Source organism: Oncorhynchus nerka, linkage group LG11, assembly GCF_034236695.1.
Source record: "Oncorhynchus nerka isolate Pitt River linkage group LG11, Oner_Uvic_2.0, whole genome shotgun sequence".
Taxonomy (NCBI): domain Eukaryota; kingdom Metazoa; phylum Chordata; class Actinopteri; order Salmoniformes; family Salmonidae; genus Oncorhynchus; species Oncorhynchus nerka.
Window position 1 is genome coordinate 67,992,548 of NC_088406.1, and position 72,089 is coordinate 68,064,636.

The window sequence follows — 72,089 nt, forward strand, 5'->3', positions numbered from 1 at the left end:
ATGGCTGACCTAAGATCACCAGGCGCAATGCCAAGCGTCGGCTGGAGTGGTGTAAAGCTTGCCACCATTGGATTATGCATAGTGCAACGTTTGGTGGAGGAGTAATAATGGTCTGGGGGTGTTTTTCATGGTTCGGGCTAGGCCTATTAGTTCCAGAGAAGGGAAATCGTAACGCTACAGCATACAATGACATTCTAAACGCTTCTGAGCTTCCAACATTGTGGCAACAGTTTGGGGAAGGTCATTTCCTGTTTCAGCATGACAATGCCCAGTGCACAAAGCGAGGTTCATACAGAAATGGTTCCTCGATCGTGTGGAAGAACTTGACTGGCCTGCACATTCAGTTGAAGTCGGAAGTTTACATAGGTTGGAGTCAAACTTGTTTTTCAACCATTCCACAAATTTCTTGGTAACAAACTATAGTTTTGGCAAGTCGGTTAGCACATCAACTTTGTTTATGACAAGTAATTTTTCCAACAATTGTTGACAAATTATTTCACTTATAATTCACTGTATCACAATTCCAGTGGGTCAGAAGTTTACAAACATTAAGTTGACTGTGCCTTTAAACACCTTGGAAAAGTCCAGAAAATCATGTCATGGCTTTAGAAGCTTCGGATTTTGAGTCAATTGGAGGTGTACCTGTGGATGTATTTCAAGGCCTACCTTCAAAGGCAGTGCCTCTTTGCTTGACATCATGGGAACATCAAAAGAAATCAGCAAAGACCTCAGAAAAAAATTTGTAGACCTCTACAAGTCTGGTTTATCCTTGGGAGCAATGAAGGTACCTTGGAAGCAAAGCCTGAAGGTACCACGTTCATCTGTACAAACAATAGTACGCAAGTGTAAACACCATGAGACCACGCAGCTGTCATACAGCTCAAGAAGGAGACGCGTTCTGTCTCCTAGAGAGGAATGTACTTTGGTGCGAAGTGTAAATCACTCCCAGAACAACAGCAAAGGACCTTGTGAAGATGCTGGAGGAAACAGGTACAAAAGTATCTATATCCCACAGTAAAAGGAGTCCTATAACCTGAAAGGCTGCTCAGCAAGGAAGAAGCCACTGCTCCAAAACCGCCATAAAAAAGCCAGACTACGGTTTGCAACTGCACATGCGGACAAAGATTGTACTTTTTGGAGAAGTCTCCTCTGATCTGATGAAACAAAAATAGAACTGTTCGGCCATAATGACCATCGTTATGTTTGGATGAAATAGGGGGATGCTTGCAAGCCGAAGAACACCATCCCAACCGTGAAGCACGGGGGTGGCAGCATCATGTTGTGAGGGTGCTTTGCTGCAGGAGGGACTGGTGCACTTCACAAAATAGATGGCATTATGAGGTAGGAAAATTATGTGGATATATTGAAGCAACATCTCAAGAAATCAGCCTGGAAGTTAAAGCTTGGTCGCAAATGGGTCTTCCAAATGGACAATGACCCCAAGCATACTTCCAAAGTTGTGTCAAAATGGCTTAAGGACAACAAAGTCAAGGTATTGGAGTGGCCATCACAAAGCCCTGACCTCAAACCTATAGAAAATTTGTGGGCAGAACTGAGAAAGTGTGTGTGAGCAAGGAGGCCTACAAACCTGAGTCAGTTACACCAGCTCTGTCAGGAGGAATGGGCCAAAATTCACCAACTTATTGTGGGAAGCTTGTGGAAGGCTACCTGAAACGTTTGACCCAAGTTTAAATTGTTTTAGGCAATGCTTCCAAATACTAATTGGGTGGATGTAAACTTCTGACGCACTGGGAATGTGATGAAAGGAATACAAGCTGAAATAAATCTCTACTATTATTCTGACATTTCACATTCTTAAAATAAAGTGGTGATCCTAACTGACCATAGACAGGGAATTTTTACTAGAATTAAATGTTAGGAGTTGTGAACAACTGGGTTTAATTGTATTTGGCTAAGGTGTATGTAAACTTCCGACTTCAACTGTACAGTGTAGCCCTGACCTCAACCCCATCGAACACCTTTGGGATGAATTGGAACGCCGACTGCAAACCAGGCCTAATCGCCCAACATTGGCCGATTTTAAAAATAAATAAAAAATATTTAAAAATCCCCTAGAGGAAAGCCTTCCCAGAGAGTGGAGGGGGAGGGGGGCCAGCTCCATTTTAATTGCCCATGATTTTGGAATGAGATGTTTATGAGCAGGTGTCCACATACTTTGTCATGTAGTGTACATAATAAAAGGGAAAGTTCATACTTTTATAAAGTGTGTTTTATGTAAACATAAGTTGTATTGATTTAATTAATTTTATGAATGAAGAATAAATAATAGCATCCACGTCTTCGATTAAGGCCGCATCTCTCTGATTCAGAGGGGTTGGGTTAAATGGCATTCAACTGACTGAATCAGCGAGGTGTAGGGGCTGCCTTAAATCGACATCCACGTCTTCGGCGCCCGGGGAAAAGTGGGTCAACTGCCTTGCTCAGGGGCAGAACGACAGATTTTTACCTCGTCACCTTTTGGTTACTGGCCCAACGCTCAACCACTAGGCTACCTGCATAGATGTACTTCAATGGGAATAGTGATGCACCTTGCTTCCTTCTTAAAATTAAATTAATACTGTAAACTTAAGTTTACATTTTTTTTAAACACAATGTATGAACTTGACCAGGTAATTGACAAAAAAAACTAAATATATAGCATTTTCTCTGCCATGGTTGTAAAGTCTATTTTCTAACCTTTTCATGTAGGTGGTTGGCTGGAGGCTAACAGAGGAGACTGGGCGAACAGCTTGGATTCCCAGACCCAGATGGGTGCAGCCAAGGGCCCAGGGGACGACATCAATGAGCAGGCCAGGACCAGAAGCGACATAGTGGAGGTCAGTGGCTGGGACAGCGTCCTCAACTCTGGGCTGTGGAACAACACTGTTAACCTCAACCAGAAACCGACAGTGGAACACAAAACAACATCCAAACGTAGTCTCCATGACAACAGACTGGCTGAGGCTAGTGTAAGGCGTAGATTTGGTCCGCGGGGGCGAGGTGATGTAAGTATGCAGCGAGAGCGAACAGATACAGACTTCGCTAGCAATGCTCCGTCCTGCTCCTATAGTTGTGATTCAGAAAGACTGATGGCAACTCAGGTTAACCCCCCAACAGGTGCTGCCTTCAGCCTGCCTTCTATAGGATCTATCAACTGGAACATGGACCCTGTGACAACACAGACACTCCCTGGCCTTTGTCCTCCTCAAACTCTCCTAATGTTAAACCAGAACTCAGACAATGCCAGTGCCTCAACACTAAATGGCTATACAAGCTCATTGACAAATGAAAATAGTAGAGATGGAATCAGTAAAGGTGATATCGCCATAGAGAAGCGCTTCCCGTGTTCGTTCTGTGGGAAAGTCTTCAGTTTCTCCAAACAGGTAGAGATCCACCAGAGGGTGCACACGGGGGAGAAACAATTTGGCTGCCACCTGTGCCGAGCCAGTTTCTCTCACTCGTTCAGCCTGAAGAGACACCAGAGAGTCCACACAGGGGAGAAACCGTTTAGCTGTACCCAGTGTCACATGCGCTTCGCCCAGGCTGGTGACCTGAAGAGGCACCAGAGGGTCCACACAGGAGAGAAACCCTACAGCTGCCTCCAGTGTGAGAAGAGGTTCACCCGCCAGGACCAGCTGAAGATGCACCTGAAGGTCCACATGGGAGAAAGGCCGTTCGCCTGTACACAATGCGGGAAGAGGTTCTCAGAGAGGAGCTACCTCAGGATACACCAGCAGAAAAACCATCCCACTCTATAACATGGAAAGTAACCATTCCTCTTGATAGCTTCTGATGTTTAGATCAAATCATGCATTAAAGACAGATTCATTTTCATTGTTGTCAGCAGAAAAGAGCCACCGATGCATTTGGAATAACAATAGTAGCATATTTCAGTGTTGAAAATTCCTGGGTAAAATATTGCATTCAGACATTGTATAAGCCTAAAAAGTATGTTACATGGTGTTTGTACTGTGTAGGCTATATGATGTTCACATTCATTTTATTATTTACCCTCAAAAACTTTGAATGAATGCAGTTCATCAAGTTCATGCTGATTTCTTTTTTTATTAATATTTTTTTGTGTGGTTTTCATGTGGTGTATTTAAATCTGTTTAATAAACACAATGGGACTTTTCATTAAGACTTTATATGAGACTCCCTTTAATATGCGTCCCATCTGATCTCACCTTATTCTGCATACACATCAGCGCTTTACCATACTTACTGAAATATCTACACACACATCAAAATAGTTCAGTCGTGTTTGTCTGAGGAATTTTCACTTATCATAGCTGACTCATATTTACCCACATCATATGTATGTCCACCATAATGTCATTCTGTAACTACAGTATAGGACTAGATAGATAGGACTAACATAGTGGGGGTGGGTAAACACGCCATGTTGAAAGTGTGTTTATCTGAGTGAGTGTATGTCTGTGTAATCTGTATCACCGCTCTCTTCCAGGAGGAGGGTCCAGAGGTGCTGCTGGGGGAGGAGGAGGGGTGTGTGGAGGGTCAGGGGAACCCTGAGGGGACCATGGTCATGGGGGACAACCAGACTACACCTCTTCCTGAACCCACAGAGAAACCAGCTGAGCAGGAGCTACCTCAGGATATACCAGCAGAAAATGCACACAGCCCATTGATATTTCATATAGCACTTCTCATACAGAACCTACCACTTTTAAAAAACAAACTAATTCAGGGAGCTGGCAGTTCATGGAAGAGGGTCACAGCTAGATGACAATGCAGTTCAGTAAAGGAGTAGCTTGACTGGAATCGGCGTTGATGGTACAGGGAGACATCAGTCAGACAGGCCCGGAGCTTTATCAGGCACATCTGTCTCTGCAGTACACACCACCTCCTCCTCTGTAGGTAGGCTGGAACATCCACCACCTGGGTGATGCATCGGCAGCAATAAGTGCCTGAGAGACCACCACACCTGGGCAGTAATCGGCAACAGTCTCCTATGAGGCGAGCCTCTGTCATCCCCTCACACTACAGTCCACATCCTTCCATGTAGTGCTAGTTTGTAGTTAATTCTGTTAGTTTTGGATGTAGTAGGGAACTGCATGATGAGGTGAACTGAGGAAATAATTAGTATACTGATGGTTGGTGGGATGGTGTCTGACAACCCCTTCCTGGTTGATTTGATTAGGATCCCCATTAGCCGATGCCATTGGCGACAGTTAGCATTACTGGGGTCTGACACAATGAAAAATACATTACAGACAAATGTAGTGTGCATAATTGTTTGCATTATCAGTTGTACATACAGTACCAGGAGTGGCTTCCATCTGGCCACTAACAAAGGCCTGATTGGTGGATGTCAGTTCATATAGTGCCTTCGGAAAGCATTCAGACCCCTTGACCTTTTCCACATTTTGTTACGTTACAACCTTATTCTAAAATGGATTCAATAAACACTTTCCCAGCTAAATACTTTTAAAATTTTTGCACATTTATTAAAAAGAAAAAACATACCTTATGTAAATAAGTATTTAGACCCTTTGTTTTGACATTTGAGCTCAGGTGCATCCTGTTTCCATTGGTACAACTTGATTGGAGTTCACCTGTGGTAAATTCAATTGATTGGACATGATTTGGAAAGGCACACACCTGTCTATATAAAAGGTCCCACAGTTGACAGTGCATGTCAGATCAAAAACCAAGCCATGAGGTCGAAGGAATTGTCCGTAGAGCGCCGAGACAGGATTGTGTCAAGGCACAGATCTGGGGAATGGTACCAAAGAAATTCTGCAATATTGAAGGTCCCCAAGAACACAGTGGCCTCCATCCTCCATCATGGAAAAAGTTAACGGGTCTGAATACTTTCTGAATGCACTGTACACACAAAAAGTAGGTCACATGGGGGAGAGGTGTTGCTTTATTTTTTTTAAACCAGGTTTGTTGTTCACTGGCACTATATGAGATGGTGCTCTGTACAATACTGTACGTTTCCTTGAATATGTTCTGAACCTGGGGACTGTGAAAAGACCCCTGGTGGCATTTGTGTAAGTTGACTATGCAAGCAATTAGGAATTTCCAACACATTCATGTTTTTTATAAAAACAAGAAGCGATGCAGTCAGTCTTTCCTCAACTCTTAAGACCAGAGAGACTGGCTTATTGATATTAGCCTCTGATTACAAAGAGCAAAACATGCCGCTCTGTTCTGGGCCAGCTGCAGCTTAACTAGGTCCTTCTTTGCAGCACTTGACCATATGATTGGACAATAATCAAGATAAGAGATAATAGTCTAGACCCTGCATGACTTGCTTTGTGGTGTGCGGTGTCAAAAAAAGCTAAGCATCTCTTTATCATGGGCAGACCTCTCCCCATCTTTACAACCATGATGCTGGTGTTTTATAAATGATAGTGCCTCAATTCAAGTAGTGCAGCAGTGCGTAATCTAATGTTGAACCTTTTCAAAAGTATTCTATCAAAGTGAGGGTACCAGATTCACAGAAAAGGTCAAGTGTTACCACAGTAAGAAAAGTTATTCTAATTGTCACATGCATCTGTGGTGCAATCAAAGTACTGTACTTCAACGTATTTGTGTGTATGACCTTTTTGTTGAGGTTAAATACCAAATTGACTGTGCTGAATGTCATGGTTATTTTTATCATTGGAGGGACTGATTTAGGGATGGGCACTGTTATTCAAATATCCATGGACATTAGTATTGAATTACTTGGGAGAGTATTCATTTGAGAGAAACATATAGGCCTATTTTAACAACTAAGGCTTATGTCTCAAATTAAATACAATTATCTGTGTGACATTTCTACATAACCTACAAGCATAGACCATTACAGTTTTTATTGAGTGCACCTCAAAGAGGCACAGGTAAAGCTTTTTCTTATTGTCGTCAATCAAAGTGGTGCTACATTCAGAGGCTCCATGCGTAGCAAGTGAAATGGGAGATTTCTAATCGTTGCAAAATGCAATTGCGGAATTTAATTGTCTAAATGAGAAGGAGTAGTCTACAACGATCAACCATCAGGTAGGCTGTTTCATATTAATGGCCTTTCTACTTTTGCTAGCTAGCTAGCTGGCTACTGTAGCTAACTAGCTTCTTTAATGCAATTAAGACAGGCACTACCAGATGGTATGATAGATATGTAAGGCAGCAGCAAGTTTGTCTAACTAGCGCAAGTCGGTTTGGCTACTTTCTCGCACTCCCTCTGTGCCACATATTTACTGTCACACACACCGGCCCCTGCTCCTCTCTCGCCCCTCTACACCCTTCTAACGAAACAAGCAGAGCACAGCGCACACGTGAGCATGTCTCCATTGAAGTTTTAAAACACATGTAGTTCGACTGTCCGGATATCATTCGAATAGTTAAATCATTACAAGTGCTCAGCATACGTGGGAACTCCTTCAAGACTGTTGGAAAAGCATTCCAGGTGAAGCTGGTTGAGAGAATGCCAAGCGTGTGCAAAGCTGTCAAGGCAAAGGGTGGCTATTTTGATTTGTTTCACACTTTTTGGTCACTACATGATTCCATATGTGTTATTTCATAGTTGATGTCTTCACTATTATTCTACAATGTAGAACATTTTTACAATAAATTAAGAAAAACCCTGGAATGAGTAGGTAAGCTTTTTACTGGTACTGTACTTGTGTAAATACCTGTTTAGAGAGACAGTAAATCTATGCTAGAATAAGGACAGTTTAATATTTATCTTACAGGCTCTAGTTTAGTCACACCTGGACTACTGTTCAGTCGTGTGGTCAGGTGCCACAAAGAGAGACTTGGGAAAATTGCAATTGGCTCAGAACAGAGCAGCACGGATGGCCATTGGATGTACACAGAGAGCAAACATTAATACTATGCATGTCAATCTATCCTGGCTCAAAGTGGAGGACATATTGACTTCATCCCTACCTGTATTTGTGAGAGGTATTGATTGACATGTGGAAAGTACCAAGCTCTCTGTTAAACAACAAGCACACAGCTCAGACACCCATGCATACCCCACAAGACATGCCAGAGGTCTCTTCACAGTCCAGAACAGACTATGGGAGGCGCACAGTACTACACAGAGGCATGACTACATGGAACTCTATTCCACATCAGGTAACTGATACAAGCAGTAGAAACAGATAATAAAATAAATCCACCTTATGGAACAATGGGGACTGTGAACCAACACAAATATAGGCACAAACATATGCATACACACACATGATAACATATGCACTGCACTGTACACGTGGATTTCGTGTTGTAGATATGTAGTAGTGGAGTAGGGGCCTGAGGGCACACACTTAGTGTGTTGTGAAATCTGTTATGAATGTATTGTAATGTTTTTAAAATTGTATAACTGCCTTAATTTTGCCAGGCCCCAGGAAGAGTGGCTGCTGCCAATGGGGATTCATAATAAATCAAATACTGAGGTGATGTAAATGGAATTAAATCATTATTTTCTACTCTTATTTCTGAAGAAGTCTACTCTCAGCGTGAAAGATACAGATCATAGATTTGATGTGATAAGCAGTACCGTATTTAAAAGAATAGAGCGCATTCTTTTTAATTGAACCACACCCTTTGGACTATGACGCCAACCAATAAGATCATTTCTCTTCAGTGTAAACGGAAGTGAACAGTGACTAAGAACAGTTTCTACGTTAGCGTTTTTATTGTTGTTATGTAGACAATTATTATTATCCTGGAACTCAAAATATGACTAATTTACCTGCACAGCATCACATACTTACCTTAGGTAGTGTTTAATTCGCGTTGGAGACAGAACTTGGTTGATAGATGTTAACATTAGCTAACAATGGCTAACTGCAACGTTATGGTTTTTCACACTCAAATAGCCTCCGTCATGGAGGTGTTAGCGAATGCAGCCGTTGCAGAAATCTGTAAACTCGTAGACGACGACTATGCAGTGTTTCGTTTGGAAATAACTCAAAGCCAGAAAGAAACCAGGACATTGCGGAGGAAACTACAGCAACTAGAACTGAAGGTGGCACGGGAGCGCGCAGAGAGGACAACGCGAGAGAGCGCCCCCGCCAGTCCGAATAGTGTCAAGTTCCTCGACCGATACAGAGGAATGGCAAGAGGTACATTTAGCAAATGGCCAAGGCTGCGGAGCCTGTCGCCCCGTTCTCATGTGCGCATGTGTTGAGATGTGTTACCCAGAATTGGGTCTTGGTCAGTTTTTGAATAGTAGCATTCAATACTTCCCCTGAATAATTAAGTACGTAGCTAGCTATCGTGCAGTTTTGGATTTTATCAGGAAGGTCAAGTAAGAGAAAATTATTTTAGCAACTTCTAACCAGATTCTTGATTTACTGAATTTCCTATCGTCATACTCAATCAAATAATGTGATGCATGGAACATAATCAATAAATAGTATATCAAGAAGTAATGAGTAGTATTACCTTACATCCAAGGCCAGATTACCGAACTATCACCCCTGCGCCACAAAGGCATTCAATTCGTTGTCAGTGTCCATTGCTATATCAATGGTGTGATGAGCTAATGCCTCCAATTTTGGACGTCATTACAGCCAAAACTGTTCTTTTCATCCCCGGTATGTAAACAAAGCTGATTTCCGTGACAGTTACGCTGCTAAAACGAGTTTCTACGATTCAAAATAGCAACAACATAAACACGTGGAAACTCCACATTAACGTAGCTTTCAGAATTCACAACATAACATACATAGGCATTAAAGGTAGAAGTGTCATGCTTTAGGTCACTACCTTTAGATTTTGCGGCATAGAGAAAGTTAAGATATCAGACAGGGGAGGATATATTAATAATACTCTTGAGTAAAAGAGAATGTTTTTAGATTTTCACCCTCCAGACATTATTTCCTAAAGGACTTAATGATGAAATGCCTATGTATGTTATGTTGTGAATTTGAACATGAATTATGTGCCTATTTAAGATTACTCTGTTTTTTTGTACAATGTACCCAATGACTAATGAATACTTGCTATGTCTTCATTGTGGTTTTACAGACGTGTTTCATACGTGTTATTTATACACTTATGTAATATTTATGAAATACATCTTTGATGTTATGGGGCTGTTTTGCTTCCACTGGTGCTGGGGCCCTTGTTAATATCAACGGCATCATGACCCAGTACCAGGATTTCAGCCAAAAACCCTGTTACCTCTGCCAGGAGGCTGAAATTTGGCGGCAAGTGGATCATCCAGCACACATCAAAATCCACAAATAAATGTTTAATTGGTCACAAAATCTAAATGTTGCAATGGCCATCTCAAGTCTCTGGATTTGAAACCCATTGAAAACCTGTGGTTTGAATTGAAGAGGGCAGTCCATAAGCGCAAATGAAGGATATCAAGGAGCTGGAAGGATTCTGTATGTAGGAATGGTGTAAGATTCCTCCCAATGTGTTCTCCAACTCATAAAACATTTTTGAAAAAGTGTCTGTGCCATTGTCCTCGCAAGGTAAAGAATTGAAAGGCATTGAAAACAGGGATGTTAAACAAAATATCGTTCTCTGAGCAATTGTATTAGTATAAAATATAAATTCCTTTTTTTTGTTGCATACAATGTAGCTCAGTATTTGAATTATTTATTTTATACAGTCATTTTTGCTCATCTTTATCAAGGGTGCCAGTCATTTCAGAGCCCACTGTAGGTGCCCCAGGTCCCCCGGATGTGGTAGTCCAGCCCTGCTTACATCCTTACCAATTGTAGACGGTGTCAATAGTGTACAATATAGAGTTGAACATTGACAGTAGTACTTACCTTAACCACCCTCTTTCCCCCAATCACTCTCTTAGGTGAAGGACATCTCACTGGAGGCCACAGGAGCTTTGTGAAGCCAGCGGAAGACAATGCGTGGAGAGATGACCAACCCATAACTATAGATGAGGGGACTGGAACCTCAACCCAGCATGTTATCGTGATAGAGGTTAGTGTGATAGTGTAACATAGAAACAATTACAGGTCATTAAATGTGGCCCATTTATTTCAGAAAGGCTCCCCTCAGCTATTCACTTGCTTACATGTACATTCTTATTTATCTTCCATAGGGGAGCTTGTGAGACTTTGTTATCCAATTCAACTCATATACCGATAATAACCTTGTCTCTTCTTGTGTCAGTCAGCAGATGCAGAGGCTGCAGGTCCTGGGGTCAAGCAGAAGGGGTCTGAAAGAGAGGAGGACCTACGACACAGCAGAGATATCGAGACTGGAGCAGCGGCGGGAGTGACGCCCCCTGTAGCCACGGAGGACCTCGCCACCGCCACAGTGCCCCAGGCCAGGACCCGACGCAGCATCACGGAGGTCAGTGGAACGCCGAACGCCGTCCTCAAAGCAGAGACTTTAACTGTAACACTCGGGCTCTTACACACAGGATCTGACCACAGATCAGACCCAGAGAGACTGGGGCTGGAGCGAGTGCGCTGTCCTCCTGCTCCCAGCTCAGAGTATTTACTTTACGGTAACCCTAGCCCTAGGATGGTTCATTCCCATCGAGACTCAGGTGACGCGTTAGAGACTGGCAATGATCCGTTTTGTTCTTACTCTACAGAGATGGACCCTGGCAACATGCCCTTGGGTTTAGAGACGCAGACTGATCTGTCTAGAGGGGACCGGAACCGGTACAGTAGTCGTGTGTACTCTGAAGGGTGCCTAGATAAGAAAGTGGATGGTCTTATCGTAAATGAGGTGACTGTGAAAGTGGAGGGCAAAGCTCCTCTGACATGGAATATAGACGAGACTCACTTAGGAGAAGGACACTCACAGGGCAGAGATTTCTTAGATTACAGGGACAGCTTAGAGAAAAATCCAAATGTCGCCACTCACTCCCCTTTACACACGCTCAAGGATCGGGGCCCATTGTCCACATCGATTGGGCCTTCCAATTCACACAGCTGTGTCCCTTTCAATCAGTTATTGAACTCAAAGGACCAAAGGGCCAACGCTCAAGGAGGGGGAGCAACATCAGGTGACAGTAAAGAAAAATGGTTCCCCTGCATGTTCTGTAACAAAGGCTTCAGCTGCCCCCAGAAGGTGGACATCCACCAGAGGGTCCACACAGGTGTGAAACCCTTCAGTTGTACCCAGTGTCACATGCACTTCGCCCAGGCTAGCAGCCTGAAGAGGCACCAAAGGGTACATACAGGGGTGAAACCATTCAGCTGTACCCAGTGTCACATGCGCTTCGCTCAGACTGGTGACCTGAAGCGGCACCAGAGGGTCCACACAGGAGAGAAACCCTACAGCTGTCCCCAGTGTGAGAAGAGATTCTCCCACCAGCACCATCTGAAGATTCACCTGAAGGTCCACACGGGAGAGAGGCCATTCAGAGAATAACTAAGGATACTCCAGCAGAAAAAACATTCCACTATATCATAGAAACTAACCATTCCACTCAATAGCTTCTGACTTTTACGTCAAACCCTGCATTAAAGACAAAGATACATTTTCAATGTTGTCAGCAGAAAAGATCCACAGATGCATTTCAAATAACAAGAGTAACAGATTTCAATGTAGAATATTCCTGGGTAAAATATTGCATCCAGACATTTTGTGAGATAAAAGGCATATATAAGCCTAAAAAGTCAGTTATATATTGTGTTTGTACTGTATAGGCCAGGGATTCTCAACTGGGGGGGTCGGTAGGATTTTAAGGGGTTGTGGGAACATTGCAAGAATATAAAACTTGTAATAAAAAAATATTTTGAAAGGTAACCGCCACACTGAAACTTTTATTTTGAAAGGATATGGCCTCACCGCTTATTGTGTGTGTCCGCAGTGTTGAAATGGCTTGTTACGTTTGGACTTGGAGTGTTTTCGCACTGCACACACTCACTGACCCCACCCCGCACACACACAGATCCAATGAAATGACAGATTTCTCGACACATAAACACACTGATCCAATAAAAATGTCACTGCAATATTGTTTTGTTTTAAATGTGACATGTCCAATCAGGTAATACAGATCTTCTTCTAACAGCTATCTCGATTGATAGCTAACTATTCAGATGTGTTCTGCAGGCATTGCACATGTGGATTGTTAGCTGTCATTTAACTCATGTAGTTTAGCTGTCAGAGTAAAATCATGGACAAGTTTTTAATACGTGCAGTTCCCTCTTCATCTACTGCTGCTTCCAATGTCAACAACAAGGCAGACAACCCAGGCCCTGTCAAGAAGAGAAAACACAACCCAGACATCATTCGATATGGTTTTACATACACTACCGTTCACATTTTTTGTCCATTAAAATAACATCAGATTGATCAGAAATACAGTATAGACATTGTTAATGTTGTAAATGACTATTGTAGCTGGAAACGGCAGATTTTTTAAATGGAATATCTACATAGGTGTACAGAGGTCCATTATCAGCAACCATCACTCCTGTGTTCCAATGGCACGCTGTATTAGCTTATCCAAGTTTATCATTTTAAAAGGCTAATTGATCATTATAAAACCCTTTTGCAATTATGTTAGCACAGCTGAAAACGTTTGTGCTGATTAAAGAAGCAATAAAACTGGCCTTCTTTAGACTAGTTGAGTATCTGGAGCATCAGCATTTGTGGGTTCGATTACAGGCTCAAAATGGCTAGAAACAAATAAATTTCTTCTGAAATTCGTCAATCTATTCTTGTTCTGAGAAATGAAGTCTATTCCATGCGAGAAATTGCCAAGAAACTGAAGATCTCGTGCAACCCCCTTCACAGAACAGCGCAAACTGGCCCTAACCAGAATAGAAAGAGGATGCCCCGCTGCACAACTGAACAAGCGGACAAGTAGTTTGAGAAACAGACGCCTCACAAGTCCTCAACTGGCAGCTTCATTAAATAGTACCTGCAAAACACCAGTCTCAACGTCAACAGTGAAGAGGGATGTTGGCCTTCTAGGCAGAGTTGCAAAGAAAAATCCAAATCTCAGACTGGCCAATAAAAAGAAAAGATGGGCAAAAGAACAAAGACACTGGACAGAGGACCTCTGCCTAGAAGGCCAGCATCCCGGAGTCCCTCTTCACTGTTGACGTTGAGACTGATGTTTTGCAGGTACTATTTCATTTAAAAAAACGTTAAACAGCATCTTGTCAAGCTGCAGGTAAAGTTTTGCGACTACTTCCCGGAGGAGAACAGGAGACAAGACGACTGACTCCCCTTTCACGGGAAGCGTCACGTTGCCAAGCAACGAAGAGGCTCAGCTGGTGGAGCTGTCATTTGATCACGGACTGAGCATGCGCATCCTGGAAATGACACTGCCACAGTTCTGGTGCAACTTAGTGGGAGAGTATCCTGCTCTCGCTTGTCATGCAATCAGAATCATGCTACCTTTCAGCAGTACCTATCTGTGTGAAAGTGGCTTCTCTGCTATGGCCGTGCTGAAAACTAAAAGCAGAAACAAACTGGTATTTTTTGTACATTTTTAAAAAATGTTACATTTAACATTTATTTAACTAGACAAGTCAGTTAAGAACAAATTCTTATTTACAATGACGGCCTACCTCGGCCAAACCAGGACGCCGCTGGGCCAATTGTGCACCGCCCTATGGGACTCTCAATCACGTCCGGGTGTGATACAGCCTGGACAGCCAGCATGACCTCCGAGTTGCCGTGTCAACCATCACCCCAGACTTCAATAAACTTATCAAACTGAAGGAACACCCCCAGCTTTCCCACTGATAGGCCACACACAAACACGCGCGCACACACACACACACACGCAATAAATAAACAGGTTAAAGAGTTATTGTTCAATAGGTTAATTTTATTGTTAATTAATTCTGACATTCATATTACATGTTATTGAACTGGTTAAAAACTTATACCTTTAAAAAAAAAAACTATTCACATGGTAATTGATGATTATTAACTCCTAGTGATTGTTGTTTTTTCTATTTTAAAAACTGGTATGTGTCACTGTTCATTAACATTATTGGACTGGTTTTAATGTCATGTTCTGAGTCTGATAATGTATTACACCCCACTCCTGAACTGATCTCCTAATTAAAATGGCTTATTCACTTAAATTTATAATAAACGTTTTCTCAGTTAATATGGGTGTGTAATGTTTTTCTTTAATACCATAATAGTAGCCCATTGAGACAGACTCTATTTTGCAAGTGAAGCCTGCCCAAGAAGGCTGCTGCAATACAACATTACAAAATGTAATCATCAACAGTCCATAATATTGGGTCACGACTCAATTGTCACTGTCAAATTTGGGTCCCCAGGCAATACCAGTTGAGAACCACTGGTGTAGGCTCTATGATGTTCACAAATGCCTATATCATTATTTTCATTCCACTACTGAATTTTTTTCCCAAGACACTTTTAATGAGAAAATGTATGCAGTTTATCAAGTTTATGCAGAGTTTTAGTATGGTTTTTCATATGGTTTATTTAAAACTTGTTCATGTTTAATAAACACAAAATTTGACTTTTCATTTTAAGACCTTCATTGTGACTCTCTTTAATATACCTCACATCTGATATCACCCTATTCTGCATACACCCAGCAGCACTTTATAACCAATATACACTTAAATATAAATAGATATACCTTTACATACCCCTCACACTAACAAACGACTAGTGTACACAAAATATTTGTTCACAAAAGTAGTGCACTGGGCCTTTAATAGTCCTGTAATAGTGGAATGATATATCAGTCTACAGCGCCAGTGCTGGAAAAAATACGTGATATTTGTCCAGCACCCCACCCTACCGGCGAAAACAATTGCAGCATCCTCCCCCTCCCCCAGGTTTGTCTGACGATGACTTTGTACTTATTTTTACCCACAACATCATATTTATGTCCACCATAATGTGTTTAACAACAATGAAGTAATCCTGTAACTACAGTGTAGGACTCAGTAATCTGTATCACCTGTCTCTTCCAGGAGGAGGCGGCTCCAGATGTGCTGCTGGTGAAGGAGGAGGGGTGTGAGGAGGGTCTGAGGAACCCTGTGGGGACCATGGTCATGGAGGACAACCAGAGTACACCTCCTCCTGAACCCACAGAGGAACCAACTGAGCAGAAAAGGACCACACACAGTCTCCCTGAGGTGAGCCCACTGAACTACTGTCTGAATGGTATTAGGTCAGGTCCGTATCACAAAGCCTCAGAGTTGGAGTGCTGATCTAGGATCAGTTTAGCCTTTTAGATCATAATTAATAAGATTATATACTACTCAGTACTCCTATTCTGAGATTCTTTGTGGATCTGGTCCCAGGTCTTGATTAATTTAGTCTTAAAGGGCGACTGCACTTCCTGATTTGGACTTGTTTTTCATCAATGCACATTAAGAAATGCTGGCGGCCATGACTGAAGGCAACGAGAGTTGTCTTGGCGGTGTGTTTTGATCAGTGGAGACTCCTCAGAGGGGGAAGGGGAGGACATTCCTCAGTGAATATCATAAAAATACACATAGTGAAACAATAAAAAGTTCTACTTTTTAGATAACTATGCTAAATATATTCACATATCACCAAATAATTGTTTAAGTCACACTGTTTTGCAATGAAGGTCTGCAGTAGCCTCAACAGCACTCTCTTGGGTAGCACCGACGGTGTAGCCGGAGGACAGCTAGTTTCCATCCTCCTCTGAATAGGTTATTATTTATTTTTTTACCCCTTTTTCTCCCCAATTCATGGTATCCAATTGGTAGTTACAGTCTTGTTTCATCGCTGCAATTTCCGTACGCACTCTGGAGAGGCGAAGGTTGAGAGCCATGCGTCCTCTGAAACACGACCCAACCAAGCCGCACTGCTTCTTGATACAAGGCCCGCTTAACCCGGAAGCCACACCAATGTGGCGGGGGAAACACCATACACCTGACGACCGTGTCAGCGTGCATGTGTCCACCCCGCCACAGGAGTCGCTAGAGCATGATGGGACAAGGACATCCCTGCCGGCCAAACCCTCCCCTAACCCGGACGACGCTGGGCCAATTGTGCGCCGCCGCCCCATGGATCTCCCTGTCGCGGCCGGCTGCGACAGAGCCTGGACTCGAACCAGGATCTCTAGAAGCACAGTTACCACTGGGCTACTCGGGAGGCCCCTCTGAACAGTTTTGAACAAATTAATTTATTCAAAAATGAGAGAGAAGTAAGAGCGAGAGACCTAGTTATATTTTGTTGTATTTTTTTTCACTTATCTAACTAGCGAATGCAGCTAGCTAGCTAGTTTAGCCTACTCAAACACCCGGCTCAAACAGCGAGGGATGCTAGCTAGCTAGCTAGCTATGTTACATTTACATTACATTTAAGTCATTTAGCAGACGCTCTTATCCAGAGCGACTTACAAATTGGTCATTCACCTTATGACATCCAGTGGAACAGTAGTGCATCTAAATATTTTAAGGGGGGGGGGGGGGGGGTGAGAGGGATTACTTTATGCTATCCTAGGTATTCCTTAAAGAGGTGGGGTTTCAGGTGTCTCCGGAAGATGGTGATTGACTCCGCTGTCCTGGCGTCGTGAGGGAGTTTGTTCCACCATTGGGGGGCCAGAGCAGCGAACAGTTTTGACTGGGCTGAGCGGGAACTGTACTTCCTCAGTGGTAGGGAGGCGAGCAGGCCAGAGGTGGATGAACGCAGTGCCCTTGTTTGGGTGTAGGGCCTGATCAGAGCCTGGAGGTACTGAGGTGCCGTTCCCCTCACAGCTCCGTAGGCAAGCACCATGGTCTTGTAGCGGATGCGAGCTTCAACTGGAAGCCAGTGGAGAGAGCGGAGGAGCGGGGTGACGTGAGAGAACTTGGGAAGGTTGAACACCAGACGGGCTGCGGCGTTCTGGATGAGTTGTAGGGGTTTAATGGCACAGGCAGGGAGCCCAGCCAACAGCGAGTTGCAGTAATCCAGACGGGAGATGACAAGTGCCTGGATTAGGACCTGCGCCGCTTCCTGTGTGAGGCAGGGTCGTACTCTGCGGATGTTGTAGAGCATGAACCTACAGGAACGGGCCACCGCCTTGATGTTAGTTGAGAACGACAGGGTGTTGTCCAGGATCACGCCAAGGTTCTTAGTGCTCTGGGAGGAGGACACAATGGAGTTGTCAACCGTGATGGCGAGATCATGGAACGGGCAGTCCTTCCCCGGGAGGAAGAGCAGCTCCGTCTTGCCGAGGTTCAGCTTGAGGTGGTGATCCGTCATCCACACTGATATGTCTGCCAGACATGCAGAGATGCGATTCGCCACCTGGTCATCAGAAGGGGGAAAGGAGAAGATTAATTGTGTGTCGTCTGCATAGCAATGATAGGAGAGACCATGTGAGGTTATGACAGAGCCAAGTGACTTGGTGTATAGCGAGAATAGGAGAGGGCCTAGAACAGAGCCCTGGGGGACGCCATGTTGACTATGACGTTAGGTGACAACTATGTAGGCTGTGTGTAGCGTTTAGCAGTTATGGAATGAAGGTTTGATTTGGAAAGTTTTTTTTCGCTTTGTCACATACAGCTGTTATGTTGTGCACTGAAGTCCACATGCAAAGGGAAAAGGTGATAGGACGAGAGCTCATAGATGCGAGTAGGAATTATACAACAAGCAAATTATCATGCTTTTTGTATGTAGCTGCTATGAAAGGGAACTGTGTTTGTTGTGATCAGGGGTGTATTCATTCTGCCGATTGTGTTGAAAAACGTTTCTTAAACGGAAGCAAACAGAACGAAATGGGGAGAACCATACCTACATTTGTCCAAAATAAACTCTCATTTGCAACTGTAGGACTAATGACTACACCCTAGATCAGCTAGATGCAGGCAAGAGTGTGCAAGGCGGTATTGAATGTGTCAACTGTCTGAATTACTCTCATTTTTCTCTTGACCTTTTGTAGCAACCTCATGATGGGTATAGGGGAAATTTTAGTATCATGTAGTATCCTAAACCTGTCAATGTTTTATTGAGCTGGATTAATAAAATAGTGACAGTCATCCAATATGCTGTAAGAGAAATAAGTCCATGATCATAAAAAACAATGATCCTCTATCATCTTAAATGGCACCGACCGTCACTTGATTTGATGTGGGTGTTTCTTTGCCATTAAATCACAACAAACAAGGGCAGTAGTGAGTACAGCGAGGTAAGCTTAGCTAGTTTTGCTATGAATAGAACTAAGTTTTGAAGTTGAGGCCTTTCTCCCCGGACTGACCATCTCAAGATGGTCAGGTAATTGACCCTTCGCTTAGCCCCGCCCCAGAATTTTGGGTAACCAATCGCAGTGCTCCAATGAATTTCAACTGTTTTCAATAATGTTTCAACTCAAACTGGCTAGTTTTCTAACTTTTGCAAGCCAGTTTGAGTTGAAACATTATTGAAAGCAAGCTGGCTACATCCTATGATTAGCTAGCAAGCTAGTATGCAAGTGCCTTCCCTGTATTGACCGTAAATGCCAATGGGCTACAGTTAGCTGTTGTTAGCAAGGTAGCTAACGTGAGCTATGCACATCTTCCTCAGACATGCTACAGTACATCACATTTCATGTTAAGTTGATTAGGCAGAGCAAACCCATTTTGGTGATTTCTGGCATATCATCAAAATAAAAAATAAAATATAACCAAAATAAATCATTGAAGGTCATGCCTAGGCGAATAAACTATAAAGGGAAATAAATGGCTACAGTTTACACTTATTTCATGAAATGTTTTTTTTTTTTAAGTAACACACACGTGTGTTAAAATCCATTTAATCGGTTTTATTTAGAAATTCTTTAGTAAGTAAGTAATATTTAAGCTAAGTCTTGTTGTCTTATTTTAATTATTTAAATCAAATATGGGGGGGAAATGGTGTTGCACATGTCACCATTAATATCCGCACTATGAGGAGATTTGATGTAAAATCCCTCTTTTTAACTCACCTGAACATACATTTTCTTTGTTCTTTCTTTGTTGTTCCTTTTCCATACAATCCATTATGCACAAATGCCCTAAATATGATTTGAATAATGCAAGATGTTTTACTTACATTCAGGAGCAAAATGTTTTCAGTAGTTGTTTTTAATTCATTTTTAAAAATCATTGGGATATTGGAATGGAATATAAATAATAACATTCAATAACATTGGAATATAACATTTAAAAACAACTAATTAACTCAGTGTAACATTGATGTGGCAACTCTCTTATGTTCTGCTATTGCACAATTCTAATTTGTACCTGTAGGTAACAAATACAGCTATCCCCAGTAAAATTGAAGCACAACTCATGAGCCCACCCCCTGCACTGCTTACACCCAATCCAGTCCCTTCCTGTGACTGAAAACAGGGGGCGAGATGCCATTTGAAAAGCTCTTCTCTTAAAAATGTAGATATCTAACTTAGCTATATGATATTTTATTTTTATTTAACCTTTATTTAACTAGGCAAGTCAGTTAAGAACAAGTTCTTATTTACAATGACGACCCACCAAAAGGCAAAAGGCATCCTGCGGTGAGGGGGCTGGGATTAAAAATAAAACAATAAAATATAAATATAGGACTAAACACACATCACGACAAGAGACAACACAACACTACATGAAGAGAGACCTAAGACAACAACATACCACTGAGGAAGTACAGTTCCCGCTCAGCCCAGTCAAAACTGTTCGCTGCTCTGGCCCCCCAATGGTGGAACAAACTCCCTCACGACGCCAGGACAGCGGAGTCAATCACCACCTTCCGGAGACACCTGAAACCCCACCTCTTTAAGGAATACCTAGGATAGGATAAAGTAATCCTTCTCCCCCTCCCCCCCCCCCCCCCTTAAAAGACCTAGATGCACTATTGTAAAGTGGCTGTTCCACTGGATGTCATAAGGTGAAAGCACCAATTTGTAAGTCGCTCTGGATAAGAGCGTCTGCTAAATGACTTAAATGTAAATGTAATAGCAAGGCAGCAACACATGACAACACAGCATGGTAGCAACACAACATGGTAGCAGCACAAAATGTGGTACAAACATTATTGGACACAGACAACAGCACAAAGGGCAAGAAGGTAGAGACAACAATACATCACGCAAAGCAGCCACAACTGTCAGTAAGAGTGTCAATGATTGAGTCTTTGAATTAAGAGATTGAGATAAAACTGTCCAGTTTGAGTGTTTGTTGCAGCTCGTTCCAGTTGTTAGCTGCAGCGAACTGAAAAGACGAGCGACCCAGGGATGTGTGTGCTTTCGGGACCAAAAGGCTGTGTAAAATAGCTAAAAGGCTATAATGTTGCATTAACTGTAAAGCTATATCAGTCACTAGTGGAAACATTTACAACTGAAATAAAGTTATCTTTTTTAATGTATTTTACCTCAGACGATTTAGTAGTAAGGTTGCTAGCTAGTACTCCTAGCAGCTTGTGCTAACTAGCTATCTGGCTAGCATTTACTTCTAGTGAAGTTGCAAACTAGCAACTTAGCACAAACTAGCACTCACTAGGCTAGTCATTGTCTAAATGACAGGTAGAAACACATCCATAACCATAAAGGGGTAACTAGCCCCCGGGGGGACAGGGGAGTTTCCCACAAAACACAACACAAAATTGATTGGATTATTTATCGTAAGGCTTTCCTACTTGTATATTTAAAAAATATATGTAGATCTAACTTCATTGGACTATATCTACAACTTTTTTTCAATTTTAAAAGATTAGATCAACTTACCACAAAATCGTTTTGTTGAAATATCTCCAAATGTTGTGATGACAAAGAGGAAATATTTTGTTCAGCAAGAACAGTGACAGCCAGGGAAAGTGTTGGGAAAATAATTAGGTGACTTCTTGTGGTCTTTATGTGAATTCCAGGGGGGGGCAGTTACCCCATATTACCCTACCCTTCTTTTCTAAACGAGCACCTTATGAACTGCACACACACCAAAAACCTTGTTGGTTTGACAAGTGGCAATAAATCACTGATCTCAATTAAGGGGGAAATCAGGTTATACACTCTGTTGAAATTAACACAGCTAAAACAAACACTGGAGATATTTGTTACAGCCAGTGTCAACCTGTCATTCAGGGCAGGTGGGGCTCTGTTTTGAGCCCCACATTTTTAGCAAATAATTTGGTCTATTTCCCCTCTTAATTTCTTCTACTGTTCTGACTTGGTGGTGCACATGTAGACTATAACCTGTTTTGGAGAATTGTAATCATTGAATATTGTAAGAGCTTTCATGGTCTGCTTATATGCCCCCTTATTTATCCTATGGTTTTGACTTGGTGTACACGGAGAACACTGTAAGAACGACCCATGTTCTGAATTCTGTCGTACATTTCAAAAGTGCTGAACAAATACAGTTGAAGTCGGAAGTTTACATACACTTAGGTTGGAGTCATTAAAACTTGTTTTTCAACCACTCCACAAATTTCTTGTTAACAAGCTATAGTTTTGGCAAATCGGTTAGGACATCTACTTTGTGCATGACACAAGTAATTTTCCCAACAATTGTTTACAGACAGATTATTCCACTTATAATTCACTGTATCACAATTCCAGTGGGCCAGAAGTCTACATACACTAAGTTGACTGTGCCTTTAAACAGCTCAGAAAATTATGTCATGGCTTTTGAAGCTTCTGATAGGCTAATTGACATCATTTGAGTCAATTGGAGGTATTTCAAGGCCTACCTTCAAACTCACTGTCTCTTTGCCTGACATTATGGGAAAATCAAAAGAAATCGGCCAAGACCTCAGAAAAAATTGTAGTCCTCCACAAGTCTGGTTCATCCTTGGGAGCAATTTCCAAATGCCTGGAGGTACCACGTTCATCTGTACAAACAATAGTACGCTAGTATAAACACCATGGGACCACGCAGCTGTCATACCGCTCAGGAAGGAGATGCGTTCTGTCTCCTAGAGATGAACGTACTTTGGTGTGAAAAGTGCAAATCAATCCCAGAACAACAGCAAAGGACCTTGTAAAGATGCTGGAGGAAAGGCACAAACGTATCTATTTCCACAGTAAAACGAGTCCTATATCAACATAACCTGAAAGGCTGCTCATCAAGGAAGAACCCACTGCTCCAAAACCGCCATAAAAAAGCCAGACTGCACATGGGGACAAAGATCGTCGTTATGACCATCGTTATGTTTGGATGAAAATGGGGGAGGTTTGCAAGCCGAAGAATACCATCCCAACCGTGAAGCATGGGGGTGGCAGCATCATGTTGTGGGGGCGCTTTGCTGCAGGACGGCCTGGTGCATTTCACAAAATAGATAGCATCATGAGGTAGGAAAATCATGTGGATATATTGAACCAACATTTCAAGACATCAGTCAGTAAGTTAAAGCTTTGTCACAAATGGGTCTTCCAAATGGACAATGACCCCAAGCATACTCCCAATGTTGTGGCAAAATGGATTAAGGACGACAAAGTCAAGGTATTGGATTGGCCATCACAAAGCCCTGACCTCAATCATATAGAAAATTTGTGGGCCGAACTGAAAAAGCATGTGTGAGCAAGGAGGCCAACAAACCTGACTCAGTTACACCAGCTCTGTCCGGAGGAATGGGCCAAAATTTACCCAACTTATTGTGGGAAGCTTGTGGAAGGCTACCTGAAACGTTTGACCTAAGGTAAACAATTTAAAGGCAATGCTACCAAATACTAATTGAGCGTATGCAAACTTCTGACCCACTGGGAATGTGATGAAAGAAATAAAATCTGAAATAAATCATTCTCTCTACTATTATTCTGACATTTCACATTCTTAAAATAAAGTGGTGATCCTAACTGACCTAAAACAGGGAATTTTTACTAGGATTAGATGTCAGGAATTGTGAACAACTGAGTTTAATTTGTTTTTGAAAAATGCTCCTAAATACAATTTAACCAGGTGCTCTAGACTAGAGCCTCCAAAGTGTCTGTGCAGCAGCCTGAAAGTTTGATGTCCCTAGTCGATTTTAGATAGCTTCGGTATTATTCCCCTTTTATCTGTGGTATCATAGCTAGCCTGGCTCGCTAGCAATATCAAATAATGTTGTATAAACAAAAGTAGCTACTAGCTAGCTAGTACCAGTTATCTACTTAGCTAATTTCTCACCAAAATTAGTTGTTTGACGGTTGCAGCAGAATTGACCGTGTCGAATGTAATCCATTTCTGGCCATATTGTTGAAGTGCATTGGAAGTTTGCATCATCTTTATGGAAAACCATTTTCACTCCTCTTTGCTGTGCTTTGGACCCATATGCAGACTTGACAACAAATGTCCATATAGCAGCGTGTTGTCTCTGGGCATTTGGGCATCGTTGGCAAAAGTGGGCGAGTAAGTAATCCATACCAACCCTCCAGTAAGTCGTGACGAACTCACTAAAAGAACTCAGTTTTGAACGAGACTGACTTTATGACCAAAATTATCCTATTTACACTTTGTAGTCAATTTAGACACTAGAATGTCAAATCGATGCCACATAGGCCATTTAAAAACAGAGAAGTTGGTTCTAAACTAAGGGGTTGACCTTAAGTGTAGGACCATGCCTTTAAATGATCAAACCATTTAAGAGTGTCAAGTAATCAAATCAACTAAAACATTTGCATATTATCAAATCAATTAATATTTTTGTATAGTACTCAGCAATCCCTCATTGCCCAATCAGAAGATGCTCCATAGCAGGGTGCTCATATCAGATGTCTTGATCCAACATCCTCTCACTCTGTATCTCTTACAGTCAGTAGACATGGAGGATGGGAAGCCTGATCTGCTGCTGGTCAAAGAGGAGACCATAGAAGACGTACCAGAGAACATTGACCTGCTGAGTGGACTAAAGATGGGGGAGCAAGGTAAGGTTGACATATTGTGCATTCAGAAAGTACTCTAACCCCTTAACTTTTCCCACATTTTGTTACGTTCCAGCCTTATATTACCCCATGATGACAAATCAAAAACACGTTTAGAAGGTTTTGCAAATGTATTAAAAATAAAAAACTTATCCCACATTTACATAAGTATTCAGACCCTTTACTCAAAACTTTGTTGAAGCACCTTTGGCAGCGATTACAGCCTCAAGTCTTCTTGGGTATGACGCTAAAAGCTTGGCACACCTATATTTGGGGAGTTCTCCCATTCTTCTCTGCAGATCCTCTCAAGCTCTGTCAGGTTGGATGGGTAGCCTCGCTGCACAGCTATTTTCAGGTCTCTATAGAGATGTTAGATTGGGTACAAGTCCGGGCTCTGGCTGTGCCACTCAAGGACATTCAGAGACTTGTCCCGAAGCCACTCCTGCGTTGTCTTGGCTGTGTGGTTAGGGTTGTTGTCTTGTTGGAAGGTGAACATTCGCCCCAGTCTGGAGCAGGTTTTCATCAAGGATCTCTCTGTACTTTGCTCTGTTCATCTTTCCCTCGATCCTGACTAGTCTCCCAATCCATGCTACTGAAAAACATCCCCACAGCATGATGCTGCCACCACCATACGTCACCGTAGGGATGGGATTTGCCAGGTGATGTCCAGATGTGACACTTGGCATTCAGGCTTTAGAGTTCAATCTTGGTTTCATCAAACCAGATAATCTTGTTTCTCAAGTCTGAGAGTCCTTTAGGTGCCTTTTGGCAAACTCCAAACGGGCTGTCATGTGTCTTTTACTGAGGAGTGGCTTCCCTCTGGCCACTCTACCCTAAAGGCCTGATTGGTGGAGTCCTGCAGAGATGGTTTTCCTTCTGGAAGGTTCTCCCATCTCCGCAGAGGATCTCTGGAGCTCTGTCAGAGTGACCATCGGGTTCTTGGTCACCTCCCTGACCAAGGCCCTTCTCCCCTGATTGCTCAGTTTGGCTAGGCAGCCAGCTTTAGGAAGCATCTTAGTGGCTCCAAACTTCTTCCATTTAAGAATGATGGAGGCCATTGTGTCCTTGGGGACCTTCAATGCTGCAGACATGTTTTGGTCCCCTTCCCCAGATCTGTGCCTCGACACAATCCTGTCTCGGAGCCCTACGGACAATTTCTTCGACCTCATGGCTTGGTTTTTGCTCTGACATTCACTGTCAACTATGGGACCTTATATAGACAGGTGTGTGCCTTTCCAACTCATGTCCAATCAATTGAATTTACCACAGGTGGACACCAATCAAGTTGTAGAAACATCTCAATGAGGACTGGCCATCCCACATAGCCTGGTTCCTCTCTAGGTTTCTTCCTAGGTTTTGGCCTTTCTAGGGAGTTTTTCCTAGCCACCGTGCTTCTACACCTGCATTGCTTGCTGTTTGGGGTTTTAGGCTGGGTTTCTGTACAGCACTTCGAGATATCAGCTGATGTACGAAGGGCTATATAAATAAATTTGATTTGATCAATGGAAACAGGATGCACTTGAGCTCAATTATGAGTTTCATAGCAGAGTGTCTGAATACTTATGTTAAATAAGGTATTTCTGTTTTTTATTTTTAATACATTTGCAAGAATTTATATAAACCTGTTTTTGCTTTGTCATTATGGGGTATTGTGTGTAGACTGATAAGGGAAAACATTTATTTAATCAATTTTAGAATTTTTCTTCACATTATAATGAAAATTATAATGAAAATGAAAATGATCCGGGAATACATTTAATGTTTGTAAAGTCTATTTTGTAACCTCTTCCTGTAGGTGGTTGGCTGGAGGCTAACAGAGAAGACTGGGCAGCCACCTTGGATTCCCAGAACCAGGCCGGTGCAACCAGGGACCCGGGGGACATCACCACCGAGCAGGCCAGGACCAGAGGCAACATAGTGGAGGTCAGTGGATGGAACAGCATCCTCAACTCTGGGCTGGGGAACAAAACGGTTAACCACAACCAGAAACAGACAGTCAAACACAAAACAACATCCAATCTAAGTTAGGGGTGGGCATTTTTCTGGAATGGAGGGAGAGAGAGAGAAAGTAGCCAAACCGACTCGCGCTGGTTAGACAAACTTGTTGCTGCCATAGGTTATCTATCATACCATCTGGCAGTGCCAATCTTGACTCCATCAAATCGTTTGTAAAAGAGCTAGCTACAGAAGTCAGTTAAGTTAGCTAAGTAGAAAGGCCAATTAAAGCTATTTTGCTGCGCTCCCCGTACTTGTCTACAACTCTATTCATATGAAACATCAGCCTACCGGTTGGATGATCAGTGTAGCCTACTCCTCATTTAGCCAACTTAATTCCTTCATTTTTATTCCATTTTGCATTGATTAGAAATCTCCCTCTCAATGTAGCGCCGCTTTGATTGATTCTAATAACAACAAGCTACATCTGTGAAACATGTGTAGGCTACCGGTGTGTCTTTTGTATGGGGCGCACTCATAAAAAAAGTATATCCTTTTTTAATTTAATGGTCTATCCTTGTACACTATGTTGCAATGTCACATAGATCATTGTAAACTCAGCAAAAAAAGAAAGATATTTGGATTTTTTACGAATTAACTTCACAGATCTTCATTGTAAAGGGTTTATTAAACACTGTTTCCCATGCTTGTCCAATGAACCATGAACAATTAATGAACATGCACCCGTGGAACGGTCGTTAAGACACTAACATCTTACAGACGGTAGGCAATTAAGGTCACAGTTATAAAAACTTAGGACACTAAAGAGGCCTTTCTACTGACTCTGAAAAACACCAAAAGAAAGATGCCCAGGGTCCCTGCTCATCTGCGTGAACGTGCCTTAGGCATGCTGCAAGGAGGCATGAGGACTGCAGATGTGGCCAGGGCAATAAATTGCAATGTCTGTACTGTGAGACTCCTAAGACAGTGCTACAGGGAGACAGGACAGACAGCTGATCATCCTCGTAGTGGCAGACCATGTGTAACAACACCTGCACAGGATCGGTACATCCGAACATCACACCTGTGGGACAGGTACAGGTGTAACTCGGGCAGTTGTTGTTGCCATCCTGTACCTGTCCCACAGGGACAGGGACATTGGATCATCGAAGAGGTGCAAATATGATGAGAACTACATTGATTTGGGGTTTACTTATATTGAGAGTAGTGCCATTCTTCAGACACAGTGTGTTTTATGTGCAAAAGTACTATCTCACAACTCGATGAAACCTTTACTCTTGTGCAGATTTTTAGAAACAAAACATGCCAATTTGAAAAATAAGCCACAGGAGTTTTTTGAGTGAAAATTAAGACGACTTTTGAATAGTAAGACATGTATAAAAGCAACAGATACCATTAATAAGAAGAGGCTAGAAGAGTCTTAAATGGTGGAGCTACCGAGTGGCTAGAACAGGCTACCGAGTGGCTAGAACAGGCAAGCCCCATACTATTGTGGAGGACTTAATTCTTCCTGCTGCCGCGGGTATGGCTGGAACAATGCTGGGGGAAAAGGCCAAAAAAACTATACAGACAATGTCTTCATCAAACAACACTGTTTCACGATGAATCAGTGACATGGCAGGAGATGTTTTGAAACAATTACTGCTTCGCATTACGAGCCAGTGAATTCTATGCGTTTCACCTGGATGAATCAACAGACGTGGTGGAACTGGTACAGCTCCTGGTATATGTCCGTTACGTTTATAGGGGGTCAATTAAGGCAGACATCCTCTTCTGCAAATCACTGGAAACCAGGTCAACATGGGAGGATATTTTTAAAGTACTGGACAGCTTTGTGACATCAAATGGACTTTGGTGGTCAAGATGTGTTGGTATCTGTACTGATGCCACAAAAGCCATGACAGGGAGACATAGTGGAGTCGTAACACGCGTGCAAGCGGTTGCTCCCCACTTAGGTACACTGCAGAATCCCCCGAGAGGCTCTTGCTGCCAAGGGAATGCCTGACAGCTTGAAAGATGTTTTGGACACTACAGTGAAAATGGTTAACTTAGTTAAAGTAAGGCCCCTGAACTCTTGTATATTTTCTGCACTATGCAATGATATGGACAGCGACCATGTAACGCTTTTACAACATACAGAAAGAAGTGCGCTGGTTATCAAGGGGCAAAGTATTGACACGTTTTTAAAAATTGAGAGACAAGCTCAAAGTTTTCTTACTGACCATCATTTCACTAGTCTGACGGCTTGCATGATGATGAGTTTCTCACACGACTGGCCTATCTGGGTGATGTTTTTTCTTGCTTGAATGATCTGAATCTAGGATTACAGGGACTCTCCACAACTAAATTCAATGTTCGGGACAACATTGAGGTTATGATTAAGAAGTTGGAGCTCTTCTCTGTCTGCATTAACGAGGACCTTCCTCCATGCCCTGCCTCCAGTCCACGTACCGATATCTGAACAAGAGAGCCTCATCGAAATTGCAACAAGCGGTTCTATGAACATTTTATCAGAAGCCACTGACAGATTTCTGGATTGGGCTGCGCTCAGAGTATCATGCCTTGGCAAATCGCGCTGTTAAGACACTGATGCCCTTTGCAACCACGTACCAATGTGAGAGTGGATTCCCTGCCCTCACTACCATGAAAACTAAACAGACTGTGTGTGGGAAATTATTTAAGACTGAGACTCTCTCCAATACAACCCAACATTGCAGAGTTATGTGCATCCTTTTAAGCACACCCTTCTCATTTACGTGTGGTGAGTTATTCACAAGTTTTGATGAACAAATAAAGTTTCATATGTAAGTTGGCTGAATAAAGAGCAAAATTATTGATTATTATTATATTATTATTTGTGCCCTGGTCCTATAAGAGGTCTTTGTCACTTCCCACGAGCCGAGTTGTGACAAACTCACACTCATTCTTATGTTTAATAAATGTATTGAATATTGTGTGTGTAGCAGGCTTACAATGATGGCAAAAAAAACTATATTTGAGAATGCGCTGACCCTGGTGCTCGAGGGGGCACGCAGCTGGAGGTTGAATGTTTGAAGGGGTATGGGACTATTAAAAAAGTTTGGGAACCACTCCACCAGAGGATGCACATGGAAGACAAATTGTTCAGCTGCCATCTGTGCTGGGACAGTTTCCCTGACAATCTGAAGATGCACCCGAGGATCCACATGGGAGAAATCTTACAGCTGCCCCCAGTGTGAGAAGAGGTTCTCTCACCAGCACCAACTGAAGATGCACCTGAAGGTCCACACAGAAGAGAGGCCATTTGCCTGTATGCACTGCTGGAAGAGGTTCTCAGAGAGGAGCTACCTCAGGATACACTAACAGAAAATGCACACGGCCCATGTATAGAGTGGTGACATTTAATGTAGTACTAGTTAGTTTGTAGTTCATTCTGTTGGTTTTGGATATACACTGCTTAAAAAAATAAAGGGAACACTTAAACAACACAATGTAACTCCAAGTCAATCACACTTCTGTGAAATCAAACTGTCCACTTAGGAAGCAACACTGATTGACAATAAATTTCACATGCTGTTGTGCAAATGGAATAGACAACAGGTGGAAATTATAGGCAATTAGCAAAACACCCCCAATAAAGGAGTGGTTCTGCAGGTGATAATCACAGACCACTTCTCAGCTCCTATGCTTCCTGGCTGATGTTTTGGTCACTTTTGAATGCTGGCGGTGCTTTCACTCTAGTGGTAGCATGAGACGGAGTCTACAACCCACACAAGTGGCTCAGGTAGTGCAGCTCATCCAGGATGGCACATCAATGCGAGCTGTGGCAAGAAGGTTTGCTGTGTCTGTCAGCGTAGTGTCCAGAGCATGGAGGCGTTACCAGGAGACAGGCCAGTACATCAGGAGATGTGGAGGAGGCCGTAGGAGGGCAACAACCCAGCAGCAGGACCGCTACCTCCGCCTTTGTGCAAGGAGGAGCAGGAGGAGCACTGCCAGAGCCCTGCAAAATGACCTCCAGCAGGCCACAAATGTGCATGTGTCTGCTCAAACGGTCAGAAACAGACTCCATGAGGGTGGTATGAGGGCCCGACGTCCACAGATGAGGGTTGTGCTTACAGCCCAACACCGTGCAGGACGTTTGGCATTTGCCAGAGAACACCAAGATTGGCAAATTCGCCACTGGCGCCCTGTGCTTTTCACAGATGAAAGCAGGTTCACACTGAGCACATGTGACAGACGTGACAGTCTGGAGATGCCGTGGAGAACGTTCTGCTGCCTGCAACATCCTCCAGCATGACCGGTTTGGCGGTGGGTCAGTCATGGTGTGGGGTGGCATTTCTTTGGGGGGCCGCACAGCCCTCCATGTGCTTGCCAGAGGTAGCCTGACTGCCATTAGGTACCGAGATGAGATCCTCAGACCCCTTGTGAGACCATATGCTGGTGTGGTTGGCCCTAGGTTCCTCATAATGCAAGACAATGCTAGACCTCATGTGGCTGGAGTCTGTCAGCAGTTCCTGCAAGAGGAAGGCATTGATGCTATGGACTGGCCCGCCCGTTCCCCAGACCTGAATCCAATTGAGCACATCTGGGACATCATGTCTCGCTCCATCCACCAACGCCACGTTGCACCACAGACTGTCCAGGAGTTGGCGGATGCTTTAGTACAGGTCTGGGAGGAGATCCCTCATGAGACCATCCGCCACCTCATCAGGAGCATGCCCAGGCGTTGTAGGGAGGTCATACAGGCAGGTGGAGGCCACACACACTACTGAGCCTCATTTTGACTTGTTTTAAGGACATTACATCAAAGTTGGATCAGCCTGTAGTGTGGTTTTCCACTTTAATTTTGAGTGTGACTCCAAATCCAGACCTCCATGGGTTGATAAATTTGATTTGCATTGATAATTTTTGTGTGATTTTGTTGTCAGCACATTCAACTATGTACACAAAAAAGTATTTAATAAGAATATTTCATTCCTTCAGATCTAGGATGTGTTATTTTAGTGTTCCCTTTATTTTTTTGAGCGGTGTATAATACCTCCACAGTGGAGGTGTCATAATACCCATAGAACCTAGTGATCAAACAGGGAAATGGTTACAATCTTTTTTCACCATTCATTTTCCCATAGGAGATTTTAGAAACACTTAAGATAAGGTCTGTGTTTAGTGTAGGCTTACTCTGGCGTGACATTTTGATAACCATGTGTCATGACTTGCCCTGTTGGGTGATGATCATAGGTGCCAGATCACCCCCCCCCCCCCCCCCCCCCACCAGTTTTATGACCGGTTGAAAATACCGTGTAGAAACTCTGCTGTTGTTGGGGTTGGCAGGATTTGAGGAGAAAGAAGCCTCTTGTTATAAGGAGATTCCTCCTGCCAAAAAAGTAACATCAAAAGGTTGAATAATGAAACAATATTTCTGTAATCCTAAACAGTTGGAATGATCTGTGCGTACTGAAAGAACAATCCTGTCAAATTCATTACTAATTGGTGACGTAACACAGGACAGTAGAACAACATAACTGTATCTTGGAATGTGCATATTTCCCAGTGATCAGATTCACATCCAAAATGTTGGGGAACTGATATGGTTAAATATGAAACTATTTGTGAGAAGATGTAATGTGATGTTAGCCTTCTAAATGAGAGAATTGTTTTTCATATGAAGTCTTAACCAAGTCAGTGGCCACGTCCACGTGAGCACAGACATTACGACAAAAGGAGGGAACGCCCCTTTTCCCTGAGTGCTTAAATAGGACTCGTGACAAATGTACATTCATCAAGAAAATGTAAGGACAGGAGTCCCCACGTTGAAATTGCTACCACTATAGACCAGTTACGTGCAGTTCCAGCTGAATATGTTACAAATCGTTAATAAATATACACAACTAAAGACTACACATTCACCGTCTGCAGCTGTATATGTAAAATAGTTTAGGAAACTAGACCGAAGACGAGAGGAGAACATTTCCCTATCGAATGACCATTGGTACATCTGACCTATAACAGACACTTCCAGAACAAAAGGAACAAGCTACAACTACAAAGGACATGGTGACCTCTGGTGGACAACCAGAGACTTACACAACCAGAGACTTTGTCGACTGACTCTCCAGAAAATGGACCAGCGATTTCAACAGAGACAACAAAGGCATAAAATCGTAAATATGTACATTGCCATTTTTTTCCGATTAAGCGGCCGTTCATAGCATTTCCATGAGCATAGTTATCAGCTGTATGTACGATAGTGAAGTCCTTTGTATTTTCTCCCGTTCTTTCTTACATGCCCCTCCCCTTTTCATTTTGTGTAACAAGCCATCATATCGGTTTAGTCCACTAGGGACATTTCATTGCATTATGTAGTAATCAATGTGTAAGCTATTTTGCTTGTGTTTATGTAATTCTGTGTGATTATTTAGTTAGTTAGTAAATAAATAATTAAGCCAATTTGTATATCGCTGATTCATCATTTATGCTAGGGTTCGCGCAGATATCCAAGGATTTTGCGACATTAAGAATGAGACTGATAGAAGGCAACAAATAATGATGACTGAAATGACTGAAATGTAAGAGATATTTATTTCTTTAAGAGTTCATTCGGAAAACGGTAACTCGTTAAATAAACTTTTTCTACAAATCACATTTTAGGATTTTTTTAATGAATTTATTTGCAAATTATGGTGGAAAATAAGTATTTGGTCACCTACAAACAAGCAAGATTTCTGGCTCTCACAGACCTGTAACTTCTTCTTTAAGAGGCTCCTCTGTCCTCCACTCGTTACCTGTATTAATGGCACCTGTTTGAACTTGTTATCAGTATAAAAGACACCTGTCCACAACCTCAAACAGTCACACTCCAAACTCCACTATGGCCAAGACCAAAGAGCTGTCAAAGGACACCAGAAACAAAATTGTAGACCTGCACCAGGCTGGGAAGACTGAATCTGCAATAGGTAAGCAGCTTGGTTTGAAGAAATCAACTGTGGGTGCAATTATTAGGAAATGGAAGACATACAAGACCACTGATAATCTCCCCCGATCTGGGGCTCCACTCAAGATCTCACCCCGTGGGGTCAAAATGATCATAAGAACGGTGAGCAAAAATCCCAGAACCACACGGGGGGATCTAGTGAATGACCTGCAGAGAGCTGGGACCAAAGCAACAAAGCCTACCATCAGTAACACACTACGCCGCCAGGGACTCAAATCCTGCAGTGCCAGACGTGTCCCCCTGTTTAAGCCAGTACATGTCCTGGCCCGTCTGAAGTTTGCTAGAGAGCATTTGGATGATCCAGAAGAAGATTGGGAGAATGTCATATGGTCAGATGAAACCAAAATAGAACTTTTTGGTAAAAACTCAACTCGTCGTGTTTGGAGGACAAAGAATGCTGAGTTGCATCCAAAGAACACCATACCTACTGTGAAGCATGGGGGTGGAAACATCATGCTTTGGGGCTGTTTTTCTGCAAAGGGACCAGGACAACTGATCCGTGTAAAGGAAAGAATGAATGGGGCCATGTATTGTGAGATTTTGAGTAAAAACCTCCTTCCATCAGCAAGGGCATTGAAGGTGAAACGTGGCTGGGTCTTTCAGCATGACAATGATCCCAAACACACTGCCCGGGCAACGAAGGAGTGGCTTCGTAAGAAGCATTTCAAGGTACTGGAGTGGCCTAGTCAGTCTCCAGATCTCAACCCCATAGAAAATCTTTGGAGGGAGTTGAAAGTATGTGTTGCCCAGCAACAGCCCCAAAACATCACTGCTCTAGAGGAGATCTGCATGGAGGAATTGGCCAAAATACCAGCAACAGTGTGTGAAAACCTTGTGAAGACTTACAGAAAACATTTGACCTCTGTCATTGCCAACAAAGGGTATATAACAAAGTATTGAGATAAACTTTTGTTATTGACCAAATACTTATTTTCCACCATAATTTGCAAATAAATTCATTAAAAATCCTACAATGTGATTTTCTAATTTTGTCTGTCAGAGTTGAAGTGTACCTATGATGAAAATTACAGGCCTCTCTCATCTTTTTAAGTGGGAGAACTTGCACAATTGGTGGCTGACTAAATACTTTTTTGCCCCACTGTATGTAGTAGGGAACTGGATGAGGTGAACTGAGGAAAACATGGTGTTATGTGATGGTGTCTGTAAAATTGCTTCACTGATGAAAAGTGACAGCCTTTGATGCTATTTTATAATGAGGAAATGATAGTAACTTAATTCATGTTTACTTAAAGTAGTCAAGCTGTGTGTAATGTCATGTTGAATATTTATTCTAAAATTAATTTGATCAAATCGAGGGTATCAGATTTACAGAAAATATAGTGTTACCATAATGGGAAGTTATTCTACTTGACACATGTATCGTTTTGTGCAATAAAAGTACTGTACTTCACTTTATGTGAGTTGTATGACCATTTTGTTGAAATTAAATACATTTACTCTGTGCTGACTTTTTGTATCATTGCAAGGGCTGAGTTTCCCTTATCCCAGTCGAACCAAAACATACTTCTTTCTTGAGTCAACACATTTGGATTTAAAAAATAATAATAAGCACCAATGGCTCCATATTGTTAGGTACATGAATCACAGTGTTAGAGATGGGCTTGACTGTGTTAACATTTTATAATATCATGTCATGTTTTGTGTGTCCAGCATAGAGTTTCTTATATAAACCTTTATGCAATGTGTGTTTACAGTCTGCAGTCCATGAGGACCTGCTGATATCCGGTGCTGCTGGCAGGCGAGACTGGACCTCTGAGGCGGCTGGTCACAAACCTTGGCTCCGGATCAGGACACTGGATCAAGAGCCGTCGCTTTTCCTTTCCGAGTCAGAAACAGAACCAAACCGTGAGGGGCAGAGACTCCACCACCACACAGAACAGAACCAGTGGACAGGTGGACTGAACAACCTCAGTCCTGGTGGTCATCAAATAGACAGAGGCTCCAGTCAGGGATCCAGTCTGCAGCCCAGACCCTTCTCTTCACAGTCTCAGTGCAGAGATGGAGCAGGACCTGGGGCTGATAGAGATAGACCCTCCTGTTCATATGATACAAACACCACAGTATCCATGATGAACAATTCAGGTCACCCCGGGCTTCAGCCTTCACAAAGAGTAGTGGGAGACACCCCCTGTGGGAGTCTAACAGGAAGTCTGTCTTCTCCTTCAGGATCTTGTCTAATGCCTGGTGAATGGGTTCATAGAAGGCCTGCACCTGGGTCTATCCTTCCTCAGTTACCTCATGGTTACCCCACCAATACAGGCAGGGTCAGGATGGGCGTTCACCCCAAGAGGTACCTAGCCTATAACACAACACACAATCCCAACAACACCCAAACAATGGCTAGAGGTCAAGGATGGAGCTCAAAGACTAACCACCTGAGGGTGGTGGCTCCTGCTTCTGCCTCGTCTGGTGTCATTGGGTCACAACGTGGTAATAGGACTGACGCTGACAAGCCATACGCCTGCCCCACATGTGGGAAGCGCTTCGCTAGGGCAGACTATTTGAGGGAGCACCAGGCCGTTCACACCAAGGAGAGGCCCTTCAAGTGCAAACTATGTTACAAGAGCTTCTCCTTCTTGACTAACCTGATCAGACATAGGAGTGTCCACAACCGGGAGAAATTGTAACAGTGTGGCTCGAGATGTACACAGGGGATATCTTGGAACTATTCTTAAGTTGACATATAGTTGTGAAGTGTTTTGGGGAAGAGGGTAATTAACCACATACCCTTCATTAACCCTTTGTTAACTTGTCATTTGAAACAGGCTTGGATATACCTGTTTTTAGAGAGACAGTAAACCTAGGCTAAAACAAGGATAGTTGAATATTTACCTTACCGAGGTGATGGAAGGTAGATGGAGGTAGATGGAATAAAGTCATTATACTATTTTATACTCTATTCTTGTGAACACACTGTTCTTTCTAAACAAGTCTGCTCTCAGCTGGGAAGACACTGATCATGGGAGATTTGAAGTGTAATGTAATAAACAGTACCGTAATTCAAAGAGCAGCGTGCATACCTTTTTCATTTAAGCACACCCTTTCGAACTATGATGCCAACCAATCAGATAATTTCTGTTTATTGTACAACAATTTCCACGTTTGTGTTTTTATTGTTGTTATTTAGACAGGGAAATCCTGGCACTCAAAATAGGCCAAATTTAACTGCGCAGCATCACATACTTACTGCAGTAGTCTTTAATTTGCGTTGGAGACAGGACAGATGTTATCTGGATAACGCTAGCTAGCTGCTAACATGACAAACTGTATGGTTTTCACACTCAAATAGCCTCCATCATGCAGTAGTGGCAGACATCTTTAAAGTCGTAGACAACTATGCAGTGTTTCATTTGGAAATAACTCCAAGCCAGAAAGAAAACAGGGCATTGCGAAGGAAACTACAGCTACTGGAAACTGAAGTTGGCACGGGAGCGAGCAGAGGACGACGTGAGAGCGTAGTGTAAAGATCCCCAACAGATACAGAGGCATGTCAAGAGGTACAAATTGCAGAAGGCAGAGTCTGCGCGGCCTGTCGCCGTGCATATATAGCTCAGTGCCTGTCGCCTCGTTCACCTTTTGACGTGATCAGATTCATTATCGAGAATTGGGTCTTGGTCAGTTTTTGGATAGTATGCAATAATTCCCCTGATTACTTTGGTATTTTTGTATTTCATTAGGATCCCCATTAGATGTTGCAAAAGCAGCAGCTACTCTTCCTGGGGTCCACACAAAACACAATACAGAATGACATAATACAGAATATCAATAGACAAGAACAGAACTAGGCTGCAGAACTTGCTTTTTGGAGTGTGGTGTCAAAAAAGCAAAGCATCTCTTTATTACAGCCAGACTTCTCCCCATCTTTACAACCATTGAATCTATGTTTTGACCATGACAGTTGACAATCTAAGGTAACACCAAGTAATTTTGTCTCCCCAACTTGTTCAACAACCACACCATTCATTACCCGATTCAGCTGAGGTCTAAAATTTAAGGAATGATTTGTACCAAATACAATGTTCTTAGTTTTAGAGATGTTCAGGACCAGTTTATTACTGGCCACCCATTCCAAAACAGACTGCAACTCTTTGTTAAGGGTTTCAGTGACTTAATTAGCTGTGGTTGCTGATGCATATATGGACACACATGCTTTGTTTAATGCCAGTGGCAGGTCATTGGTGAAAATAGAGAAGAGTAGAGGGTCTAGAGAGCTGCCCTGCTGTACACCACACTTTACATGTTTGACATTAGAGAACCTTCCATTAAAAAACATGTTTTGAGTTATATTAGATAGATAGCACTGAATCCATGATATAGCAGAGGTTGAACGCCATAACACATACGTTTTTTCAACAACAGATTATGGTCAATAATATTCAATAATATCTCAAATCTAACAGTACAACTCCCACAATCATCTTATTATCAATTTCTTTCAACCAATCATCAGTCATTTGTGTCAGTGCAGTATATGAGTGCCCTTCTCTATAAGCATGCTGAAAGTCTGTTGTTAATTTGTTTACAGAGAAATAGCATTGTATTTGGTCACACACATTTTTTCCCAGCAGTTTGCTAAGAGCTGGCAGCAAGCTTATATGTCTGCTGTTAGAACCAGTAAAGGCCGCTTGACCACTCTTGGGTAGCGGAATTACTTGGGCTTCCCTCCAGGCCTCAGGACAAAGACTTTCCTCTAAACTCAGATTAAAAATATGACAGATAGGAGTGGCTATAGAGTCAGCTACCATCCTCAGTACCTTTCCATCTAAATTGTCAATGCCAGGAGATTTGTCATTATTGATCGATAACAATAATTATCTCTAGCCAGCACAAAGACACAATATCATATTCTAACCAGGTTCTTGATTACTGCACTTATTATTATTTACTCAACAAAAACTATGTGATGCATTGATCAATAAATAGTATATCAAGAAGTTATGAGAAATGTTGCCTTACATCCTTGCCAATTCTAGACATTGTCAATAGTATGGAATAGATATTGACACAATAGTATACCGTTGAGCATTGACAGTAGCTAACCTAACTACCTCTTTTCCTTCTATCACTCTCAGGTGAAGGAGGTCTCACTGGAGGCCACAGGAGCATTGTGAAGCCAGTGGGACACAAACCATGGAGAGATGGCCAACCAATCACTGTTATCCTGGGGTCAAGCTGGAGAGGTCAAGGACCTGACTCAGCACCAAGGAGGTCAGTGGAACGCTGAGCGCCGTCCTCAAGTCAGAGACAGACACCGAGACTTTAACGGGGCTGGGACGACTGAGCTGTCCGCCTTTCCCCATTTAGAGTATTTACTTTACAGTCCAAGGACTGTTCTGTCCAATCGGGACACAGGTGATGTGTTACAGGTCCTGTTCATATGCTACAGAGACAGAGATGATACCTGGTGACATGCCTGTGCGATTAGATACACAGACTAATCCAATGAGAGGGGACTGGAACCGGTACAGTAGTAGTGTACAGTATACTCTGTAGGGCGCCTAGATAAGAAAGGGGATGCCCTTTTTGTGTGTCTAATCTTGTCTTTGAGGCTGCATAGCCAGCTACCTACTATCTTGAAACTCACTGACAACTATTTTCACTTACTTTACCAGCTTGTTATGGTTTGTGACCCTGTGTTACCCAGCACAGTGAGTGTCAAGAAGCAAGAGTGGACTGGGTCAGGCATGAGTGGTTCTGAGCCAGGCGGCTAGTTGGTCCTGGCAGCAGGAAAGAAAGTGCAGTGGGACATTTTTACCTTTTATTTAACTAGGCAAGTCAGTTAAGAACAAATTCTTATTTTCATGACAGCCTAGGAACAGTGGGTTAACCTCCTTGTTCAAGGGCAGAAAGACAGATTTTTACCTTGTCAGCTCGGGATTCGATCTTGCAACTTTTCGGTTACTAGTCCAACGCTCTAACCACTAGGCTACCTACCTACCTTTAAGTATGTAAAAGGACTTCAGTTTGTGCTTAACAATCCAATCTAATGTTATTTTGTGCATGTCCCCACAATATGTAATAAGGTTTACAGATCTCCTTATGACACTAACTTTCCTTGTTAGCTCATCGAATAGCATCTGAACCTTTGTTGAAGTGTATTTCATTTACTGCCAATGGGGATGTGCATTGTTTGACACTCTTTCCACATTTGAATGAGGGAGTTTTATTAAGCTGAACCGGTGTGCACCAGGATATGGCTCATGATGTGAACGGGCGAAAGCAGTGAGAGACGAGCGTCCTGCTCAAATAGAACCGTAATCTACGCCACCAGGTCATATTGTCAACCAGGCAGCGTGGTGCATCGTTCAGGAACATACAACATATATTTTCCAGAAATAAATACTTTTCTATCTAGTTTAAGGCAGATAAAGTATGTATGCGTTTTGCATTTGTTGTAATCATTACTCCACGTGCTTAGCATATGTCACTTTGTTTTGAGACAACTTCGCCATGTCACCCGGTTCACACCCAGGAGGCAGCACGGATCAAAATGAATGCGATCACTTTTCACCTGACAAAATCTCCGCCCACCTGGGCACCTATGCCAGCTTAATCTAATCTCCTCATTGGAATTTAAAATCGGATCGCAGCTGCTGTTTAGATGGGCCGTAGAACCGTTTTTCCCTCCAGAAAATCTGCAATCCACATGAACCTATCCCAGCCACCATATTATTTTTCGAAGCCCAATTGATTCTGAATTCGAGCATTTCAAATGTATTGGTATGATCAGACCTCTTGATGTAAGGACTAAGGCAAGGGTGTCAAACTCAATTCCTGGAGGGGCGAGTGTCAGTTTCTTAGTTTGGAACTCCTCTCACCTGGTTTTCTAGGTCTTAATTGAACATGAATTCAAAGGTAATAACCCAGTAGACACGCGGCTCTCCTGGAATTGAGTTTGACACCCCTGGACATAGCTGTTGGACTGACTGTTCCAGGGAGTCCCAGCCTAGCTACCCATCAAATTTGCTTTTTTAGGATATTATGCAGTTATACTGTAGATAGAATTATGGTAGACTGATGATATGCAGACATTATAAAGTACCAGGAGTAAAGCAGATTTCACCAGAATGTCACCTTGGGGATCATCACATCAAGGACAAAGAACACCTTATCCAGGTTTGCCATCCTTGGGCGGAGCACCACCCAAGATGGCTCTAGGTCTGGTGGGTCCTGTCCATGACCTATGAATGTAAACACAGAGAATGTGGTTGCAGAGCATAAATAGAGTCATTGCAGGACACCATTACAGGCACATTCCTGATGCCAATGAATCATTTGATCAAAAAGGCACTGCATTTTCTGAGGTGGAAGAGGCTGTCAGTTGACACCTGATGTGGTTGACCTCTTCTTCCAATGGGGGAGTCTCCAATTGGCATTGATAGCTTGCCCAATGTGCAGACTTTAAAGGGGCAATCAGCAGTTGCTACTTATAAATTAATTATATGTATCCATTGATTCTTGAATAATATAAATTATAAATGCCTCATGAGCTTAGTTCAATTATCGCAACCCATCAGAACCCAAAATACAAGCGTGCTTTACTACAATGTTTGTATACAAAGGAAATGTCAACTAACACTATCGCCTCAAAACATGGTCAAAACTATTATTTTCATATCATGGATGGTTGGTCCTTGCAACCATAGCTCTGTCTATGAATTTGATGGTTTACATTTCTCCAGGTCCATCTCTCAGCTTTTCAGCGTACCAGGGGTGGGGAAACCGCTTTATTATTTCTACTGCTGATTTCCATATCTTGGAATGATGGAAACATAAATATCAAAGTGGCATTAATATAATAACTTTTAATACTTATAAATGCATGCCATGCTAGACATGACAATAATTCAGAGTTAACATTTACCAAGTGCACAGACATCTTGTCATTTAGTTGACATTCTAGAAGGGATCAGATTAACAGATCATAGCCAGATAGATACTATAATGTAACCAGTGGTGTAAAATACTTAAGTAAAAATACTTTAAAGTACTACTTAAGTCGTTTTTTGGAGGTATCTGTACTCTACTATTTATACTTTTACAACTTTTAATTCACTACATAAATAATGTAGTTTTACTCTAAACATTTTCCATGACACCCAACAGTACTCCTTACATGATGAATCCTCAGCAGGACAGGAAAATTGTCAAATTTACACACTTATCAGGAGAACATGTGGTCATCCCTACTGCCTCTGGCAGACTCACTGAATACAAATGCATCATTTGTAAATTGTCTGAGTGTTGGAGTGTACCCCTGGCCATTCCTTAATTATTAAAACAAGAAAACTGTGCATCTGCTTTGCTTAATATCAGGAATTTGAAATTATTTATACTTTTACTTTTGATACTTAAGTATATTTTAGCAATTATACTTAAGTATATTTAGAACCAAATACTTTTAAACTTATACTCAAGTAGTATTTTACTGGGTGACTTAAAACTTTTACTTGAGTAACTTTCTATTAAGGTATCTATACTTTTACACAAGTATGAGAATTGTGTACTTTTTCCACCACTGAGAGTAAATAGCTACCTTACTGAGTAACGTTAGTTATCTTCACTTTCTTCCAGTAGTAGACTACTACTCAGTCTGTCAAAGTCGCCATCTTTTTTATTGATTTCAAGAAGTGCAACGCACCATACCAACGTCAATGATGCAACTTTATCTCTATTTGTTGTATCTGAAAATAAGCAATTATACTCGTAACCATATCTAATTCGTTAGCTAGCTTGCTTAGTTCACATGCAGCGTGGTATTTAGCTTGTTATCTGTCAGTCAATCGTTAAGCTGGACGGACGCGTCAATGCGATGGGCAGACTGCTTCTCCTCGAACACCGCGGTGAAAGGGATGCTGAGAGCCCATTGGCTATCGAACGACCAATAGCGTGAGACGTGGGCCTTGAATATTTCGGTTCACTACCGTTATTCAAAGACCAGCGCGCAATGATTTTTCATTTAACAACCCCCTTTGAGCTTTGACGCCAACCAATAAGATCCCCTTCTCTTCAGTGTAACCGGAAGTGAACAGCGACCAAGTACAATTTCCACGTTAGCATTTTTATTTGTGATATTTGGACGTTTATTAACACCCTGGAACTCAAAATATGACTAATTGAACTGCACCGAATCACATACTTACACCCTGTATTATTTAATTTGCGTTGGAGACAGGGCTTGGTTGATAAATGTTATCTAGGTAACGCTAGTTAGCTAGCTGTGAACATTAGCCAACATGGCTAACTGTGTGGTTTTTCACACTCAAATAGCCTCCATCATGGAGGTGCTAGCGAATGCAGCCGTGGCAGATATCTGTAAGCTCGTAGACGACGACTATGCAGTGTTTCGTTTGGAAATAACTCAAAGCCAGAAAGAAAACAGGGCATTGCGGAGGAAACTACATCTTTTGGAACTGAAGGTGGCACGGGAGCGCGCAGATAGAACAACGCGAGAGCGCGTCCTTGCTAGTCGTCCCAGTAGTGTTAAGATCCTCGAGCGAGGAATGGAAAGAGGTACGCACATTTTTCAGGACGAAGAGGCTGCACATGTGTGACTTTAGATGTCTTAACCAGATATGGTGAAATGGGTCTTGGTCAGTTTGTTGGATAGTATGCAATAATTGCTTGGCTATTTTGCACAATGACAAAATATCTAACCAGATAATTGATTTACGTTATGTCCTATTATTTACTTATTGAAAACAACATGCTGCATTGAACATAGTCAATCAATCTATAAAGAGTATATCAAGAAGTTACGTGAAGTGTTACCTTACATCCTTGTCAATTCTAAACCGTGTCAAAACGGTCAATAGTGTACAATATATTGTTGAGCATTGACCATAGCTAAACCTAACAACCTCTTTTCCCCAATCACTCTCTCAGGTGAAGGAAATCTCACTGGAGGCTACAGGAACTTTGTGAAGCTAGCGGGACACAAAACATGGAGAGATGACCAACCAATCACTGTTGATGAGGGGAGTGGAACCTCAACTCAGCACGTTATCGTTATAGAGGTTAGTGTAATAGTATTACATCCAAATTACAGTATATCAAATGTGGCCAGTTTATTTCAGAAAGGCTCCCCTCAGCTATTCACTTGCTTACATGTACATCCTCATTTATCTGCCATAGGGAAGTCTCACAAACTCCCCTATGACAATGTTATCTAATCCTACTTATGTACCGGTAATAACCTCCTTTCTTCTTGCCAGCCTGCAGATGCAGAGGCTGCAGGTCCTGGGGTCAAGCTGGAGAGGTCTGAAGGAGAGGAGGACCCACGACACAGCAGAAACATCCAGGCGGGAGCGCCCTCTGTAGCCACGGAGGACCCCACCACAACCCTAGTTCCGCCCAGGATCCGACGCAGCATCCCAGAGGACAGTGGAACGCAGAACGCTGTCCTTAAGTCAGAGACAGACACAGAGACTTTAACTGTAACACAAAGGATTTTGCACACAGGATCTGACCACAGGTCAGACCCAGAGATACTGGAGCTGGGGGGACTGGGCTGTCGTTCTGCTCCCGGCTCAGAGTATTTACTTTACGGTAACCCGAGGACAGTTCTGTCCCATCAGGACTCAGGTGACGCATTACAGACTGGCAATGATCCATCTTGTTCTTACACTGCAGAGACAGGGATGATACCTGGTGACATGCCTGTGGGCTTAGATACACAGACTAATCCAATGAGAGGGGACTGGAACCGGTACAGTAGTAGTGTGTACTCTGAAGACTGCCTGGATGAGAAAGGGGAGAGTCTGGCCTTAGATGATGTGACTGTGAAAATGGAGGGCGACCCTCCTCTGACATGGAATGAAGTCGAGACTCATTTAGGAGAAGGACACTCGCAGGACAACAGCAGTGACTTCTTAGACTACAGGGAAAACTTAGAGACAAATCTAAATGTCACAACCAACTCCTCTTTACACCCAGTGTCCATGTCAATGACACCTTCCGATTCACAAGGCCTGTTCGATCAGGTATTGAACTCAAATGACCAAAGGTCCAAGGCTCGGGGAGGGGGAGCAAAAATTGGCAGTAAAGAGAAGCGGTTCCTTTGCATGTTCTGTAATAAAGGCTTCAGCTGCCCCCAGAAGGTGGAGATTCACCAGAGGGTCCACACAGGGGAAAAACCCTACAGCTGTACCCAGTGTCACATGCGCTTTGCCCATGCTGGCAACCTGAAGAGGCACCAGAGGGTTCACACAGGGGAGAAACCCTACAGCTGTCCCCAGTGTGAGAAAAGGTTCTCCCATCAGCACCATCTGAAGATGCACCTGAAGGTCCACACGGGAGAGAGGCCATTCAGAGAGTAACTACCTTAGGATACAGCAGCAGAAAAACACATTCCCACTCTATAACAGAAAGTAACCATTCCACTTGATAGCTTCTGACTTTGACATCAAACCCTGAATTAAAGACAAAGATGAGTGTTGTCAACAGAAAAGATCCACAGATGCATTTTGGAATAATGAGGGTAACAGATTTCAGTGTTGAATATTCCTGGGTAGAATATTGCATCCAGACATTGTGATATATAAGGCATATATAAGCCTAATGAGTCTTACATATTGTGTTTGTACTGTGTAGGATATATGATGTTCACAAATTTCACAAATTTCATTCATTCCATTCAACTACTTATTTTTTTGCCCAAGACACTTTTAATGAGTATACTAATGCAGTCTATCAAGTTCATGCAGATGTATGTGTGGTTTTCATAAGGTGAATTTAAAATGTGTATGTTTAATAAATAAACATTTTGACTTTGTTCTCGTTATTTGAAACTCCCTTTAATATACATCACATCTGATCTCACCCTATTCTGCATAAACCCGACAGAGCTTTATAACCAATATATACCTACACATATACACACTAGAAAACACCTACCGTATACGTCAAAATAGTTTAGTCAGGTTTGTCTGATGACTTTGACTTATCATAGCCGACACATTTATCCACAACATATTTATGTCCACCATGATGGGTTTAACAACAATGAAGTCATTCTGTAACTACAGTATAGGACTCAAAAGTAGTGAGGAAGGGTAAAAACAGCGTGTTGAAAGTGTGTGTGTGTATATGTACGTACCTGAGGGAGTGTATGTTAGTGTAATCTGTATCACCTCTCTCTTCCAGGAAGAGGAGGTGCTGCTGGTGAAGGAGGAGGGGTGTGAGGAGGGTCTGGAGAATGATGGGATCAAATTGGGGTCATAATAGGGGCTGCACCAAATATTTGATGCATTATAATAATTGATTATGCTTATGTTGTATTAATAGAAGGGGAAGGGCTATAAGACCCCTTCCCCACTACATTTATAGTGTCCTAGACTACAGATTAACAATATATATACATTATAAGGTTTAAAATTGTTTCACAGTTACTTTCTAGTCGCTGCCTCTTATAAAGAAACGGTCTGTGAGAAAAGCACCTCAAATATAAACACAGAACCCTGCAGGGGAGATAAGAGACTAGTCAGACATACCTCTATAAATCAACTTGGGGAGCGGACATTTACTGCTGAGCCCTTAGAAAACACAGGAACTATTGTATCTCTCTTGCAAGTTTGTATAGCTGTCTCTGCATGGGCTTGGTCTGATATGTAGAAGGTAATGACATATGCAGTGACATCACCACGGCTGGACTTCAGGCTTATTAATAAAATAACTTGGGACTTTTCCTATTTTGCAGAACTCAGGAGAGACATCAGTTGTATGTGTGATGTTTGATCTTTGACTTCTGTCTACAGCTGTATTTTGATTAAAATTGTTATGATTTATAAGTGCACATTTTGAGTGTTCCTTATTTGTTAACACAAACGGTCTCTGGAAGCAACATCAGCACAAGAACAGTTTGTCAGGAGCTTCACGAAATGGGTTTCCATGGCCGAGCAGCCACACTCAAGCTTAAGATCACCATGTGCTATGCCAAGTGTCGGCTGGGGTGGTGTAAAGCTCACCGCCATTGGACTCTGGAGCAGTGGAAACGTGTTCTCTGGAGTGCTGAATCATGCTTCACCATCTGGCAGTCCGACGGACGAATCTGGGTTTGGTGGATGCCAAGAGAACGCTACTTGCCCAAATGCATAGTGCCAACTGTAAAGTTTGGTGGAGGAGGAATAATAGTGAAGGGAAATCTTAACACTACAGCATACAATGACTTTCTAGACAATTATGTGCTTCCAACTGTGGCAACAGTTTGGGGAAACCATTTCCTGTTTCAGCATGACAATGCTCCCGTGCACAAAGCGAGGTCCATACAGAATTGGTTTGTCAAGATCGGTGTGGAAGAACTTGACTGGCCTGCACAGAGCCCTGACCTCAACTCCATCGAACACCTTTGGGATGAATTGGAATGCCGACTGCGAGCCAGGTCTAATCGTCCAACATCAGTCAAATCAAATCAAATGTTATTTGTCACATACACGTGTTTAGCAGATGTTATTGCGGGTGCAGCGAAATGCTTGTACCCGACCTCACTAATGCTCGTGACTGAATGGTAGCAAGTCCCCGCAGCAAATTGCCAACATCTAGTGGAAAGCCTTCCAAGAAGAGTGGAGGCTGTTATAGCAGCAAAGGGGGGACCAACTCCATATTAATGTCCATGATTTTGGAATGAGATGTTCGACGAGCAGGTGTCGACATACTTTTGGTCATGTAGTGTATTAGGTCAGGGCCTGTATCCACAAAGCATTTCAGAGTAGGAGTGATGATCTAGGATCAGTTTAGCCTTTTAAATCATAATGAATAAGACTATGATGGGGACCTGATCCCCGATCAGCACTTATATTCTGAGACTCTTTGTGGCTACAGGCAAAGGTTTTGATAAATGTTGTCTTAAAGATGCACTATGCAGAAATCGCTCCGCCATTTCCTGGTTGCTAAAATTCTAATAGTTTGCCTAATTTCAGTCTGTGACAAAACAAGCAAATATTTTTACTTAATATTAACACCATTTGAAATGTAGATTTTGATAGACCAATGTATCAGCTATTACACCACGTAAAAGAACAACCTTATTCCTTCATTCCTTCAAACTAACTTGATTTATGTCAACTCCGTCAGACACCATGAAAGGCATTTCATTTTTACATGTATTGTGTTTAACGGCTTTGATTGTATAATCCTAGATTATTCAAAGACAGTGGGGAGAACAAGTATTTGATACACTGCCGATTTTGCAGGTTTTCCTACTTACAAAGCATGTAGAGGTCTGTCATTTTTATCATAGGTACACTTCAACTGTGAGAGACGGAATCTAAAACAAACATCCAGAAAATCACATTGTATGATTTTTAAGTAATTCATTTGCATTTTATTGCATGACATAAGTATTTGATGCATCAGAAAAGCAGAACTTAATATTTGGTACAGAAACCTTTGTTTGCAATTACAGAGATCATACGTTTCCTGTAGTTCTTGACCAGGTTTGCAAACACTGCAGCAGGGATTTTGGCCCACTCCTCCATACAGACCTTCTCCAGATCCTTCAGGTTTCGGGGCTGTCACTGGGAAATACGGACTTTCAGCTCCCTCCAAAGATTTTCTATTAGGTTCTGGTCTGGAGACTGGCTAGGCCACTCCAGGACCTTGAGATGCTTCTTACGGAGCCACTCCTTAGTTGCCCTGGCTGTGTTTCGGGTCGTTGTCATGCTGGAAAACCCAGCCACGACCCATCTTCAATGCTCTTACTGAGGGAAGGAGGTTATTGGCCAAGATCTTGCGATACATGGCCCCATCCATCCTCCCCTCAATACGTTGCAGTCATCCTGTCACCTTTGCAGAAAAGCATCCCCAAAGAATGATGTTTCCACCTCCATTCTTCACGGTTGAGACGGCACTTGTGAAGGTGGTAAATTACATTTTAATGGCATCGGACCGAGGCTCTGCATCTGTCCTCGTGCTCCTAGACCTTAGTGCTGCTTTTGATACCATCGATCACCACATTCTTTTGGAGAGATTGGAAACCCAAATTGGTCTACACGGACAAGTTCTGGCCTGGTTTAGATCTTATCTGTCGGAAAGATATCAGTTTGTCTCTGTGAATGGTTTGTCCTCTGACAAATCAACTGTAAATTTCGGTGTTCCTCAAGGTTCCGTTTTAGGAACACTATTGTTTTCACTATATATTTTACCTCTTGGGGATGTTATTCGAAAACATAATGTTAACTTTCACTGCTATGCGGATGACACACAGCTGTACATTTCAATGAAACATGGTGAAGCCCCAAAATTGCCCTTGCTAGAAGCATGTGTTTCAGACATACGGAAGTGGATGGCTGCAAACTTTCTACTTTTAAACTCGGACAAAACAAAGATGCTTGTTCTAGGTCCCAAGAAACAAAGAGATCTTCTGTTGAATCTGACAATTAATCTTAATTACGGTCTGCCTACCCATGTCAGAGATGCAAACTCAGGCTCAACCTTTAAGTCTTTACTGAAGACTCATCTCTTCAGTGGGTCATATGATTGAGGGTCGTCTGGCCCAGGAGTGGGAAGGTGAACGGAAAGGCTCTGGAGCAACGAACCGCCCTTGCTGTCTCTGCCTGGCCGGTTCCCCTCTTTCCACTGGGATTCTCTGCCTCTAACCCTATTACAGGGGCTGAGTCACTGGCTTACTGGGGCTCTCTCATGCCGTCACTGGAAGGGGTGCGTCACCTGAGTGGGTTGATTCACTGATGTGGTCATCCTGTCTGGGTTGGCGCCCCCCCTTGGGTTGTGCCATGGCGGAGATCTTTGTGGGCTATACTCAGCCTTGTCTCAGGATGGTAAGTTGGTGGTTGAAGATATCCCTCTAGTGGTGTGGGGGCTGTGCTTTGGCAAAGTGGGTGGGGTTATATCCTTCCTGTTTGGCCCTGTCCGGGGGTGTCCTCGGATGGGGCCACAGTGTCTCCTGACCCCTCCTGTCTCAGCCTCCAGTATTTATGCTGCAGTAGTTTATGTGTCGGGGTGCTAGGGTCAGTTTGTTATATCTGGAGTACTTCTCCTGTCCTATTCGGTGTCCTGTGTGAATCTAAGTGTGCGTTCTCTAATTCTCTCCTTCTCTCTTTCTTTCTCTCTCTCGGAGGACCTGAGCCCTAGGACCATGCCCCAGGACTACCTGACATGATGACTCCTTGCTGTCCCCAGTCCACCTGGCTGTGCTGCTGCTCCAGTTTCAACTGTTCTGCCTTATTATTATTGGACCATGCTGGTCATTTATGAACATTTGAACATCTTGGCCATGTTCTGTTATAATCTCCACCCGGCACAGCCAGAAGAGGACTGGCCACCCCACATAGCCTGGTTCCTCTCTAGGTTTCTTCCTAGGTTTTGGCCTTTCTAGGGAGTTTTTCCTAGCCACCGTGCTTCTACACCTGCATTGCTTGCTGTTTGGGGTTTTAGGCTGGGTTTCTGTACAGCACTTTGAGATATCAGCTGATGTACGAAGGGCTATATAAATAAATTTGATTTGATTTGGTTGGGATGGTGTTCTTGGGGTTGTACTCATCCTTCTTCTTCCTCCAAACATGGCGAGTGGAGTTTAGACCAAAAAGCTCTATTTTTATCTCATCAGACCACATGACCATGATCATCCAGATGGTCATTGGCAAACTTCAGACGGGCCTGGACATGCGCTGGCTTGAGCAGGGGGACCTTGCGTGCGCTGCAGGATTTTAATCCATGGCGGCGTAGTGTGTTACTAATGGTTTTCTTTGAGACTGTGGTCCCAGCTCTCTTCAGGTCATTGACCAGGTCCTGCTGTGTAGTTCTGGGATGATCCCTCACCTTCCTCATGATCATTGATGCCCCACGAGGTGAGATCTTGCATAGAGCCCCAGACCGAGGGTGATTGACCGTCATCTTGAACTTCTTCCATTTTCTAATAATTGCGCCAACAGTTGTTGCCTTCTTACCAAGCTGCTTGCCTATTGTCCTGTAGCCCATCCCAGCCTTTTGCAGGTCTACAATTTTATCCCTGATGTCCTTACACAGCTCTCTGGTCTTGGGCATTGTGGAGGGGTTGGCGTCTGTTTGATTGAGTGTGTGGAGAGGTGTCTTTTATAAGGTAACGAGTTCAAACAGGTGCAGTTAATACAGGTAATGAGTGGAGAACAGGAGAGCTCCTTAAAGAAAAACTAACAGGTCTGTGAGAGCCGGAATTCTTACTGGTTGGTAGGTGATCAAATACTTATGACATGCAATAAAATGCAAATGAATTACTTAAAAAACATACAATATGATTTTCTGGATTTTAGATTCCGTCTCTCACAGTTGAAATGTACCTATGATAAAAATTACAGACCTCTACATGCTTTGTAAGTAGGAAAACCTGCAAAATCGGCAGTGTTTCAAATACTTGTTCTCCCCACTGTATGTAATACAAACCTCCAAATGTTTAGCATGTTTTTCTAGATTCAGAACATAAAACAACATGTATAAAGCAAACATTATCCCTTAGGTCTAGCAAAGCAAGTACTTCAATAGCTTAAGCATATGTTGCAGAACAGTGATTCAAATCTTTTTTCATAATATTTACAAAGAAGTTGATCTTAAGGGCCTGGTCACTTGAACAAATAACAGAGTTTACAACAAATACTCAAACCAACATATTTTCCTCCTATAAAAAAATAAAAGTTCCATACAAATATTTGTAAAGTATAAAAAATGCTTCATTTGAAAATCCCCAACAAAAACATACACATTTTATCAGATCTTTCCGCACTCTGGCAGAGTGGAATGCAATGTGCTTCACAGGAAAAAGCAAATAAACTATATAAGAAACATAACAGGATAAACAACAAAATAATAACAATAAAAACTGAATGACCAAAAAGCACCCTAAGTTAGCTACAGAATGTAATGGAGAAATCTCACCTTTCTGCATCAAGTACCTCTGGCTGGGCAGCTTCATCTACTTCTAACTAGCATGACTATAGCCAGTAGCCAGGTAGGCCTAGCTAGTCAGTTAGCCAGCTAGTGCTAGCTAGCCACCTAGTGCAAGTCAATTTCAGTTGTTGATTTCGTTCTACTGGCATGCTAACTTCATGATAAGTTCAGCATCTTAGCTAACATTACTATTTTTAACTTCCTATCACACAAAGGTCTAATCCTTTCTCTGTGCTGCCGACACTACAGATAAACCCAGACTGTAAACAAACCCCATATGCACTGTGAATAACTAATACAGGTTTTGTACTTCCGGGTACGAACAAAAATAAAAATGGGATAAATTTTGTTTTCTGTTACTCAGCGCACAATTTTGAAACCATAAACGAGAAAATTAGTTGATATCCAATTTTCGTTCATAAAATTATGAAACCAAACACAATAAATGAACCATTTCCCAGCAAAGCTGTCATCAAGGCAAAGGGTGGCTACTTTGAAGAATCTCAAATATAAAATGATTTGGATTTGTTTAACACTATTTCGGTTACTACATGATTCCATATGTGTTATTTCATAGTTTTGATATCTTCACTATTATTATACAATGTAGAAAATAGTTCAAATAAAGAAAAACCCTGGAATGAGTAGGTGTGTCCAAACTTTTGACTGGTACGGTATATATATATATAATTTATTTTTTGTCAAGTGCCAGTTACATGACAACAACCCAGATAAGCTTGTGTTGTGAGCTCTGTTGAGAAACAGTTAAGAGAGACTTGACTTTAGCATGTTTTGGTCGTTGTTGCATTGATGAACACAGTGACATGGGGACTGACATACATCAGTATAAATACAGCCAACCTTGAGTGTGTGACTTGCGTGGCTGAGTAAATCCATTATTGAGTGACAATGTTTGCTCCAGCCATGGGAGATTTTTGTCGGCATGGTGCCGTAACAGCAGCCAGAGATTGATCCCTTCTGTACATTTGAAAAATATTTTTAATCGTTAGGTGTTTTAAGTGTGTTTTTTGGAATGGAATTGTTTCGATTGACTTCCTGTTTTTTTCTGAATTCATATTTTGATCATAATCTGATCATTTTGATGATTCAAATCAGTTAGCTGGCTTGAGGGGAAAAGAGGAAAGGGTCTTGTAGAAGTGGCAACTGAAGTGTGATAAACTATTCTGACCATGAACATTGTGTGGTGAGATTCCAGCGCCTTTGTGGCTACTCGAGTATCATCACCCAAGTGGGTGCTACACGATGTTAAGCCTTGTACACATCGGTTACGTCAAACTGTATGATTTCAGGCAGAAGTCTATTCATTTCATTGGGAGGCAATCTGCACCGCAGCAACTCAATTCAATTTCAATTTAAAGGCTTTATTGGCATGGGAAACATATGTTAACATTGCCAAAGCAAGTGACGTGGATAAAACAAAAGTGAAATAAACAATACAAATTAACAGTAAACATTACACTCAGAGAAGTTCCAAAAGACTAAAGACATTTCAAATGTCATGTCTATATAGTGTTGTAATGAAAATACATAAACATAAATATGGGTTTTTATTTCTCTGCAGATGAAGGCTCCGTTTGAAATTTTCCAAACTGTGCCGTCTTCTTTAGTCAGGCCAGATTCCATCGAAGAATCGGAAGTTACCAAACCATAGAAGATGAAAATATGTGATTTTCGAAGATGGGTTTCTGGGATAGCTAGCAACTTGTATTGATTTACCCATTCCTATAAGTGAGTACTATTTTAATAGTACGTTAAAAAATAAGATGCATTTGCAGTTAAGCCAATTATACTTTATGACTGTTGCTTCCCGTTTTAGTTTTATTGTGATAATTATTATGAGTGAAGGTCACTTAGCTGCAATATAGCCTAGCTTTTAGCTAGCTAGCTAGCTGTTCTGTAAGATAGCTTGACTTGCTAGAAAGTTATAGAAACAAATTAAGGAAAAAGTAAGTAAACAAAACATGATTTATTATCAACTGAAACAATGTTGATCCTGTCTTGAATGCAACTTCCCAAAATAAATTAGATACTATGCTCCCCGAATGCATGAAGCTGATGTACGGTGTAATGAAATACCGTATTTTATATCCAATTGAATCTTTGTTTAACTAGTCAGTTAAGAACAAATTCTTATTTACAATGACAGCCTACCGGGGAACAGTGAGTTAACTGCCTTGTTCAGGGGCAGAAAGACCTTGTCAGCTCAGGGATTCGATCCAGCAACCTTTCAGTTACTGGCCCAATGCTCTAACCACTAGGCTACCTGCCGCCCTTTACCAGTAAAAAGTTTGGACACACCTACTCATTCTAGTGTTTTTATTTGTACTATTTTCTATATTGTATCTGTGAACACATACAAACATAGTCACTGTTTTATTACCAATGTCAGTTAGAATAAATGCTATATTGAAGTTTGGACAGGTCAGACTAAACCTACCGGAGCGATGTGGATGGGTAGTCAGGCTAAGCCTGACAAGCTGTGAAAATAGCAAGTGAACAGTGAATTCAATCATTTTTGGAGGTCTAAACCATTGCAATCATATTGATTTACATGTTATGATAACAACCGTTGCTCCTTCTGGTAAGTTTTGGTAGGTCCATTCATGACAAGTGGATCACTCTTTCTGGGTAAGTCTCAGAGCTTTTGTGCAACATTTGCCCATTATTCTTTTCAAAAAATGTCAAACTCTGTCAAATTGTTTGTTGATCATTGCTAGACAACCATTTTCAGGCCTTGCCATATATTTTCAAGCAGATTTAAGTCAAAACTGTAACGCCGTCACTCAAGAACATTCACAGTCTTCTTGGTAAGCAACTCCAGTGTAGATTTGGCCTGTTTTAGGTTATTGCCCAGCTGAAAGGCAAATTAATCTCCCAGTGTCTGGTGGAAAGCAGACTGAACCAGGTTTTCCTCTAGGATTTTGCCTGTGCTTAGCTCTATTCTGTTTATTTTTTATGCTGAAAAACGATTACAAGCATACCCATAGCATAATGCAGCCACCACTATGCTTGAAAATATGGAGAGTGGTACCCCGTGATGTTTTCTATTGGATTTGCCCCCAAACATAACACTTTGTATTCAGGACAAAAAAGTGAATTGCTTTGCCACAATTTTTGCAATATTACTTTAGTGCCTTATTCTGTACAGGATTCCTCCTTTTCATTCTGTCAATTAGGTTAGTATTGTGGAGTAACTGCAATGTTGTTGATCATGCTTAGGTTTCTCCTATCACAGCCATTACACTATGTAACTGTTTTAAAGTCACCATTGGCCTCATGGTGAAATCCCTAAGCGGTTTCCTTCCTCTTCGGCAACTGACTTAGGAAGGTCGCCTGTATCTTTGTAGTGACTTAGTGTATTTATACAACTTCCAAAGTGTAATTATATAACTTCAATGTCTGCTTTTTTCATTTGATCTTATCTACCAATAGGTACCCTTCTTTGTGATCCATTTGAAAACCTCCCTGATCTTTGTGGTTGAATCTGTGTTTGAAACTCACTGCTCGACTGAGGGATCTTACAGATAATTGTATGTGTGGGGTACAGAGAAGCGGCAGTCATGCAAAAAATCATGTTAAACATTATTATTGCACACAGTGAGTCCATGCAACTTATTATGTGAGTTGTTAAGCAAATTTGTACTCCTGAACTTTAGACTTGCCATGAAAGGGGTTGAATACTTTTCAGCTTTTATTTTTTAATAAATTTGTAAAAACATAATTCCACTGTAGATCAGTGACAAAAAAAAATCTTGAAAAAATTCAGGATGTAACAACAAAATGTGGAAAAAGTCAAGGGGTCGGTGTGAATGCTTTCTGAAGGCACTGTAATTCTATGCTATACAGATGTAGACTGACTGGCTCCAGATTGGATTCAGGCCAGTGACTCCGTTACACTATGTAACCAATTGTGACATGCGCTATGGCTCTTGGCTCTAAAATGATACAATGATAGATATTATCCGCATATGATGCACACAAATTCTGCGTACACATTTTAAGAATCTAGCGAAAATAACCGCCTTCTTGATTTCCACGGATGGTTGTCGGCATGGTTGTAAGCTCTGCAAAAACACAATCATGTTTTTAGTACACAATTATCGATTTTATTACACAGTATGCATACACATTGATAGGCTATATACATTTGTTTTTATATATAAAATGCACTGAAACCAAAATGCCTTTAGTTTTTGGTGATCCTCTCAGTTTCAGTTCATTTTCAAGTCCTCTGGTGGTTACAGTGATGCCAACTTAGCAATTTTGTTGCTATATTTAGCAACTTTTCAGACTACCCTGGAAACTTTTGTGTCAAACAGCACCTAGCAACAAATTTAGCTACTTTTAAAAATATATTTTGAACTTTTTGCAACTTTTGAAAAGTGACTCAAACGCTAAAATGCACGCATTTTCCCCTCTAAATGACACAAAAACGATTTTCTCTGTAACACACTCAGTCACAACACACGTGCCTGGCTGCAAAAGTGCATTGTGAGTGACCATTGTGAGTGACGTCAGCAGCAGGTGCTCAGCTCGTGCCCAGGCAGCAGCAGGCCAGCAGCAATTTGCAAATCATTGTTGGCTGACTGCAGCAGCAGCAGTACGGGTTCGACAAGCCAAACCCAATGAATATAGTTGGTCACGAATGTTTGATCTTGAACAGAATTTACAACATCAATCAGCATGTCTCAATCAAAATTGTACAGCCAGAACTTAGCAACAAATCAACCTGCCTCTAGCAACTTACCCTGAAAATTAGTTGGCAACACTGGGTGGTTACAGTCCTAACCCTTGAACGGGTAGCACCATAGAAAGAAGCTGGCTTGATGAAAACAATGTCCATTTCGTCTGTTCTCTTTGGACGCAATGTCATTTGTTTTTAGATAAACAGCTTGTTTTTGAATGGTAACTGCGTTAAGGGTGGAGTTTTGGACGCGGTGAAGAGTACTGGAAAGGTGGGGCTTTCAGGTTACAATAGGCTAAGCATACAGCAGATCGCCGATTGTCCTCACTTTGATTATGCTGTACAACATATTGTAGCACCGCGACCAGGATCTCTATTCATTTAAGTGAGCTGATTAGTGCATTCAGGAGGAACGGAAAACCAAGTGAAGACATTTAAAAAATACTGGTAGACTTGGATTTTGGTCCTGGACAGTGCTATTCGCAAAGCCCAGGAAAATGTACAGGTACAGTAGGGGACAATACTGCAAAGTAGGCCAAATAATGCTAAAAAGAATGCTATATAAAATCAACTGCTGGTTTTTACTGTATGCTGCACATTTTAAGTGTCAGACTCACTGATGAATGAAGACGATGAGTGATCAGCAAAGGCCATCAGGAATCTGCTGGCATCACCGCACAACATCGCTCAAATCAGTCAGAAGAGGACAGTTGAAGAAACTTGCATGAAAGGCTCGGTAAGAAATGTTATACAGTGGGGCAAAAAAGTATTTAGTCAGCCACCAATTGTGCAAGTTCTCCCACTTAAAAAGATGAGAGAGGCCTGTCATTTTCATCATAGGTACACTTCAACTAAGACAGACAAAATGGGGGGGAAAAAATCCAGAAAATCACATTGTAGGATTTTTAATGAATTTATTTGCAAATTATGGTGGAAAATAAGTATTTGGTCAATAACAAAAGTTTAGGTTTGCATTGCAAATGAGGGCATAAACTGGGTCAAGACACCAGCAGAGTAAGTAGACCTTTATGTAGTAACATAAAGGTTACATTTAAATAAATAAAAACATAAATAAAAGACCTACAACACCTACGGTAGGCCTACAGTATATCTAAAAATATAGATTTTCCATCTCTACATGTAGATCTCCTGATTTAAAACCGATCGAACTTGTTTGGCATCAACTGAAAACATTCATCCGTAACTCTACCAAGCCAACAAGCAAAGATCAAGATGCTTTAGCTAGAGAAATTGACGATACAACAACTCAACAAATACATTGATCATCTCAGCAAGGTTTTACCAGTGGTAGTGGAACTGGGTGGAAGTGTGACTAAAATGTAGTTTAAATAAACATCTGCATTTGAATGTTTTTTCTCGTTATTTTATTAACGAAAGCATAGTGGTGATGAAGAAATACTGTACTGCTGTTTTGATTTAGAAATGTAACACTTTAGAGTACTTAGCATTGAATACATTGCAAGTGGAGGGGTTTTCACAGCCGTAGCTGAGATATAAAAATTCCATTGTCCTGCTAATAGGAAACATTGTTTGCGTGATGGGCCACACCTGCTACAGTACTACAGTACACTTCAGTACACTTTCAAAATGCCTCCAGTTGTCCATCACTACTGTAAATAAAAACACAGCATCTTGTTTACATTCTTTATTGTAACCACAATGTCACAAATCATTTTCTATCTACCTTTCCAATGACTTTAGAGTTTGGGATTTACAAATGTGTGCTTTTCATTATTCATTACGTTGTTTTAGTTCCACCGTGCAGACTTTTTTTCTTGAAATTATTGTTTTATGTTGGATGCTACATTTTTGACTAGTTGCCTAATAAAAGAATCCTACTTCTATTAGGCTGCTAAGCCTCATAGACAACCTCAGCCAGTTAAGTTACTTTATGTAGGTTTAGGCTCCAAAAAAATAGTCTACAATTAAGCCCTCTTGATGTTTGTAAAGTCAAATTAAAATGAAGATTATTGTTGAAAAGAATTGCTCGACTGGTGTAGGTTCTGTTGGTGTGCAACACTTGCATAACAAGTTAGCTATATTCTCAGCACCAGCACCTGTGGAACGCTTGTTAAGACACTAACATCTTACAGACGGTAGGCAATTAAGGTCACAGTTATGAAAACGTAGGACACCAAAGAGGCCTTTCTACTTACTGAAAAACACCAAAAGAAAGATGCCACGGGTCCCTGCTCAACTGTGAAAGTGCCTTAGCCTTGCTGCAAGGAGGCATGAGAACGGCAGATGTGGCCAGGGCAATAAATTGCAATGTCCGTACAGTGAGATGCCTAAGACAGCGCTACAGGGAGACAGGATGGACAGCTGATCGCCCTCACAGTGGAAGACCACGTGTAACACCTGCACAGGATCGGTACATCCGAACTTCACACCTGCGGGACAGGTACAGGATGGCAACAACAACTGCCCCAGTTACAACAGGAACGCACAATCCCTCCATCAGTGCTCAGTCTGTCCGCAATAGGCTGAGAGAGGCTGGACTGAGGCAGGTCCTCACCAGACATTACCGGCAACAACGTCGCCTATGAGCACAAACCCACCGTCGCTGGACCAGACAGAATTGACAAAAAGTGCTCTTCACTGACGAGTCGTGGTTTTATCTCACCAAGCGTGATGGTCGGATTCACGTTTATCGTCGAAGGAATGAGCATTACACTGAGGCCTGTACTCTGGAGTGGGATCGATTTGGAGGTGGAGGGTCCATCATGGTCTGGGGCGGTGTGTCACAGCATCATCGTACTAAGCGTGTTGTCATTGCAGGCAATCTCAATGCTGTGCGTTACAGGGAAGATGTCCTCCTCCCTCATGTGGTACCCTTCCTGCAGGCTCATCCTGACATGACCCTCCAGCACGACAATGCCACCAGCCATACTGCTCGTTCTGTGCGTGATTTCCTACAAGACAGAAATGTCAGTGTTCTGCCATGGCCAGCGAAGAGCCCGGATCTCAATCCCATTGAGCACGTCTGGGACCTGTTGGATCAGAGGGTGAGGGCTAGGGCCATTCCCCCCAAAAATGTCAGAGGGGTCCCTTGGTGGAAGAGTGGGGTAACATCTTACAGCAAGAACTGGCAAATCTGGTGCAGTCCATGAGGAGGAGATGCAGTACTTGATGCAGCTGGTACCCACACCAGATACCGACTGTTACTTTTGACCCCCCCTTTGTTCAGGGACACATTATTCCATTTCTGTTAGTCACGTGTGTGTGGAACTTGTTCAGTTTATGTCTCAGTTGTTGACTCTTGTTATGTTCATACAAATATTTTTGCTGAAAATAAACACAGTTGACAGAGAGAGGACGTTTCTTTTTTTGCTGAGTTTATATACAGTCGAAGTCAGATGTTTACATACACTTAGGTTGGAGTAATTAAAACTCATTGTTCAACCACTCCAAAAATGTCTTGTTAACAAACTATAGTTTTGGCAAGTCGGTTAGGACATCTACTTTGTGCATGACACAGGTAGTTTTTCCAACAATTGTTTACAGATTATTTCACTGTATCGCAATTCCAGTGGGTCAGAAGTTTACATACATTGAGTTGACTGTGCCTTCAAACAGCTTGGAAAATTCCAGAAAATTATGTCATGGCTTTAGAAGCTTCTTATAGGCTAATTGACATAATTTGAGTCAATTGGATGTGTGGATGTATTTCAAGGCCTACCTTAAAAACTCAGTGTCTCTTTGCTTGACATCATGGGAAAATCAAAACAAAATCAGCCAAGTCCTAAGAAAAAAAATTGTATACCTCCACAAGTCTGGTTCATCCTTGGGAACAATTTCCAAACGCCTGAAGGTACCACGTTCATCAGTACAAACAATAGTACGCAAGTATAAACACCACAGGACCACGCAGCTGTCATACCACTCAGGAAGGACACGCGTTCTGTCTCCTAGAGATGAACGTACTTTGGTACAAAAAGTACAAAAATAGAACTGCTTGGCCATAATGACCATCATTATGTTTGGAGGAAAAAGCCATCCCAACCGTGAAGCACAGGGGTGGCAGCATCATGTTGTGGGGGTGCTTTGCTGCAGGAGGGACTGGTGCATTTCAGAAAATAGATGGCATCATGAGGATGGAAAATTATGTGGATATATTGAAGCAACATCTCAAGACATCAGTCAGGAAGTTAAAGCTTGGTGTCTGGAGGAATGGGCCAAAATTCACCCAAATGGGTAATGACCCAAGTTAACCCCCTTCAGCTTTTGACCCAGAAAGTTTGTATGAAGGTCTGGTTATTTACAGGAAAATAGTCATATGCTCTAAATCGCTAAACAAACTTTGCTGCCCTGTTTTCAATCGTCCACATGGCTGGTAGAACCTATTCAAGTAGTTAACTAGCTAGCTAACTTCGATGATGAAGGTAGGGCTAGGCATTATTGATATTATTTGTGTCTGTGGGTGAGGGGTGGGGAGCCTACTTCAAGTACTACTTGAATTGTATCTACTTTAGCTAGCTGTATAATTTTTGAGAGGTTTCAAAGATGGACTGATTAGCATCCTCGAGTCAACAGTGTGCTAACTTTACTTCGGGAAAACATTTATGTTTGCTGTTACCCGCTGGACTGCAGATCATTAGTATAACTAGTAGGCAAGGCTATGTAACCTTGTTTAGTCCTACCTGCTATGGTGGGTTTTAAATTAATTGGTTTTCTCACGTTTGTTTTTGAGGTATAATTACTGTCATATTACAAATCGCAAACTTAATTTGCAACTTATTTATTCCAGAACCAAAGAGTGTGCCTATCACCTCTCAACTAGGTCAGCTGTTTCAACCTGGAACACTATTCTCCTGCTGTGGTCCGATTCAGTCATTGCAAGAAATCCTGAAGAGCAGGTGTGTGAAGGGTTTTGTCCCAGCCCAGCTCTAAAATTTGACTTCATTATGTAATCAACATAGCGAATCACGGAGATGGGCTATGATTTGTATTCGGGTATGGGCTGGAACAAAAGCTTATACACAGTCCTGCCAATCAGATCTGGAGCTGTGCACCCGTTTAATTCATTATTCTGTACTATGGGTACAATTGGGGGAGGTGGGGTATTGATATCTAACGCATGATCCACTCTCATGTTGAAGTTGCAATGGCGGCGGTTGCTAAGAAGGGAGCAGCTGCGGACCAGAAGACTGCAGCCAAGGCAGCACTGGTCCACACCTGCTCTGTCTGTCGGGTGAGTAGTATTGGTTGGTACTGAATGTGCTTGTAGGTTCCTCTCCATGTGTAGGCTATTGTACTGGCCTGTGTGGTACAGTCTTTCATAAGTGTAGAAGTTTGTTGCATCGTATTGCTTAGTTTATCATGTGTCAACTTTGAATTCAATCTAAGCCACAGATTGTTAACTTCCTCCATTTTGTACTTGACCTTTATAGATGCATACCCGAAGAAATTCAAGCAGAACTTTGAGTGCAAGCATTCCAAGTCTCCAGTGGTCCCAGTGCTGGTTGATGTACAGGCCTAAGTGAGCACACGCACTCAAATGGACCTACAGCTCAGGCAAGATTTTTTTTTCAACAAGTTAGTTCTGAATTGCTTTATATAATACAGCAGTGCATTCTGACACCATGAACTGAAATAACTTTCACCTTATTCACATAGTTGGCAGAAATGATAAGGGATTCAATAAAGACCTCCACAGGCTGAATTAGAAGAGGATCTGGTCAAATAAGGGAATGTTGCTAATATCATTTTAGGTAGCTAGCTAGCAATATAGCCTAGTATTCATGGCACATTATAAATATCTGACTGCTACTAGGATAGTATTCTGTACAAGACAAGACCAAATGCATAAATAAAACAAATGTGTTAAATAAAATATGGAACAGTAAATTGAAATGTTCAATATCTTTTGTTTTGGATCAAGGTAATTAGCTAGCTGATAGCGAAGGTGTCAGCTAGAGATGACGTGCAAGAGCTTGCAGGGATTTGTAGTCTTGAGTGATGTCTACTTTGATGTTAGTCAGGATTTTCGTATCTGAGAGTAAATAGAACCGACTATATTGGTAAGTCACCTTGCCCGAGAGATATTTACAGGGTTATCAAAATGTCACTCCAGAGTAAGCCTAGGTTTTATGGGTCTTATGACACGTCCACTGTGGGAGTCAATATAACATTTAAGTTTATTGTACATTGTTAAAGAGTAGTAGAATAGCCTTATGGACTTGTCAAATAGCTGTCAGGTACCGTAACCATCATTGCTTTCCTGGTGGCAAACACAGCTAAAGCTGTTGACTAGTAAACGACCGTGGGGTTCGAGCCCCCCTCGCTTCAAGCATTTTTGGAAAACACTGTCCATGCATACAGTGCATTCGGAAAGAATTCAGACCCCTTCAATTTTTCAACATTTTATTATCTTACAGCCTTATTCTAAAATGTATTAAATTGTGTGTCCCAATCCACACACACACAATACCCCATTATGACAAAGCAAAAACAGGGTTTTAGAAAATGTTGAAATGTTTTGGTTCCCTTCCCCAGATCTGTGCCAACACAATCATGTCTCTGAGCTCTACGGACAATTCCTTTGACCTCATGGCTTGGTTTTTGATCTGGCATGCACTGTCGACTGTGGGATGTTATATAGACAGGTTTGTGCCTTTCCAAATCATGTCTAATCATTTGAATTTACCACAAGTGGACTCCAATCAAGCTGTAGAAACATCTCAAGGATGATCAATGGAAACAGGATGCACCTGAGCCCAATTTCAAGTCTCATAGCAAAAGGTCTGAATACTTGGGTAAATAAGGTATTTTTTTATAATTATGTAAAAAATGTGCTTTGTTATTATGGGGTATTGTGTGTAGATTGATGAGGAAAATGTTTAGAATAAGGCTGTAACGTAACAAAATGTGGAAAAAGTCAAGTGGTCTGAATACTTTCCTGATGCACTGAAACATTGTAAGTGTAGGCCTATACTTAACTATAATATGGCCTGTACTATAGTAGCAACAATGATTTATGTAGCCGTGTCAGTCTGCATTTTTACATTGAAATCATGGATTTCACGAGGGTTTCAGAAGTGATACATTTTTATTTCCGTAGGACTATAGCCTATCGACAATGGAAGTGTACCATGCAAAGTCCCATATGCATTAATAGGTTACAGCATAAGGAGGACACTATCTGATGTGAATGGATGTAGGCTATAGCTCTACTGTTGATTGGAGTTCCTATATTACAGAATATGAGAATCAGCGAGTTAGATGACAATCAAATAGAAGTAATTCACCATCTGATACTGATACAGCCAAACATCTTCCTCAATTAGAACGGTCAATTAATGTCCTCTGGACTCTCGATAAACGTATTTAAAATAAACTGCAATACTGCCATCTGTAGGATGATAGTGAGAGTACAACCTGTAATCCTACTCTAGTACACTTTAATGCTCATCTTCAAGTCATAACAGATATGTGATGAAGTAGATGACTATAAAAATGCATATAAAACATTGTAGGGCTACATTCAGGTGTACACAATCATATTGCATAAGCTGTATTATATGGATATTAGGTCATAGCAGTGTTTGTCTGCAAGGCTGAAGAAATTAAATTCTTAAATATTCATTTTCAAGCTGTAGGCTACGTCCCTTCAAAACACACAAATGTAATTCTACATTTCAAAAGGGGGAGGAAAAAAACTCAAGTGAGATTGGAACCCATGCCACAATCTGGAACGCTTGCCACAATCTGCAGCAATTACATGGAGCTAGACACTCTACATAGAAAGCAATTTGATCAGTCAGTAAAATACATGATGTAGTTGCTTTGATTATCGGTACATGCTGTTACACTTCTGTTATGGATGCTGTTGGAACATTGCCTGATGCTTAGTCTGAACATTCGTCAATTTTTTTGCAGTATGGCCCCGGAGTGTTTACCCAGCCCCACTATGTTTGAGTTCTATACTGTAGTTACATAATGACTTCATTGTTGTTAAACCCATCATGGTGGACATAAATATGATGTTGTGGGTAAAAATAAGTCAGCAATGATAAGTCAAGTCAGACAAACATGACTAAACTATTTTGACATGTACAGTAGGTGTGTGTTAGTGTGTGGGTATGTGTAGGTATATTTAGTAAGTGTATATTGGTTATAAAGTTCTGTTTATGCAGAATAGGGTGAGATCAGATGATGTATACTAAAGAAAGTCTCAAAGATAGCCTTGAAGTAAAATGTTATGTTTATTAAACATAAGTGTTAAATAGAGCATATGAAAACCATACATACACATCAACTAAAAATCTGCATGAACTTGATAAATTGCATTCATTTCCTCATTAAAAGTGTCTTGGGAAAGCAGTTCAATGAATAATGAAATAGGCATTTGTGAACATCACATAGCCTACACAGTACAAACACAATATGTAACAGACTTTTTAGGCTTATGTGCTTTATACACTGAGTGTACAAAACATTAACACCTGCTCTTTCCATGACAGACTGACCAGGTGAAACAAGGTGAAAGCTATGATCTCTTATTGTCACCTGTTAACCCCACTTCAAATCATTGTAGATGGAGAGGAGGAGACAGGTTAAAGGAGGATTTTTAAGCCTTGAGACATGGATTGTGTGTGTGCCATTCAGAGGGTGAATGGGAAAGACAAAATATGTAAGTGCCTTTGAAGGAGGTATGGTAGCAAGTGCCAGGCGCAGCGGTTTGTGTCAAGAACCGCAACGCTGCTGGGTCTTTCACGCTCAACAGTTATCCGTGTGTATCAAGAATGGTCCACCACCCAAAAGACATCCAGCCAACTTGACGCAACTGTGGGAAGCATTGGAGTCAACATGGGCCAGCATCCGTGTGGAACGCTTTCGAGTCCACGTCCCGACTAATTGAGGTTGTTTTGAGGGCAAAAGGGGGGGGTGCAATTCAATATTAGCGATGTGTTCATAATGTTTTGTACACTCAGTGTATATCACACAATGTCTGGATGCAATATTCTACCCAGGAATATTCAACACTGAAATATTTTACTCTCGTAATTCAAAATGCATCCGTGGATCTTTTTTGCCCACTACAATGAAAAGTAATCTTAGCATGGTTTGATATAAACGCAATAAGCTATAAAGTGGAATTGTTTTTCTGCTGGGGTATCCTGAGGTAGCTCCTCTCTGAGAACCTCAGACGAACAGCCTTTCTCCCATGTGGACCTTCAGGTGTCTCTTCAGGCTGCCAGCCTGGGTAAAGCGCATGTGACACTGGGGGCAGCTGTAGGGTTTCTCCCCTGTGTGGACCCTCTGGTGCCTCTTCAGGCTGCCAGCCTCAGCGAAGCGCATATCACACTGGGTACAGCTGAAGGGTTTCACCCCTGTGTGGACCCTCTGGTGGATCTCCACTTTCTGGAGGCAGCTGAAGCCTTTGCTACAGAACATGCAGAGGAAGCGTTTCACTTTACTACTGCCTGATGTGTTTCCCCCTCCCTGAGCTCTAGCCCTGTCGTTTGAGTTCGATACCTGATCGAAAAGGACGCGGCAGTGTGAATCGGAAGGCCCCTTCGACGTGGACACTGGGGCCCGATCCCTGAGCGTGCGTACAGGGGAGTGGCTCGAGACATTTGGATTTGTCTCTAAGCTTTCCCTGTAATGTAAGAAATCTTGTGAGTGTCCTTCTCCTAAGTGAGTCTCGTCTGCATTCCATGTAAGAGGAGTGTCGCCCTCCACTTTGACAGTCACATCATCTACCGCTAGTACCTCCCCTTTCTTATCTAGGCACCCTTCAGAGTATACACTACTACTGTACTGGTTCCAGTCCCCTCTAGACAGATCAGTCTGTGTCTCTAAACCCAAGGATATGTTGCCAGAGTCCATCTCTGTAGTGTAAAAACAAGACAGATCATCACCACCAGAGTCTAATGCATCACCATCAGTATTTCCACAGGAATTAACCGTCTTCTGGCTCTGGTGAAATACCGGTAAATACTCTGTGCTAGGAGCAGGAGGACAGCCCAGTGGCCCCAGTCTCTCTGGATCGGATCTGTGGCCAGATCTTGTGTGTAAAAGCCTGTGTGCTACAGTTAAGGTCTCAGTGTCTGTCTCGGACTTGAGGACAGCGTTCGGCGTTCCACTGACCTCCGTGATGCTGCGTCGGGTTCTGGGCGGCGTGGGGGTGGGGTCCTCCGTGGCTACAGGGAGCACTCCAGCCGCTCCAGTCTGGATGTCTGTGCTTTGCCCTGGGTCCTCTCCTTCAGACCTCTCCAGCTTGACCCCAGGCCCTGCATCCTCAGCATCTACAGACTGACACAAGAAGAGGATGTTCTTACCAGTATATGATTTGAATAGGATAACAATGTCATAGAGAAGTCTCACAAGGATCCCTATGACAGGATGTACATGTAAGGAAATGAATAGCTGAGGGGAGCCTTTCTGAAATAAACAAGACACATTTGACATGCTGTACAAAGTAACACTTTATGCAACACTATTACACTAACCTCTATCACAATAACATGATGGGTTGAGGTTCCACTACCCTCATCAACAGTGATTGGTTGGTCATCTCTCCATGTATTGTGTCCTGCTGGCTTTACAAAGCTCCTATGGCCTCCAGTGAGATGTCCTTCACCCGAGAGAGTGATTGGGGGGAAAACAAGTGATTAGGTTAGCTACTGTCAATGCTCAAAGGTCTATTGGCACTGGCCGTGTCTGAATACCAATACTAGCATACTACATACTTAAACTGTATACTTATTTTGGCGTTTAATCTAGTAGAATTCACTCATCTTTTCTGACTCAAGTTTTTGACAACAGCTGATAATCATAAATTGACGCGTTGTACCAAAATAAACTAATGGCGGGAGTCAATCACTCTTTAGATGACGCATTCGTAGTACTATTTCATTTTTTTGCATACTATTTAGTACACAAGTATGGGTATTGGCAGGAATGTAAAATAACACTTCGCATAACTTCTTGATATACTATTTTGAGATGAAGTTTCATGCATCATTGTTTTCGATGAGTAAATAATAGGAAATGCAGTAAATCAAGAATCTGGTTAGAATATGATGGATACGTAATCAGGGGAATTATTGCATACTATCCCAAACTGAACAAGAGCGAATTATGGTTAACCATAGGGGTTAAAGTATCTAAGGTCACACACGCGCAGAGGAGAACCGGGCGACAGCCCCGCAGCCTCCAGCAAAATGTACCTCTTGCCATTCCTCTGTTTCGGTCGAGGATCTTGACACTACTGGGACGACTGGCGAGGACGCGGTCCCGTGCCACCTTCAGTTCCAGTAGCTGAAGTTTCCTCCGCAATGCTCGGTTTTCTTTCTGGCTTTGAGTCATTTCCAAACGAAACACTGCATAGTCGTCGTCTACGAGTTTACAGATATCTGCCACCGCTGTATTCGCTAGCACCTCCATAATGGAGGCTATTTGAGTATGAAAAACCATACAGTTAGCCATGTTAGCGGCTAGTTAACGTTACCTAGATAACGTATATCAACCAAGTCCTGGTCTCCAACGCGAATTAAAGAATACATGAGGTAAACGTGTGATGTTGTACAATTAAATTAGTCATAGTTTGAGTTCCAGAGTATTAATAAACGTCTAAATAACACAAAAAAGCTAACGTTGAAATGATTCTTGGTCACGGTTCACTTCTTCTCTAAATTAGTATTGGCGGATCGCAACCGCGACGTGCATACAACGCCACCTACTGTACTGGAGTGTGAGGCCATTCACGGCCTCCCCTTCTTCGATGAGGTTTAACTGCGGTTGGCATCCAATATTTTTTTACATTTTAAATAACCTTTCTTTAACTAGGCAAGTCAGTTAAGAGCAAATTCTTATTTACAATGACGGCCTACTCCGGCCAAACCCGGACAACGCTGTGACAATTGTGCGCCGCCTTATGGGACTCCCAATCACGGCCGGATGTGATACAGACTGGATTTAAACCAGATAGTGACGCCTCTTGCACTGAGTTGCAGTGCCTTTAGACCGCTGTGCCACTCGGGAGCCCAATATGTTGTATTACTGCCACCTACTAGACTGGAGTACAACTCCCTTATACTTTGCTTGAAAAATAAAAATACCCCACCATCTAACTACATTCACAAAAAAATCAACAAATAAATTCAATTAAAATAACACCACCCTAATCCACTACTTAAATCTATTTAGTCCTACCTCATGTCAACAACCTGGAAGGATGGGACACCACCACTTAACCCACCCTGTAACTCTTCTGATGTCAAGTCTCGCACACCCAAATACCTCTCTGCAGCTGCCACCACAACCTCAATTTCTGCAAGTTACGTTCTATCCCTGCAGTACAGTTGATAACCATTGCTATAAATGCTAAAAATCCATTCTTACTGAAACATATCACTTGCTGGCCTAACCCTCTACTGGTACAGATCTACTACTCACACCACTCCTCTCAGTATCTCTCCCCCTTGAGCCATCTTCATCTACTTTCTTCACTGCCTCAGCATATGACAACTTCTGCACTACTCTAACCCTGGAAACCTCAACCTGCCTCTCTCGCACAGGACATTTCTGATCCTCAGCCCCATGGGCACCCCTAAAATTAACACATACCACTACTTTCCCAATGCTACACATTCCTTTGTCTCATGCCGTTCTGCACACTTCTCACACCTAGGAACCTCCCTCCTACACACTGCTTCCACATGCCCATAAGCTTGACACCTGTAACAACATAATGTATATCGCACAAAAGCTTGTACAGGATAAGTAACATCACTTTGTCGGGCAAAGACTCATCATCAAAACTCAAAAGAACAGACAATGACTGCTGTTTCACCACTCTCACCCCCGTCTGCGTCGCACCAAACGACAAGCACCACAAACACCGGGAATCTTCCCCTTCAGTTGGTCAACTTTTACATTTACTGCTTCCCCAGCAATCACTCCTTTCAATGGCGCCCTTTTCTTGAGAGCAAAATAATTCACATTTCTTGCCCCCATTCGTTTAATGCCGAGCGCCTTCTCCCTCTGACCAGCAGAAACACAAACAACTATCACAAGACCACTTCTGGTTACCCTCACCGATTCCACAGTACCAAACTCTGTTTTCACCCACCCTGAAACCACAAATCGATCAACCAAAAGGCAAGGGTCCACTTTTTACCAAAACTTCACTCCTACTGTCACAGACTCATCTTTATCCTGACCCTCGGTGCAAGCTTCAGGCTCCGAGAACATCATCACACATACCATCTCCGATAGTTCGCCATCATTCTCTTCAGCTCACACTGCTTACACGTTCTACCATTCTCCTTTAACAAACCATCTCCCTTTTCCAAGCCATTTTTAACTGACTCAAGCTCACCGTCTTCCTCCTTCAAACAAGCGCGCCCTTCCAACCACCTTCCCCGTCTCTGCAAAAGCTCTCCCCAAAATGTCACGTCTGCTGGTCACGGCCTCCGCTATTCATGTATTCCTCTATCTAGCTGTGTGTTTCCACTTACTGTTCTGGAGTGGAAGCTCATTAGACATCATAGAACATTTGCCCTACTAATTAATCGTAGACCCAGTCAAAAAAAACTCACCACTATTCCACTAGCTACTTGGCCCCATCAGTGTTGTAACGATGTGCAACTAGTTAAAGTAAAAAAGGGGAAAATAAATAAACATAAATATGGGTTGTATTTACAAAGGTGTTTGTTCTTCACTGGTTGCCCTTTTTCTTTTGGCAACAGGTCACACATCTTGCTACTGTGATTGCACACTGTCGGATTTCACCCAATAGATAAGAGAGTTTATCAAAATTGGATGTGGTTTTCAAATTCTTTGTGGGTCTGTGTAATCTTAAGGAAATTTGTGTCTTTAATATGGTCATACATTTGGCAGGAGTTTAGGAAATGCAACTCAGTTTCCACCTCATTTTGTGAGCAGTGTGCACATAGCCTGTCTTCTATTGAGAGCCAGGTCTGCCTACGCCGAACATTCTCAATAGCAAGGCTACGCTCACTGAGTCTGTACATAGTCAAAGCTTTCCTTCATTTTGGGTCAGTCAGTCATCAGGTATTCTGCCACTGTGTACTCTCTGTTTAGGGCCAAATAGCATTCTAGTTGCACTGTTGTTTTTTAATTCTTTCTAATGTGTCAAGTAATTATCTTTTTGTTGTCTCATGATTTTGTTGGGTCTAATTGTGTTGTCCTGGGACTCACTTGGGTCTATTTGTGAACAGAGTCCCAGGACCAGCCTGCTTAGGGGACTCTGTTCCAAGTTTATCTCTCTGTAGGTGATGGCTTTGTTATGGAAGATTTGGAATATCTTCCATTTAAGTGGTTGTAGAATTTAATTTAATTTCCTGGATTTTGATAATTAGCGGGTATCGTCCTAATTCTGCTATGCATGCATTATTTTGGGTTTTACGTTGTACGCAGGGGATATTTTGCAGAATTCTGCATGCAGAGGCTCTCAATTTGGTGTTTGTCCCATTTTGTGATTTCTTGGTTGGTGAGCGGACCCCAGACCTCACAACCATAAAGGGCAATGGGTTCTATAACTGATTCAAGTATTTTTTGTCAGATCCTAATTGGTATGTCAAATATTATGTTCCATTTGATGGCATAGAAGGCCCTTGTTGCCTTGTCTCTCAGATCGTTCACAGCTTTGTGGAAGTTACCTGTGGCGCTGATGTTTAGGCCGAGATATGTATCATTTTTTTGTGTGCTCTAGGGTATTCCTGCACTGTTGGAGCTAGAAACAGAAGCATTTTGCTGCACCTGGGATAACATCTGAAAAATGTGTACATGACCAATACAATGTTATTTTATTTGATCCTATTATAATGCACTGAATCTAGATTTGGCACCTCACCTGTTAGGCTACACATCATGAAATATATCAAGGCAAAAATTACAGCCATGGCTTGATATTGATTTCTATATCATTTAAATACACAGAGCCTTCAAAGTATTCACACCCCTTGACTTTTTCACATTTCGTTGTGTTACAGCCTGTATTTAAAATGGATTCACTTGAGATTTGTCATCACTGGCCTACACACCATCCCATAATGTCAAAGTGGAATTATGTTCTTAAATGTTTACAGGTGAATCCAAAATGAAAATCTGAAATGTCTTGAGTCAATAAGTATTCAACCCCTTTGTTATGGCAAGCCTAAATAAGTTCAGGTGTAAAAACTTGCAAAATAAGTTGAATGGATTTTTGAATGACTACCTCATCTCTGTATCCCACACATACAATTATCTGTAAGAGCCCTCAGTCGAGCAGTGAATTTCCAATATAGATTCCACCACAAAGACCAGGTAGGTTTTCCAATACCCCGCAAAGAAGGGCACCTATTGGTAGATGGGTAAACAAAAGCAGACATTGAATATCCCTTTGAGCATGGTGAAGTTATTAATTACACTTTGTATTGTGTATCAATACACCCAGTCACTACAAAGATAAAGGTGTCGTTCCTGACTCAGTTGACAGAGAGGAAGGAAACCGCTCAGGGATTTCACCATTGTGAGGCCAATGGTGACTTTAAAACAGTTCGAGTTTAATGGCTGTGATAGGAGAAAACTGAAGATGGATCAACAGCATTGTATTTACTCCACAATACTAACTTAATTAACAGAGTGAAAAGAAGGAATCCTGTACAGGATAAGGTACTAATATAGGCACTAAAGTAATACTGCAAAAATTGTGGCAAAGCAATTCACTTTTTGTCCTGAATACAAAGTGTTATGTTTGGGGGCAAATCCAATAGAAAACATCACGGAGTACCACTCTCCATATTTTCAAGCATAGTGGTGGCTGCATAATGTTATGGGTATGCTTGTAATCGTTAAGGACTGGGGAGTTTTTCAGCATAAAAAAATGG

The 72,089-nt window shown here is 42.0% G+C and overlaps 4 protein-coding genes across 5 annotated transcripts in view; 3 read left to right on the forward strand and 1 right to left on the reverse strand.

Annotated features, from left to right (window-relative positions):
• Positions 1-4,148, forward strand: part of LOC115137375 (neurotrophin receptor-interacting factor homolog) — a 22,352-nt gene extending 18,204 nt beyond the window's left edge. The window contains exon 6 of the mRNA XM_029673674.2: positions 2,710-4,148. Within this exon, the coding sequence (XP_029529534.1) occupies positions 2,710-3,758 (1,049 nt within the window). The 3' untranslated portion in view covers positions 3,759-4,148. The remainder of the gene's footprint in view (positions 1-2,709) is intronic.
• A 4,646-nt stretch (positions 4,149-8,794) lies between these two features.
• LOC115137383 (uncharacterized) lies at positions 8,795-36,655 on the forward strand. Its single transcript, XM_029673685.2, has 7 exons — positions 8,795-9,080; positions 10,781-10,911; positions 11,104-11,286; positions 15,873-16,037; positions 24,595-24,706; positions 26,499-26,626; positions 35,345-36,655. The coding sequence occupies exons 1-7, from the start codon at positions 8,795-8,797 to the stop codon at positions 36,275-36,277; spliced, it is 1,938 nt and encodes a 645-aa protein (XP_029529545.2). The 3' UTR covers positions 36,278-36,655.
• A 2,058-nt stretch (positions 36,656-38,713) lies between these two features.
• LOC115137561 (zinc finger protein 354C-like) lies at positions 38,714-45,423 on the forward strand. Of its 2 annotated transcripts, none has more exons than XM_065024875.1 (3): positions 38,714-38,858; positions 43,536-43,666; positions 43,865-45,423. In XM_065024875.1, the coding sequence occupies exons 1-3, from the start codon at positions 38,789-38,791 to the stop codon at positions 44,966-44,968; spliced, it is 1,305 nt and encodes a 434-aa protein (XP_064880947.1). In that variant the 5' UTR covers positions 38,714-38,788; the 3' UTR covers positions 44,969-45,423. The 2 variants fall into 2 exon arrangements, with proteins under 2 accessions (XP_064880947.1, XP_064880946.1); XM_065024874.1 differs by lacking the exon at positions 38,714-38,858 and adding an exon at positions 42,650-43,163.
• Positions 45,424-64,435: 19,012 nt separating this feature from the next.
• Positions 64,436-67,927, reverse strand: LOC115137400 (zinc finger protein with KRAB and SCAN domains 1-like). Its single transcript, XM_029673714.2, has 3 exons — positions 67,425-67,927; positions 66,705-66,829; positions 64,436-66,507 (listed from the first exon to the last, which is right to left on the reverse strand). Exons 1-3 carry the CDS (start codon positions 67,681-67,683, stop codon positions 65,395-65,397), a joined length of 1,497 nt encoding a protein of 498 aa, XP_029529574.2. The 5' UTR covers positions 67,684-67,927; the 3' UTR covers positions 64,436-65,394.
• Positions 67,928-72,089: the final 4,162 nt, after the last annotated feature.

Excerpts from the sequence above, each read along its gene's own strand:
- LOC115137383 (XM_029673685.2), top strand. The coding sequence starts at position 8,795 with ATGGCTAACTGCAACGTTATGGTTTTTCACACTCAAATAGCCTCCGTC. Across the intron at positions 24,707-26,498 it reads ACTAAAGATGGGGGAGCAAG|GTGGTTGGCTGGAGGCTAAC; the intron begins GTAAGGTTGACA and ends CTCTTCCTGTAG. Across the intron at positions 26,627-35,344 it reads CCAGAGGCAACATAGTGGAG|TCTGCAGTCCATGAGGACCT; the intron begins GTCAGTGGATGG and ends GTGTGTTTACAG.
- LOC115137561 (XM_065024874.1), top strand. The coding sequence starts at position 42,887 with ATGGCTAACTGTGTGGTTTTTCACACTCAAATAGCCTCCATCATGGAG. Across the intron at positions 43,164-43,535 it reads CGAGCGAGGAATGGAAAGAG|GTGAAGGAAATCTCACTGGA; the intron begins GTACGCACATTT and ends TCACTCTCTCAG. Across the intron at positions 43,667-43,864 it reads AGCACGTTATCGTTATAGAG|CCTGCAGATGCAGAGGCTGC; the intron begins GTTAGTGTAATA and ends TCTTCTTGCCAG.
- LOC115137400 (XM_029673714.2), bottom strand. The coding sequence starts at position 67,683 with ATGGCTAACTGTATGGTTTTTCATACTCAAATAGCCTCCATTATGGAG. Across the intron at positions 66,830-67,424 it reads AAACAGAGGAATGGCAAGAG|GACATCTCACTGGAGGCCAT; the intron begins GTACATTTTGCT and ends TCTCGGGTGAAG. Across the intron at positions 66,508-66,704 it reads ATCATGTTATTGTGATAGAG|TCTGTAGATGCTGAGGATGC; the intron begins GTTAGTGTAATA and ends TTCTTGTGTCAG.